This window comes from Cinclus cinclus, chromosome 8 (genome assembly GCF_963662255.1).
Source record: "Cinclus cinclus chromosome 8, bCinCin1.1, whole genome shotgun sequence".
In the NCBI taxonomy this organism is placed as follows: Eukaryota; Metazoa; Chordata; class Aves; order Passeriformes; family Cinclidae; genus Cinclus; species Cinclus cinclus.
Genome location: NC_085053.1, coordinates 16,243,771 through 16,300,598, shown reverse-complemented (window position 1 = coordinate 16,300,598; position 56,828 = coordinate 16,243,771). Strand labels below are relative to the sequence as shown.

Below are 56,828 nucleotides of genomic sequence, written 5' to 3'. Positions count from 1 at the left end.
GCTATTTCCACTTTGTTTGGTTTTCTCTGGTTTCCAAGCCTTCCAGCCCTGAAAGTCTATTTGAAATTGTGAGGATGGCAAAGAAGTTTTTCAGATTCAAGCAAAATGTGCTTCCTTGAGAAAAACTTCCCAACCACCTCTGATGAAGCAAGGATGGAATATCCTGCGCCAAGGAAGAGCAAAGGGCTGCTCAAATGCTTCAAATTTTTGGTGGTTTTTTTTTTTGTTTGTTTTTGTTGTTTTTTTTTGTTTTGTTTTGTTTTGTTTTCTTTTTGATCCTCAAGGCAGGAAGAAAGGCTTGGGTTTTTTGCTTACCATGGCTGGCTGTGCCTGGGGCACAGAACATGTCTTTGGGTCAGGACAGTTTCTCAAGGGTGAAACAGTTCATCAGGGAAATGAGTGTTCACATCTCTCCAGCACTTTTCCTAGACACAATTTTCTGGTCTTTTTACAACACTATCATCCCTTTTATTCAGTTTGTTGCCCTGGTAGGACAGACACAGGAGATGGATCTATTTGAGCTGCTAATACTGAAAGCTGCAATTTTGTTAAAATTAGGATCTGTTTAATGAAAGTACAGCCTTGCAAGGGTTCTTTGTTTGATGCATGAAACATAGATAGTCTCAAAACAAATAGAGCCAAATGAGCTAAGTCTGATGTACGGTGAGTATTTAAGAACAATAAAATAAAATAACAAGGAAATAATTTTTTCCAGGGTAATGGCTATGAGTCTGGGATTTTCTGTGTGCCTTATATAAAGTTTTACATGGAACACAAGCAAAATTTTTGTCTACTTTTACCAGCTCAAATCATTACCTCCACTCAGTACGAAGGGTTTCAGCTAATGAGTTCAATATAATTGAAAGTCTATTCAGTATCCTTTTTCTTGAGCACATACTCCAATGAGTCAACCCCAATCCATCATTTGGTTTCACAGAGTTTAAGATGATGTTAAGTACTACAACCCCCCTGATTATTTGTTTAAAGGAATCCAAATATAGCCTCTTCTAATGTTTTAGTTCCTAGAGAATAAAACAGCTGTCAGCAATATGTTCTTCTGAGTGGCTTTCATATGAGCACACAGTCTGGATGCAATTTTAAAAATACAGCCACAGCCAATTATCACCCACAGACAGGTGTGCAGTCCAAATATAAATTTCATATTTGCCAGTACATATGCAAATTAAATATGAAGACAGTAATAGTAAATTTTACACAGTGGAACAGTCAGAGCTCTAAAATAAATATCAAATGCCTTGACAATGTCAGATGGTTACCAGGTGCCTTACCCTATGAATTTCTCATTATTAAGGACATATTTAAGAAACACGATTTGTGGTGCAATATGTCACTGAAATTGCCGAATTCAGACAATGAATTATGCAGGATAAAATTTCTCATGCTGGACAGATTTAAGTGGCTTAATGCATGGATATTTTTTGTCCCATGGGCTCTATGAGCACTTAACACAGACATTTTGAAGTGGGCAAGCTGAGGATCCCTGAACAGGGTCACTGAGTAAAAAGATGTGACATCCCTGTATATGTTTGGGTTGAATAGATTCACAGTTGTCTACAGTTCTGAGCAAAATGGAGTCTCAGCTTCAGAAAACAGTTTTTTATTTTGCATACAGAGAGTAGAAAAGTATCTGGTAAAGTCCTGGCCATGTTGATGTCACTGGGAAAACCCCCACAGAGTTTTAATAAACCCCTGTCCACTGACTCTAAAAGTAACAATTATAATATCAAAAAATGTTTTAGTCAGAGACTGAGTAGGAGTAGGAGTTGCCTCATTTAATATAACACATTTTATGAATTAAAACTTACTTTTGTCTTTGTTTCTGCTTAACTAACAATAATGTCTGAGGATATGTGGAAGAAATTGCGTAGAACTTCCAAGTAAATATACTGAAGTACCCACTGAGTTTCTTTTCTCAAGAAATGGTGCCAAAACATTGTTTTTTAAAGAAGGGTGGGAGGGTAGGTTGAGGAATGAAAGTAAACATTCTAAGATACTTGTGTATGAGAGTATGATTTCATTTAGCCAGGAATAGTGGGCATGCCAGACAAAAGGAGTGTATTTTGACATGAGGGCACAATAGCTGCCACCACAAACATGCAAACTCTCACTTTGCTCACAACCCCCTTTTTTTTAAGAGTTTCGGTCCATGCCTGGGATTCATTACATGTCTGCACATTTCTGATGCAGCACACTCCTTATACAAGTGTGGGGCTGGGAATCATCAGCATGTGTGCTTCCATCTCTAAGCACTGGAAACACTTTCCAGTCGCAGTGGCTGGGAGCACCTTCCATGAGCAACACCATCAAAAGCCATTGAAGAGACAGAATAAGCACAGCAGTTTACTGACAGCAGTTGATTGCTTTGAAGGAAATGCCTGGGACGGGTAGTGACCCAGAAACCGCTATTATTGGCCTATGATTTTTAATTTAATAAAAATTTGATAAGGCCAAGTTAATCTTGAATAATGTACTGGTATGGAAACAATCTAGTTCAAAGGATTATTAATCTGTTCCAGTGTGATAAATGTTAAGCAAGGATAATTAATTCCAGATTTTTAGATTCAAGAACTTAAGCTTCTGCATGGCTAATCAAATACATAAAGTGGTAAGATAATACAGGAAGTCTGATCACATCTCACATGCCCCACCAGAAGCCTCATCTATCACCAAGGAAATAATCTTACTCTTGAAGCAAATTGACAGCAGTCAGACATTGCACCTAAAAACTATCCACATCTAGCCATCCATTCAAAGCATACTGGTTGGACATTCACCTCAGAAGGACTTCTGTAATCCACATGTTCTTTCGCACAACTTTGCAAGTGTATGTGAGTCTTCATTTTGATCTCTGGTTGGAAGTACTCAATTTATATCATTCTAGATCAAAGTAGATATCAAATCATCAAAATCTGGACTCAAACCTGGCAACACTGGACATAACTCTAAATAATTAATCCATTTTTAGTGTACAGTTCTTACACCTCTTCATATTGTGGGTAAATGAAGTCTGACATGCAAAATGAAGTATGAGGCTCACTACTATAAATCAATATTTATCCCAGAGGTAATAGTTACACTAAAGTATACTTTTCCCGTATTTAAGTCAATGATACTATGAGACTAATAAGATTTTAAAATGTAAGGTTTTGGAAAAAAAAAAATAAAACTGAAAACCCCGAAAGTTTAGAATGATCCTGAATGAATAAGAAGATTGGTACAGAATACATCATGCAGGGACAGTTGCTGTTGTAGTCTACATGCAAGATTCGGGCTACTTGTGTTGAGGCAAAGAGAAAAGTTATCACCAAAGGATAATGATTGAGTTCATCCTGAGGAATTTTTGTCATGATTGCCTTGTTTCTGATACTTGATCTGCCAAATTACAGCTGTCACTGTCATGTGCCATTTTGGAGAAAAAATAAATGGTTGTTCAAAACAAAACTCTTCAGTGTAGAGTCATATAATGCCTGTGAAGTACATCATCCAGAGTTTCTGAAACTTCCAGAGTTGATGGAAATAGCGAGATATAAAGCAAAGACAAAATGGAATTGAGCAACAAGTCTTGGAGCTATGTTACATCTTCACTTGGAATAGAATATTGAGGTATTAGACTCTAACATGTGCAAAGGTGACTCTAATGTAACTCTGATCCGGTTTCCAAAACAGGTTTTAGAAAAAATATTTAAAACTGATTTTTCCAGCTGGAAAAATTTTAGGAGAAAGAAGCCACTTCAAGAGTATCCATATTGTTCAAAGAAAGCACAACTACATCACCAGTGTGTCCTTTAGCAACTATGGAGAATAATTAGACCAAGTAATGTGAGTTTGCCAAAAGGTTCCTATTTTAACACAAAATTGTAGTTCATTAAATACAGTGACAAGACAAAGAGAAATTAAAGATTTGATATTCACCATTTAAAGCCAGATATAATTCTAAGAACTGAGAAATTATTAGGTTGCTAGAGAGAAAGGAGGCTTGTTTTATAAAAATTTGCCATTTTCCCAGACATTTGGGTTAACTGAAGCCAGAAAAGCTAAAACCTAGCAAGCAGAATTTTATGAAAATTAGGAACTTCTGTTGGTGCCACTGTCCCCAGTATCTTCAGCAGATGGGAGTAGTGCTTAAACACACTAAGTTCATGAGTGGGACCATGCCAAGAATGTTATGAACAAACAGTAGCCAGGAGGACTCAAAGAATATCTTACACTACACAGTGGCATGAGTTTTTGTTTCTGTTGCCAGGATTTATTTCATTCTGTTGAGCTTCTATTTGGTTTAGATCTTGGGATGATGGGTCTATCAGGAACATGTCACTAGAAGACAAGATTTCCCCTCCATTTCTATATGTGTATGCTGAAAGAGAAATCTGCAGGGCTGCCACCTCTGAATGCTTCTGTCTGAGGAAATCTCCCATGAAATACAAGAAATGCAAAGAAATATATAAATGTCTAGTCCTGCATCACACATGCTTCATAATATATTGGTGCTTGACTGCAACTGCTTTGAGTTACTAAGGATTGGAACTGCAACAGTAAATGTCAGAACAATATTTGAACACTCAGAGAACTTGAACTCCATTCTTGTCTGTCCATAAATATCCATGTGAAATTTCTCCTGAACCACAACCTTAATAAAACAAAGACTTAATAAAGGCAGGAAATTTATTTGAAAAGGAAAGAAACTGGATTTTTTTCCATTCTCGCAAAGGATTTGCACAAATACTTGAAAGATCTTACATTTGGCTTTTTCTTTAGATTTTTACAGATTTTTTCCTCTAGGAAGAGAGTGAAATGTTGATACAGACCAGTTTGTGTTTTGCAGCATATTAATATACTGATTTTCTCAAGGAGACAGAAGAAGGGGAAACCTTACTGTGGAGGAGCAGCGAACATCCTGAGAACAACCTGAAATGCCAACTTAGCATTTTTGCACTTCAAAAACTTCTTTGACTTTTATAAGCAGGCCATGATGGTAAAATTGAGGCTGTTAAAAATACATGGTTTACTTCAGTAGTTTATAATTCACAGTGGCATTTAGTGGGTGGAGTTGTAAATTAGTAAGTGGACTGTTGCCACAGCAGAGTAGGCTGCTGCTCTGCAAAGGAGAAGCTTTGCTAAGAATAGGAATGTGGTCACAATGATAATGAACAAGGGCTCCACATGCCTGAAACCTTGATGGGAGATTGGGAGATGGTTGTTGGATGTTTAACAGCTGCTCTAGAAATTAGATGTTATCAAAGATCTGTTTGAAAGATTGAACTGGATGAAAAGCATGCAAACCTTAACCAGTAAGACCTGGTTTCAATTTTTAGTAGCACTACAAAAAGGCAGAATGGCACATGATATATTTATGTTGTCGATAAATTGGATGGTACAGTTTTACAGCCAACAAAATTCTATGTTTATTCTGCTGCAATAGGGAGGCAGGATTGCAGCGGTCTCTACACATAAAAGGATCTTTTCTTTATTGTTCTCAAATTAAGTAGATTAATATGCCAAGAAAGCAATGCAATATGTTAATCAGGTACTTGATCTGGTCTGTCAAACACTCAAAGAAAAAAGTCAGTTACTTCCTGGAAACTACAATAATGTTCCAAATAAACCCAGCTTTTAAAAGGCACTAGATTTGTCTGAGGGGGGATGATATCACTAGGATGATCTGCCTTTGGACTCTTAGTAGCTGTAACAGCCTTATTCAAAGGTGGAAAGCCAACAGCATTATAGCAGAAATCCTGAGTGAAGGGTGCAGATAGATATGGATGGCAACATAAAACATGCCACCTTCAACTTTTGGAAACTTTACTACTTAGTGACAGCTACTCTATGATTGCTGTTCAGTCAGAAAAAGACAGGAAGACATTCAGAACCCAAATGCATGACCTGTGTAACTGCAATTATTTCATGGTTTTGACTGCTTAAATTCCAAGCTGGTGGACATTAACACAATGCTGTCAATTTTTTCTGGCCATAAGATACATGTTTGAGCTATGTCAGCCTTAAAGTGATCCACAGGAATCTTTCACTGAAGAACAGGAAAAAAATCTGTATGAAATCATTCATTGTGTCTACTTCCCAGGCTGCACATCCTTTTGATATGGGGCTCTTCTTTGATCCCTGTTTGTGCTGGCCAGCTCCAGGCCTCCCAGAGCAGAAAGGGCTGCACCCAGATGTTACACTGCTGAACAGCTCATCACTTGAGGAAACCAGGTCAATCCTCCTGTAGGAAGATCACCAACATAGTGATTTTGTCACAAAAAGTCTAGTTTAGCTATTTTCTGAGTCAGAATGAAGGACCCATTTTTAGCAGAAGATATTTTGAGCTGCAGTCCCTCCCTAAACCTTCCCAGGTACCCAAATGTTGAATTCATTCACTATTATATAGACAAAATATTTTCTCAATGCTGGGCTGGTAACCTATCACATTCTGCTGAGGACTCACCCATTTGGAGCTCAGTGATCACTGTGTATTTTCTATAAAGATATCCCTTAGGGAAGGATGTGTCTGGTACAAAATAATTGAATATCTCTGCTCTTACTGGAAAGACTTCCTCTCACAGGAGAATTTAGAGCACCTTATGTGACATAGACAGGAAACAGAAAAATATCTTTTATCAACCTTAAGCCACTAATAAACTACTTGGCAGACAGGACTAAAGGACTAGGGTCCCAAGTAGCCCTAAGACTTATGCTCTTAGTTTTAAATTCTGTGTTCATACACATTAACAAATCTAAAGCATATAAGATTGCAGTAGGGAATAGGGAATCCAGGTCAGCTCTTAAAGATCTATCAGTTTCAGGACTCTACATACTTACAATTTAACCTAATTAAAACCATGAAATTATAATTGAATATGGAAGTGTACTGACTAGAAAGTGAATCTGTCACAACCTCAAATCACTTCATTTATTATAACTCTGAAATCCTGTCCCACTATGAAATGTGTGCAGCAGTGACACTGACAAAGGGGCATCCTATAGATTTGAATGTGGTGTCATCTTTTAAATGTGGTTTTGAAAGCTACTAGGGACAGTGGCATTTGTTTCCCGGAGCCCAACTCTTCCTGCCCAGCTGATGCCTGCCTGGCCAGCAGTAGCTCGTTGCTGATGAGGGGGTTTGGGCACCCTCATCCTCACCCTAACAGCTCTGTTAACTCCTGGCTACCTTCTGTGCATGCAGACCAGTCAAGAGCTGAAGTATCCTTTTAAATCGTGCATATCCTCCTGCAGAGTGTTTCTTCACCCAGCTATCAATGGCTGAACAAACTGGTTTAAAAGCAGATCCATAGCAATCGCACTTAAGTCATTCCTGAAAAACTCCACAGGAGAAAAAAAAAATAATTAACATGGGTAGCAAATAAAGCAATATACAGACACGAGGGTATATTGTAACACTGCAGGTGGCTTTGATTTGATTTACAAGAACACTTGGCATCAGTTCAGCCATGGGTTCTCTTACATAACTTGGATCATACTGAGCCAGTTTCTGTGAAAAATTATGACAAAATTCTTTCAAAATCAAAATATCCTACAACACACACAACGTACATTTGACTGTGTACTTCAGTAAGCCTACAGAAAAAAATAGCTTCTTACTAGGAAATCTAAATAAACTGGGATATAGAATATAGTATTTTAATCTTTCTTTTCTTTCTCTGCTCTGTTCTTAACCAGCAAAAATCTCTTTCTACTTGAAGAGCTTATCACTGAAATCATGGCCAAACTTTTATGCAGAATCTCTGGGTTTTACTGCTTTTCTGGCCAAGGACTTTCTGCACAAACAGAAGAGAAACATTCCTGCTAGCTAAGGGCCCTGTGAAAGAGAACTATCTGACTAAAAATATAATCAAAAAAGCAAGCACAGTATGGACCTGGACCAAGAACTTTGGGTTTCATACTTTATCTGTCCATACTCACAACAGTAAGATGTTTCATCTGACTGTACTTGAAAACTGCAACAGCATATTGAGCTCTTTTTGGGAATGACAAAATCACACTGGCAAAAAGGCTGAGAGGAGAGATGCTGGCAACACCATCCTTACCAAAGGCTTCTAAAATTGTCTAGAAATGACAATACCCCCCAAAGCCGGCATAATTAGTCTATTTCTCACTATAAAACTATGTCACTTTGCTATGCGATGCAGATGGTAAAAATAAACTGATTTAAAGAAAATGCAGTCAAATCAGTACAGCTGTATCCAAGAATTTTGTGGCACAGCACACAGATTTACATACTACAAAATGAACAAGGCAAGAACTAATTTAGCTATACATTACACAGTTACTAAAAATACAAGCAGTAATCTCAAGTAAATGCCAGATCCTTCAGTAGTTAGACTGTTTCATTACTTTTTAAAATTAGAAATAAATAATCCACAATAGTCTCAAATTAATTTTTAAAATTCAAAAGACATGATAAGTTAACACCAGATCAAAAGGAACTGAGTGAAAACAAATGATCCTTGTGACTATCAGCCCTATTTCTACCATGCAAACCCCCACACCTCCCAAACAAACAAATAGGTAATGAAGAACCTTAAAAAGAAACAAAACCAAACTAAAAATGGGGGAAACTCCAAAATCTAATTTCCTGGATAGTAAAAATAGGCTGGAATCAAGTTACTCTACATCTTTGTATCATGTCCCAATGAAAAGTGTAGCTTTTCAGTATAAGCTTTAGAAAACCACTCAGGTACCGGATTGAACATTCTATTTCTGAACTCTTCCCTTCATACATGATGACCTTCAAAAAGGTTTTGATATTTTACAAGTAGCACAATCAGAACAAAACTGAATCAGAACTAAATGATCAGAACTCTGTGTGTGTGTGTGTGTGTGTGCGTGCAATGCAGAGCCACCAAATTTAAAATAAATATTTGCTACTAACATACCATATAGAATAAATGACAATTTTATTTTTAAAAAGAGCACAGAAGCAGATCATTAGCACACAGCAGTGTTTGTTAAGATGGATAAGCATTTGCAAAAAAACCAAAAAGGACTGCATTCAACACATTACTAATAACCAACAATGAAATAGAATGGCTACTGTCTATGCATAAAAAAACTTATGTTTTTAGTCAAAAATATATATTATTTAAGTACACATTGTAAATCACTTATTTAAATTAATGTACTATTTTTAAAAAACATATCATAACATATATCTACAAAACTAGTTAGAATTTAGAACTGAAACTAAATCCAGAGTTGTTTCTTGTATTAGTCCTGTATCAGCTGAATATTTACATGTGTTTAACCTGAGGCACAACTCAATCTTACTGAACAGCAGCTCTTGAACTCAGACAAATTCTTAAATATCTCTCTGGAAAAGTGTCACCAGGGTATATTAGCACATTCAGAGCTTAAACTATATCTGTATCTAAAAAATGCTCCTACTCATATTTATAAAATATTACTATAGTATATTCCTGAGCATGAGATGTAGATTAAAATGGAGCCTTGTGGTGGCAACTCTCCCATATAGTGCAGCAGCGTGGGCTATATTGGTGCTAAACTTCAGGGGGAAAAAGGAAAAGAACCTAATGATCTCAATTTTTGCCTGTCTTAATAGGTTAGGTATCACTGAATTGAAAGATAGTCTGTGATCACCTGCATTTACCATGGGCTAAAAGGACTCAGGTAAGATTTTACAGCCCAGGACATTCAGAGACCAATTTTGTGTGTATAGCCCACACGTACACACCTGCTGCTGCTGTCATGCACTCGGCCTTTGCACTGCTGTGCCATGGATAACACAGTGGTTTATATCAGGAGTATCAGCTCCATTCCCCATGTGTGACCAGCCAGTAATGGCTGACCTGCTTCTCCTGCCCACAGCAGATGTTTTCCTAGGGAAGAATGAACATTAGAGAATTTCATCTGTCAAAATAGTGTAAGGCCTCAGTGGCTTTGCCTCCAACTAGACTGGGAGCCCAAACTTGACAAGTGTCTTCGCTATAAAATAGATTAAAGAATTCAGTCAAACATTGTTATATATGCATCTTTCAAAAACTGCACATAATTCTGGATGCTCTGGTTCTTGTTCTCCAACTTCTGCAGGCTGTTCTCCAGCTCTTTCAAATGTACTTCATGATGCTTTTCATTCTAATGAAAAAAGAGAAATGCATAGAAAATTAGAAACAAAATATAAATCAATCAAAGTAATAATCTAAGACACAAAGTACCTAATTTTTATAGCTTTATTTGCCTACAAAAGTTTTCAGAGGGTCCACAAAAGCAAAGGTGCTCAAAAAGGCCTCAAAAGATTAAAGCTTTAGTTATGTCCAGCAAGGACCAACCTGAACATGTTTGGATCGACTTAAAATCAAAACAAGGCCTACAATAATTTATTAAAATTGTAAATTCAGATTGCTGCCATTAACTCAGAAAAAAAAGAAGTTATCACTACATCATTATGGGATTATTACATATCTAATCACATGTAGATATGCTTCCTGAACACAATTGATCTGAGGGAAATTACAACTTCATATTTTTTTTTAGTTTTGTGTTGCTGGGAAAACTGTACTAAGTAAGAGTTCTAAACTCAGTATTATTCAGGTGATTTAGTTAGCCTGGACATCTGCTAGGTTGATGGGAAGGAAATGTCAGTGTACAAAGTATATTATCAAGCTGAATTAATTTACTGTTCTGAAGTTTGAATCAACTGTATTAGCAGCGTGTTTTCAGTAAAACACTTTCAGTCAGAGGAACTTGTTCTTGTAAATTGTGACATGGAAAGTGATTTCTTAAATCACTAACAGCATTATTTACTCACATGGTGAAATAAGCAGAGGAGTTGTTTTTTCTCTTCTTGCCTCTTTCTCACTTCAGCTTCAAGAAGGAGCAGTTTTGTCTGAAAGGCTTGTTCTTTGTATGACATTTTTTCCTGTTCTTCAGCTACCTATGAAAGTAATGAAAAAGGTGATATATGTTATATATATATATATATATATATATATATATATATATATATATATATATATATATATACACACATATATAACATATCTTTATAAATTATATATATAATACATATATATTTACTCCTAAAGCCCAAATCAATTTATTTTCTTCTCTCTTAACATTAATTGCTCCATTTCCTATTCTTTCATCTAACACTTAACTTGTTTCTCATGCCCAGGACTTAAAAGAACCTGTGAAAAACCCTGGCTAAATTTGAAAGCTGTTTCAGTTTCGGGAAAAATGTAATAAGTGAAACATTTTTTAGCTTATTTTCAAATTAAGTTAAAATTTTAGTTTTTTCAAAATCAAAGAAATATCCTCAGGCAGTATTGAGAAAAAATCATATGGTTATTTCTACATTATTAATCTGAAATAACAACTTCATACATTTTTTACTCAATTAAACTAATATAATTCACTACAATCTCAATTCCTACATTTCCTGTTGAATTTGATTTACTATTTGTATAATTTCTAAAAGTGGCAAAATTCAGCTTAATATAAAAAGAAAGCAAATTCTTCCTCTAAAAAGAGAAGGATTTCAACACCAACATTCTTGTGGGCTTTTATAACAAAGAAAATAAAAGGTAAGATTAAACTTTTGTACAGAAACTTTTTGCTGTATGTGTGGGATTTAATATAAGGCAGTTAAAGAATTTTGCTTTGTCAATTAAAAAAAAAAAAAGATAATAAAATGTTGGGCAATTGAAATTTGTTATTTATTTCCATAGGATTCAAACTTGACAAAGAAATGGAATTGTTCCGTCCATATTTAAAACATGCATAAATTCACAGTAATTTTTACATATTTCTCCCTACATGCAAAAAGTCTCATCCCATAATTTTTTATCAAGCTCATTTTAATGCTATTTTTAAATAGAAAGTAGCAAGCAAGATTGAGAGATGTATTAAATCACCAATACCATTTTTCTCCCTTCTGCCAAAACAGATTCAAGTTGTGTGGTTAATGCATTATATTCTGCCATTTTCTCTTCAAGCTGCAATTTACTGCTCTGAAGATTCTCATCTTCTTTTCTGAGCTGATAAGCAAGTTCTTCATTCTGATATTCCATTTCTCCTAATTGCCTTTATGGAAAAGAGAATAGTGCATTATAATTCACTATAGCAGGAAAATGTAAGACTTAATTTCAACCAGATTTCTAGTTACCTTTGGAGATCTTCATACTTCTTCTGAATGTTACAGATCTCTTCTTCTAAGCAAAGATTGCCCATAGAAGTTACACTATGGTTATTCTGTGAAAATGACAATTTGTCCTTCAGTTGAAGAGATTTTATAGAGGATCTTACTGGAGTAAAGTAGGCCTGTCTATTAAAATCCACCAAAATAATTAAACTGTAATTTCAGACAAATGCTATGCTCATTCAGACAAGTGCTATATTATAATCAAGTAAACATTCTCTTGTATTATTGTACCTTGTATAATTATCATAAATTAGTAAAATATAGCCAAAGTTGGTGACCAAAATTTTGTGTGAACACTTTAAGGCTGAAAACCTGCTACATAAAAAAGTAATAAAAAACTCCATGCACTGCTTAAGCAGCCTTATGTATTAGGAGTTGATCTACCTGACCAGCAAAAATGCTCACTCACACTACAGTCACAGGAAGCACAAAAATACCACTGCCTATACATACAGTTATCATAGGAGAACAGTGCAGCACTGGCAAAAAAATTCAGGAAGAAGAGATTATCAAAAAAGACAATCAATTTAATGAAAAGAGATACATCAGCAGCAGAAGATGAAGGAAGCAAGAAGTCTTCTCTCGCCCAGCATCCAGAGTGCTAAACTTTTACATGTTTTCCTCAAATCTCAGTAGCAGTAAGATTACTGCTCCTTCTACCACTCACTGACAGCACTAGCAATAATCAGACACATCAGCAGCCTGTGGGTGCCACCATTCTAAGGGGTGACCACCACCACTCATTGGACTAATTCAAGCAATTTGAGTTTATCTGCCTGACTGTGTTTAGCAGAGTTACAGGCTGCCCATGCAGCAGATTGGTAGTAGCAGAAATTAGTCCAGCTGAACCCAGGAGAGGTTTTCTGCAGAGGGACAAATTGCTCCAAAATGTATTTTCTTAAATTCTGGTCAGAGAATCAAGAGTAAAGGACATCTATCACCAAGACTTAATGCTGAAATTTAACTGCTGTTCCACCACACTAGTGATTATATTCCCAATTATTTTGCTATACTTAAGAGGGTCTTCTGCACTTTTTCAGGAAAACATGTAGTTAGATTAAAATTACATACATCATTTTATATGTATAAATTTTGCACCTCACAATTAATTATTGCTTAAGTACTTTAAGATTTAAAAGGTTATGAACATTCCTGGAAGAATCAGAAATCAAGAGCAATTTATATTAAGTTTTATATAAAGTCTACAGGACCACAGAGACTCACTGTGCTTCAGCTGTAGTTTTCCTACTGACACAGCAGGATGATTAAGCCCCTTTCCCACCCTACTAACTTAAAAACCTTTGATATTTGTGTTCTTCTAACTTTAAAGCACATTAAAAAAAAGACAAAAAACAATAACAAAAAATCCCAAACCTACCCTGCCATTAAAATTGACGTCAGAGAAAAAAAGAGTCGAGGAAAATCCATTTTCAGGCTTTAGAGGAAATACAAGCATTAGTGTTAAATACAGATAAAAATTGCAATTATCCTATTAAAGTATATTTTAAAAATACTTAATCGACTAAAAACATTGTAATAATTAAAATGTTATACATAATCAAGAATATAATTTATCTGATTAAATATTTTATGGTTTATAAATTAGCCATTAAAAGCAAAACTAATGTAGAATTAAATTATTCTACTAGATACAAACAATATCTGGACTTGAAGTTTTTTACAGTGAAGAATTCTGCAACATATCTCAGGACATAAATATTCAAAAATATCAAGAATATACTCACTCTAAAAGTTACAGGTCTTGCCACATAATGAATTCACATAAATACAGTTGGCAACAGTTTTATTTGCATTGCGTTATTTTCACAGAAGGCTTTGATTTATTAAGAAAATAATAAAGGAAACCTCACCACTGTCACACATGCTAATAGTAAAAATGTCCCAGAGACTTTTTTTCCACATAATTTTCTCATTTTTCTTTAGAAATCAGCAAGTTCTAACCACCTGAAGCTCCAGCTCCCGGAGGGTTTTGTATTTCTGTGCATGGATCCTTTCCCAGAACAGAAGCTTTAGCTGGTTTTCCTCAGCTGCTCTCAGCAAGTCACAAACATGTTCTAACTCCTTTAACTCAGCCTCCATTTTGTCCCTCACCTGCATAGTAGCATCACAGAAGCAAAAGGTAAGTGTAAAACCATAAATTAATTGTAGTAATACTTAATGGATTTTCATGTAGGTGATAAAGCTAAAATTCTATACAAGTTACATATCACTTATTTTATATATGCCAACAAAGATACAAGTTCTTTTCTGATGCTTAAGAATGTGCTGTGCTCCAGTATTCAGCTCCATCTGCTGAAAAATTTATAACTCTTCTCTGTATGGAGTCTCAATTTTAACTGTTAGTTTAAAAAAAGCACTTACAACAGTAAGTTTGCTTCCATACACAACTCTCACAATTGTTTGGACCAAAAGATAGTTTCAAATTCATCAACAATAAAATCACATTTTCAAAAGTGATAAAAGAATTCTGGAATTCTAAAATAGAAGCCAAACTACTTAGTCATTGCACTAGGAATCATTGCTCAGTTGTTTGCAATTGTGCAGTGCCAAAACAAAACAGCTTCAGATAGCAGTCAGTAAAACTCTCAGAAATTTAAAACCAAGAGACAGTACGTTCTGACTTCTAATAAGATTACAAAACTGTAGAAAAGATCTGTACCCTACAGAATTTTTTTGAAACATTCTTCATTACTGCAAACCTTACCTTATCTGCTTCTAAGCATTTGTTTTCTGTTATTTTTTCGTTTTCATTTAAGACTGTTTCATGTCTGGATTTCAATTCTTCTACTGCAATTTGTCTTTTTTGTACCTAGGACAACATACATTTTTCACATACATTTGCAAGGTCCTTCATTTAAATATAGAAAAGGTAGAATCATTAGTATGAAGCATAAAGGAAAACCTTTGATTTCTAAATAGTATCTCGAAGTCTGTCATTATTGAAGTTATTTATTTTCATTATCCTACTTGTCACAGCAAGTACAAAGGGTTACCAGGTAAAGAGCACTGTCATATCAGCAGTGTGGTATCAACAATGGAGAATGAGCTACAGTTGTTCTGTAGAAGCACAACTCCTCTCACACCTCTCTCCCCACATAACAACTATCACTGACACTTCCCATCTGGAGTCACTACAGCCCTGAGTTAGGGAATTTCACTCCACTCACTGCTTAAGGCTGGCTGTTACCTGGAGCTACATCTACCATCTTAAATCTGGCAGCAACTCTAGTTGTGATGATGCATTCCAAAGACAAGACTCTCTGGCTCTACTCTAGTGTTTGTATAATGTCTTTCTTTTCTCTTGTCAATGATTTAAAAAATAAGTAAGGGAAGGATATCAATGAAATTGTGTTTATACTATAGCAGAAATAGACACATACTTAAATCAATGTTCTAAAATTTCTGTGTGAATAAAGCCAAATACAAAAAAAAAAAATAATTTATAAAAAGCCCATTTTAAGTTTGGTTTATTTGCTTCACTGGTATTTCTATGTGGATTTACCTACTGAAATAAAAGAACTCATATAACCTATACTCATAACCCTAAACCTAACCCTAACTCTAATATATATTTCTTGAATGAACTTTAATTCCTTGAACTTACTTGAATACTGATATGCTCTTGGGAGCATGAAGACAAAATATGGCCAAGTAGAAGCAAAATATCATCAGTATAATCCACTGAAGACATCAGACTCAAACTTTTTAAAAATCTAGTTTAATGGGTCACTAACCCGCTTTTTAGGAAGCAAATCTTGTCAAAGCAAGCTTGCAGTTGTTGGCTTCAATGAACTTCAAGTGGGTTTCACACAACTGAGTACAGACAACATGTACTTGTAACTGTGGAGACTATTCTTTGATATGGTCTGTAACAGCACTTTCTTCTTTCATACTCAATATTATAAAAATATTACAATCCCCAAACAATAAAATGGGTTTATTACAAACAAAACCTTTATCATTTCCTCCAAATGGCTTACAAATTTAAAAAAACATATTAGAAGATTTCAAAGATGGTAAGTCACCTCATTTTTACACTGTTCTACAAGGTTTTCCTGCAGCTTTGCTTTTTCTTGCAGATGTAGCAGCTCATACTCAACAGATACTGTACTTCTCTCCAGTGTAGCAAGGGAAGCCTTGACCAAAAATAGAAAATATAAAAATTTTAAGAGTGTTACCAAAATAACACATTCTATAATATAATATTACCAGCAAGTTACTTGCTGGCACTAGGAAGACTGATGTAAGTATTTTTCCTGTCAAACAAAAATGACAGTCTATAGTTCATTTGTCATCTCATGAGAGCACTTGTATCAGACGAGAAATACAACACAAAACCTGTAGACTCTTTCAAAATTAAAATTAATAATTGAGGTAAGCTCATTTCTTTAACTTGAAAGAAAGTTTAACAAACATAAAAGAACAATTTCTACTTAAGCAATTGTGCAGTTATTGACAGTAAAATAAACAGCATCCTGATTAAGAAGATACATCATCAGACAACCCTGTTCCTAGCTTTACCATAAATTTCCACTGGAAAATTTTCAGTATCTCATTTGTTCTTACTACTATAAATGGATAGCAAACTTTATTGTTCAGGTCTGGGGTCTCTAGACAGAAGATCCAAAGAGAATTAATGTGGCTACTTCATTAATGTATAGGAAATGTAGAGCCATTCAGTAATGATTTATAATCTCACCTTTAATTTTTTGTTCTCAAGGTAAATAATTTCATTTTCAGAGTTAACAGAATTTAACTTTCCAAGAATTTTCTCTTGTGAATTTCTTCTCCATTCCTCCCTTTTTTCCATGTCTTCCATCAGGCCTTTGATCTGCCTTGTTAGACGGGCAAGAAGTTCTCTATAATACACAATGCTTCCAAAACTCTCACTATGAAAATTAAATTGAACCTTAACACATTCTCCTTCATTGTATGCATATATACACACACATGTATATGTAGGTATGTGTGTATATATATATATGTATATATATATATATATATATATATATATATATATATATGGGGGAATGCATTTACACATCCAAAGAAAATATTATCTACTTATATTCTGAGATAAACTCTCTGTAAGAGGAGAGTTGCTACTCCAAAGAAGGGGTCTTAGCTCAATTATAGAACACCAAATTATATACATATACACACTGTACAAAATGCAATTATATTGAATTTATAGGGTATATCACATAATGTCCTACTAAGAACACTCCTTAATTACTTTAGGAATGTTACTTTCCATTACTAAAAGCAGCAAATTATGCTATGCTGCAGTTTTTGCTCCTTTTTAGTTAATAAAATTCACAAAATTAGTTTTGGTGTTTAGTCAGCCACACACTGCTTAGTAGAACAAGTCTTGTTAGAATGGCACATTTCAAGCAAAGACTTGACTTTTCAGCTGAAATGAAAACAGCAAGACCCAGCTGGAAGCAGAATGATAATTTGCTCTTTCTTAGATGCTTTCTTGTATACACTGGATCAACAGTGGTCTAGACAGATTTCTGTCTAGATATTGTCTTTCTGATGTTGTCTACCTGCACTCTGGTTAAATCTTAAAATCTGCTGCAAGCATTTTCAGAAATGACAGATTTTCTGGGAAAAAACCAAAATATTCAAGCCAGTTTAATGCGAGCTGTTAAATACTTGAGCACGAATGAAGTTCTTTGTGAAATAAATGTTGTCTCAGAGCTAGAATAAAGGCATCTAATGGTTTCTTTTCCTGGTTTAAATTATAGTCCATATTTCTACCAGCAGAAAAGGTAAAAGGATACATGTCATTGTCTGCCTCAAAAATAGTATATGCTTCATATACATTAAGATTTGACTTTGTAGTTTGAACAAGGTTGGATGATTTTGTTTTGCCTTTCCTTAAAAGTATGAACTGTTAAAAAGCCATCTGAGAGGAACCCTTCTCTGTCCTCTACTGAGGTGAGACATTAGTGGAATTGAAATAATTTGGCCATCACTAGTCTGAGGTAGAACCTAGAAGACAAAGAACCTTTTTCTATTCTGTAAACACAAGGGTTAACACTCTGTCAAAACAGTTATTAAATAAGTGCTTATGTGGATGCAGCATAGGAGCTGCCAGCAAGTTCAGGCTGATCAGAAGTATGCAGGAAAAAGAATGTTTCTAAATGACAAAGGGGAATAAAGCTTAAAAAGAAGTGAAATGCAACAGAGAGGAGGTTAAAAAATCTTAAATTTGTTCTTATTTCCAACTTTCAAATTCTTTTCAGAATTTTAAAATATTAATAAACTCATTTGCATTGTCAACACTGAGTATTGCACTACCAAATGTCAACACTCTATGACTACAGAAATAAACAAAAAAGACCAACAGTCTAACTTACTTCTCAAGATCTTCTACTTGAACTTCTAACATTGTCTTTTCTTCAACTATTCTATCATGCTGTTTTTTCCAGACTTCAGAAGCTGACAGTATTGCACACAATTTGAGTTCCTAAAGATTGCAGAAATTATAAATTATGTAACAAAAGAATGCCATTGAAGAATGTCATTTAATTCTACAAATTTTTCTAAACACAAGAGCTATTAAATATAAGATGATTTTATTGGATCTCCCTTGTACAAATCAATATAAATTTTCTCTCATCTCAAAATAAAATCAACAAAATTAGCCACATTTTTAAAAGATTAAAGTCTAAGTCCTGACTTACTTTCAAGGCAGAGACACAGTTAAACACTGGTACCGTATATCAACTGTAGAATACAATATTTCAAAATTTAAGATCTTTTCTTACCAAAAAAATTGTTTTCAATACATCTCAACTACATAAAAATTACATCAATTACTAAACAAATAAAACAGTGCCAAAATATTTTAAGAATGAAGAACACTAGCTAGGTAAGATACGAAACGTTAGATACAATCCCTTAAGTGAATAGAGATAATTAACCAATGCATGCTATCTTGAAAGTACAGCAGGTTTTCAATGAGGAAGAAAACAAACATGGCTACAAAACATCAGAAGTTCAGGAGGTAGTTGCTGTTCCTCTGTGCTGCTAATTTTAGTTAAAGATCCATGCCTGTCTTCTCACAAAGACCCAAGAATACAAAAACCATTATTAATCATCTCTCCTGGTACACTAAATGGAAAAGTGTATCTTTAATACTGGCATATCCAAAACGATTACAACACATCTAAGAGCATGAAAACGTATTCTTACTAGGAAATCCAAATAGGGCAATAAGCACAGTTCTGATGCACCTAGCCTTTTTGATAGGCAGAGCAAGATTCCAAGGAACAACTAGAATTAAGGAAGAAGTTTTATGCTTGGAATTTGAAAAAGTTCAAAGCAAGCAGCTTAAAAACAGAAAGCTAAGTAACCACATGAGACATCACATATTAATAAAGAAAGAAAACTAACACTTCAAACCCAGTCATGGATTCTCACTTAGTACACTGTATTTCTGAGTTACTCAGTGCTTCTCCATAGAGAACTAACAGGAAGAACAGGAGAGGTTTAACCAAAAGCTGATGGCACTCCTCTTATTTCCTACAGCTTAAAATGTACAACCTCATGACTTGCCAATCACTAAATTTAAACAAAACAAAGGCAGTTGATAGTAACAGCTTTCATGACACCTACAGCAACCTTTTCCTTAACAAATGAGCAACAAAACAAAAGACATACAAACACAGCATAGTCAAACAATTTTTCTATTTTCCACAGGTGAAAGTCTTTCAGTTGCTCAGTTTCAAACAATACAACACAACGTTGCTCACAGCATAGTCACTCACACTTTCTCTTATTTTAGAGGTTACGTCCTTCACAGCTTCTTCTAAGTGTCGAGCTCTTTGCTTCTGGGACCTTAATGCTTTTTCCAGGGCAATCTTCTTTTGCTCCCTTGCTTCCTTTAAGGCTAACTTCTGGCACTTGTATTCACCAATTTGATGTTTCCACTCTGCTATTTTATTTTCTAGAATCTGCAGCATAATTAAAATTAAGTCTTCAAATTCTAGACCTTACAGATAATTTTGAGCTATAAAATAATCAGGAAGAGATGTTACACTTATAATCTGTTTCCATGTAATCTTAGTATCTCAAATCTTGTGGTTGATATAAGGAGCTAGCTAAGTACAACAGTAGACAAGAAAAATGCAGAGAAAAAGTAATTACAAAGATGTAAAGAAGAGGTTGAGAAGGTGCAGGAGCAGGTAGGAGTAGGGAAAAGGACAGCAATCTAACCATGTCTGTGTGCTCTTGCAAATGAATGAAGAATTTCCATAAAGAAAGCATGGTATGGGTGTTAAACCCATTTATGAGGAGGAAAATAAAATGGTTTCATCAGACTACATCTGTAAAGAATATCACCTTAATGATGCTACCAGTGATGTGCACTGATGTATTAGAGTATAATCTATGCTCTGAATCTAGTGACACACACACTACTAGGTCTGGATATAGGCTGTATGACTGTATATCAAATTTTATTATGAAAGTTAATATCTTGGATTTGTGTTTTTTAAAGTCAGGAATCTGGGAAAGCCTGAGGTCTCTTCTTTAGAATATATTATTATATGGTCTGTGATTAGATGACTACATACTATTTTCTTGCAAGATCTCTAAATTTTTTCTATGCATAAAATTGCCCCACTTTATTAATGGCACAGATTTGTTTAGTGAAGAAAGTATTTTTTATAAAAAATGAAGCAGAAATGCATTTTAATGCATTTAATAATACTAAGAGACGTGTACAAAGCAGCCAAGATGGGAACTGGGCTCTACAACTGCCATTATATTATCTTTTCCACTGCTGTTATTATTTCTGACAAACTAGATGTTTACATCACTCTGATGAACTGATCCTATTCCATGCAGGAAGCTCACTTCGTGACTCGTATTTTTCATCTATATACCACATAAATATGAAAGGAAAACAACAGCAGACATTAAAACACTACATGATGATATTCATTAAGAACAATACCAGACTTTGATTCAAGGAGAATCTTAGCTCCACTTATCAAAAATTACCAACCTACCAATAGACAATTAGTTTCATGAAGACAAGTGTAAATGCTGTTCATATCACTTACTATTCTTCCACCAAACTCCAGCAATGTAGATAAGCCAGCAGGGTCAGCTTTAATAGTACAGTGATAAATATTCTATTTGTAAGAATGATTAATGCATTTGCTTCCTTCCTTTTAGCCTAGGTCTGACACTACATTATATACTACTAGTTACCTACTGAATGTGTGAGTGTGCCAGACTTACTCAAGATACTCATTGCCAGTTGATGTAAAGTAAGCATGTTATGCATGAGGGGATATCTCTCAGTACAGGTCCTGCTAATGGCCCCAAAACTTTTACCCAATCAAAGCAAAATGTAGGTGGTTTTTCAAGTGAAATATGGTCTCAATTACTGGGATTCACCAAAAAGCAGAAGTACTACTTCAAAAAAAGGAAATTACAAAAAAATCCCAAATATGTAAAAAGCGGTTTTCCTATATAAATGCTTACCTAATAAACAAAGATGTGACTTGAGGTGGTGGATAAACACCTTCAATAAACACAGAAAATCTCAGTCTGTGTATGGATTTCTTTAACAAATTAAACAGCTGCTATCCCTGATTATAACCACAGGAGGTCAGATTCACACTAAGAATAAGTGCTTTGGGCATTAGTCAGTGGCTGAGGTAAATTCAAATTGAGAACTAATTTCATAGGGGTAATGCTAAGCTTTTTCAAGCTTTTGTTTAATTATTAACAAAATCATCTCCAGGATTTAAGCTAGCAAATTACTTCAGCAATTTCTGAAAGTGAACAAAGCTTTTAAATAGAGGTTAAATGACAATACAGCTGTATATCGAGTTATTTTATCTAATGAAAATGTTGGAATTCTGTAACTGTACTAGGAAGAACAAGAAAGCAATTTTTATTTAGAAGAAAACTTTACATATTTACACAGACATAGATGTGATTTGAAATTGCCTTGATATAGGTTGGGTAACAATCAAATTATTCTATAATTATAGAATTCTATAAGTAGCAGGGAACATATGCTATTAAAAAGTTTGGAAATTAGAAATGCATTTGCAGCCAACATTTTCTCATTCACGCCTTTGTTCTTGACATGTTTCATATACTGTATTCTGAGGCCACATACAGCTCCAGCCTTTCACACATGACCTCCTCCTTGCCTTTTCAAAGCCAGTAACTGACTCAAATGCCCAAATTTAACTTGTGCTTTTTAGAACAGAAAATGGAAATAATTGATCCTACCTTAAACAAAGTGAGATTAGGCATTAGTCTTAAGTGTTTCATTTTCAGTCAGTATTAAGAGACTTACAGATTCTTCATAGACAATAAGAAGAAACAGGGTGCGGCTGTCACTGTTCTCTTAGAACAGAAAGTCACCATAGACACTTGCCTATCTCTTGACCATATGGAGACTTCTTCTAGGCAGTACAGTTAAGTGAGTGCAAACACTTCTATGCATGTTTCACTTTGCTTCACCAGAATTTTGAAGTTCTACTATGCTACACCACAAGTGTGCGTAAGGTGAGAAAAGAAGAATAAAACGCCAAACAAAAAACCTTGCAATTAAAATAGTGCAGTCAGACATATCTTGCAAAACATAAAAAATTACGATTTCAACTGGTCATGATTTTTCTTTTTACCAAAAATTTGATTTCAAAATGCCACAGCAAGGTTTTGCTTTTTTTTCCCCAATAAACTGAAACAGAAGTAAAATATTTTGACCTGTATTTTCACTTTTAATTCGTCATTTTCTGCTTCTTTTCTTTCAATCTGACACTGCAGGTGAGCTTGTACTTCCTGTACTGAGCTTGACAGGTGGTCTCCTTTCTGTACATTGATCTAAGAAAGATAAACAAACACAGATTTGTTGGATTATGCTGTACTATGCTCTCTGTATTTTCTCTAGTATGCCGTAGTTTCTAACTGACATTTGAATGTCCTCAAAACTTGGAAAAGATAAAACATGCTCTACAAGTATATTCACAAGCAGCAACTTTCTACTAACTGTCTTCATGTTAAACAGAAATCATGAATTTGAAACAATTTCTGTGTAATTATTGCATCATATTTAATCTGAGTTTAAGTAGCAGGAATGAGGCCTGGAAGCATGAACTCAGACATCCAGGTTAAGCAAAGGCATCCAGCTAGTAGGATGACTTACACTAAGCCACACTGATGAGCTGTGCTCTGACTAATTAGACCTGAACTGATCTTCATTAAATTTCAAAGACCACCATCTCCTTTTAGAACTATTGATGCATTTAATTCAAACTGTAATTTCAGGGGTTACATAAATCATAAAGGAATAGGAAGCTTGTGTCACCAGAACTCAGGTCAGATGATTCTATGAAATTTCTTTCAGCTTGATTCCTTTCCTCATTCTGAATAAGAAATAATAAGGTAGAAAAGAATCATATTATCAGTATAGACTGAAAGAGACTAAAAGAATGTACCAGTGGAAATATTCATTATAGATACCAGTAAAAAAGGTAGATTCAGTCAAGTATTGATGAAAATGCCATTTACTGAAATTAATGTAAAAAGGAACAAGGGGATAGCATAGAAAAATATTTATACTTTCAGACACCATGCACCCTAAATTGCTCAACTTTAGGTAGTCTCTAATCAGAGCATGGTATGCCACATAGATCCCATCAACATTGAGGTCTGCTGGCATTGGGGTCTTCAGAATTTTTATAGGCCTTTCTGTTCAGCACTTCTATTCTCAAGCAAAAAGATGTTTCCATGAAAATGTACTCCTTCAAGATAAAGGCAAGGGCCGTAACAAGCCCTCACAGGCTCCTCTATTATGACCAGCAGATCAAAAACCCTCTTAAAGAAGAACCATGGCTCTTAAAAACCCGCACGGGGTACAAACATCAAAGTACGCTGCTGTGCCCTTAAAGGTTTAACTGAGCCTACACGGTCCCTCACTAACGCTGAACCACGCTGCATCACACACACTCAGTGCACTGGAGGTACTCAGTCTGCAACACAGATTGCCAAAGTGCCAGTAAAATAACTTTCAAACTTTTACAGTGCCCTCTTATACAGGACAACTCTTCCAGTGCTGGTTTTTGCACCGAGCCCCTTCTTTTGCTGCAAAGAATGAATCAGCTTGTGCCAGACTTGTCAGCCTTTGACGATACTAGCTCTGCTGTCTGTACTACCTTTCCTAAAAGAGCCATGGAAACCAGCTGTGAACATTATCTCTTTAGCTTACTCCATATTATTCCTCCTGTAAGTACTTTTTCCCTGGAATATTGGAAATCAGTAAAAGTTAAAAGCCACCTTAGGATATTAGTGTTAAGGATAACTGTACCTTTAGTTGGTTTGATTACAGTTTTGATAGTTTTAAGATAATTTTGTAGGAAACATCTTTCAGGATTTAACTTTTTTTCATAGGTCTTTCAAATAATTGTTTTACTCAAAATTTCTATTTTTTAATTAGGAATATAGTATGTTGGAAGAAAATACTCATTCTAATGGAACTGGTCACTCACTTTTTCACACTGAAGCATGGATGCAAGTTCTTTAATCTGTTTCTCCTTTTCAAGTATTTTTTTCCTGAGATTCTTCATGAAAAAAAAACAAATTCTTTTACTGTCTGTATACAACAAAGCATCAGTAATGCACAGTGATGAACATTTCAGATGTAAAGCTAAGCTTCCATTTTGTGAGGGTAAATCACAAATACTCCCACTTTTGCCACTTACTGGAAACTGTATGACCCTATAAGGTAGCCAATTTCAGATATTTATCATAGAACAAAGATAATAAAATTTTAATTTACTTACAGTATTCTGAATTTCAGTTTCATTTAGCTCCTGCATCCAAGTATCAATGTTTTTACTGCTTAACTGCAACACAGGAAACATTAAACATTACTTCTAATTATAACTGATTCTGTATTTTTCAGTGGTTTTAAATTGGCTACATATAGTTTGCTACATTTTCAAACCTGGTATATATGACTAGAAAAGCCCACATACTCACAAGCTACTTAGCTGGCGGTTAAAACCCTGAAGATTCAATTTAGGATAAAAGCCTGTGATACCACAGGATGTACCCTCAAACAGTTTGCTCACAGAACACACCAAATTCCCCAAGGGAAAGGCAGACTACCTCCAGCGAAGGTGAAGGCCAAGACCTGCCCAGAAGCTAATCTTGCTTTTTTATACAGCAGACTTCTTCCAGTTTGGAGGTAGCAATGGCTTTCCTCTTTTACCAGTTTGGCAAAGATTCTCACCCAGCTGCTCGAGGAAATGATGCTGCCCATGCCATGGCAAGTCCAGAACCATATCACACCTACTACCTAAATGCATCACATTCCTGCCACTTCCTTATCAGGCACCAGCAACCGGTCATCACTCTCACCCCTTCTCCAAACACCTCTCTGCTGCCTCTACCCTGGCACTCCAGCATGATTGATGCCTCCATCAAACACAAAGTTACCTGCTTGCTCCAATCAAAGCTCCGCTGACTACTCTCTGTTTTGTCAGAAGTGGATTTTGTTGCCTTCTCCACCCACCAGGACCCATTTCCCCTCTGCTCAGTCTGTGCCAGGGGCATCTCCATCAAAAGGATTTGTCAGACTAAGAGTTTAAGTTCTTATATCCATATTACCCTTCATAGAATTGAGAAAAGAAGTAACAAATTTGGGAAGTACCCATCTTAAATAATCACTTACTCACAGAATCAGAATGCAAACTACTCTGCTTATAATTGTTATATTAAGCTGGAGTATTTAATGCTAACTGGAGCCCTTAACACTATCTGGAGCCCTAAAGACAAGCTGGGGACCTTAACCCTAACTAGAGCACTTAAGCCGAGCTGGAGGCCATAACCTTGATTAAACCTAGCCGAAGGCCTTAACCCAAGCTGGAGACCTTATGACTAGCTGGAGACCTTAACCATAGCAGGATCACTTAAGCCAAGCTGGAGCATTAAAGCTAGCTGCAGCACTTAACCCTAGCAGGACGACTTCAGCCTAGCTGGAGCCATTAATGATAGCTGCAGCACTTAACCCTAGCTGGAGCCCTTAACCCAAGCTGGAGGCCTTAACCCTAGCTGGAGCCCTTAACCCTAGGTGGAACTCATAAAACTAGCAGTATCACTTAACCCTAGCTGCAGCCTTTAATGCTAGCTGGAGGCCTTAACCCTAGCTGGAGCCCTTAACCCTACTGGAAGCACTTAACCCTAGCTGGAGCTCTTAATGCTAGTTGGAGCCCTTAGCCCTAGCTTGAGCACTTAACCTTAGCTGGAGCCCTTAACCCTTGCTGGAGCCCTTAACCCTAGCAAAGACAAGGATGACTGTGATGATGATAACATTTTGATTTAATGCTGTGTAACAAGATATTATATGTTAACATATATTGGTGTTCCATGAATGAGTAACTGAAACATTACTGGCATGCCAGGTTGTTCTCACTACAGTAGAACTAGTGGACTTGCCCAAATAAACCCCAGTCACAGCAGAGATGCAACACAGCTAATATACCTGAAATCTTCCACAAGAATTCATGACTTGCAATTGCTTAGCACATGCTGCACAGAATGCAAAGCCTTCCAGAGCAGAAAACCGAATACTCTAGAAGGACAAGGACAAAGTAAAGCTTGTAACTGCTATTTCCCAATTCCATGCTCCCCAGCACAGAGAGGGAGGCTCAGTGGCACAGGTCACTCAACGCCAGCCCTCACCCCGGGCCCACATTCGGGCTCTCACCTCACCAAAGTCCCCTGCGCCTGCTGCCGGCGGCTCCAGCCCCTGGGAAGGGCTCTGGCCCGCAGCATCGCTCCAGTGGGACATTGTCCCCTCTGCACCGCTCCAGTTCGGCACTGTCCCCTCAGCACCACTCCAGTTCGGCACTGTCCCCTCAGCACCGCTCCAGTGAGTCACTGTCCCCTCAGCACCACTCCAGTTCGGCACTGTCCCCTCAGCACCGCTCCAGTGAGTCACTGTCCCCTCAGCACCACTCCAGTTCGGCACTGTCCCCTCAGCACCGCTCCAGTGAGTCACTGTCCCCTCAGCACCGCTCCAGTGAGTCACTGCCCCCTCAGCACCGCTCCAGTGAGTCACTGTCCCCTCAGCACCACTCCAGTTCGGCACTGTCCCCTCAGCACCGCTCCAGTGAGTCACTGTCCCCTCAGCACCACTCCAGTTCGGCACTGTCCCCTCAGCACCGCTCCAGTGAGTCACTGTCCCCTCAGCACCGCTCCAGTGAGTCACTGTCCCCTCAGCACTCCTCCCGCCGCTCCCCACCTGCGCCCGCCGCTTCTCGCCTCCGGGAGCCGTTGCTGGAGCGACGCGCTGTTGTCGGTGCCGCAGCCGTTGTCACTGCCTCTGTCACTGCCTCTGTCACTGCCGTTGTCGCCGCCACTGCCGCTGCCGTGCCGTCCCCCCTCGCGGCCGGGGAGGCCGTGGTGCCCTCCTCGGGCCGGCCTTGCCCGACGCTCCCCGCGAGCACCCACTGCTCCGGTGTGAGGCTGGAGAGTCCCCGGAAGAGGCATCCCGCCTTCCCCGAGAGACGAGGGCCGTGTGCTTGGGATACAAAGGCGCCTCGAGAAGCGGCCGTGCCCCCCGCTCGCCCGTGGCACGCCCGTGCGTACCCAGGAGGTTACTGCCAGACCCAGATGGACAAGAAACCTGGAGACCTCTGGGGAGCTCTAGATCCTCTAGATGATTTCTTTCTGGGTGGTTCCATTAATTTATTTTTTTTTTTCCTGAGGTTAAACATTAAGTATTCATGTAACCTGACCGTATGTGAGGCTGCTTTGGCAATACATCATCAAACACTGCAGAAAAGCCACATATTTTTAAATAACCTCATTCAGATGAGGTGGCAATTCACAAAATATCTGAGACACTGAAACAGATTTATGGAAAGATCACTTTCAGATCATAAATTGTGCAGAACCAAGTGACCATGTGATGCAAACAATCTCATTTGTACAGGTGAGTATATAGATATCTATATAGACACATATACGCAAACATAATTATAAATTGCACATTTTGTTTAAAAAATCATACTGATAGAAATGTTACTTTTTAATATTCTGAGTAATAGCAGTGTCAGCAACTTGCATTAAAAAAAAGCTTGACAGAAATAATCAAAATAAAAATCAAACATATCCTTTGGCATCCTTTGTAAATATGCCAGTGTGTATTTTCTTCTGTTGTTGGCAATGGAATTTCAGAGAGCAGTTACTCACTTTATAAACTCTGGAGAATATTATCTAGCCATGTGTGCCTGGTAATAAAAATGAAATGCTAAATTTCAACCTATTAAATTCAAGTAGTAATGAAATCACTTCATTATCCATTCTGGATTGAGTGCCCGATTGTACCTGAATTCCAAAAGAGATTTTGTCTTTGCATGTACAAAAGGCCTAAGGCTTTGTTCTCTATGGGACCCATAGCCTCAAACTGAAAATTCAGCATCTTTGTCAGACCTTTGCTTCAGCACCTCAGTTATGAAATGTGGCTTTGGTACCCCATAGCTACCTCAGACAAAACTCCTAATTTTAGCTGCTCAGAACTTGTTATAAGATTGGCTTATTTTAAAAAGAAAGCAATACATTTTTGCAATTTAAAAAAAACCCTGGTCATAGTTTATAAAATAACGCAAGCACTATCCAAAAATGAGAGTTCATTAGCATGATAATTAGCATTGCACTCTGTACCTCCTAAACAAAGAATGGATTACAAGTTTCAGTCCACAAAACCACATTTTAATGGCAGTGGCACAATCCACAGAGTGAAAAATAATTAAAGGCAATAGAACACACAATTCTGCAACGACATAATTACAGGCCTTACTAAGAGATGTGCTTGAGAGAAGCTGCTTTAGATACCACAGGAGCACTGCTGAGTGCTTGTCACAGTTCCTTACTTCATCTGCTCTAAAGGTATAATTGAGCCTTTCACCTCCACGTCAGAAATTCATGACTCTAGTGTATTTATTTGTTCATTGGTTGATTTTGGAAATAGCCTGCTATTGCAAAAGCTGCAGATTTGCTGCAACCCTGTTAATACACTGTTCCTTCCCCATCTTTGTATGAACTGCTTGGTGCAGTACCGACCAGATTTCATTTCTCCAGTGATCCTTAGAGGCTTGCCACCTTACAGAGAAATGGACATCTGGCAGAGACAGAGTAATGTGTTTTCATATCTAAAATTTCATTTTTGCAAGCAATAATCAATATTATAATTTCAATTCATATCAAAGCCAGAATAGCTGACACATTTCAGAGAAGAAAACCTCCTTTGGAGAAAAGAGTCAGAGATGAAGCATTATTTGCTAGTACCAGTTCCCTCTAATTGCTTTTAGGTCAGTGAATGACCTTTCAATAACAAATATTTCCTTTTGTTTGCTCCTTATAAGTCTTCTTATACCGTAAAGGAGTTCTGCTGAATGCAAATTCTTTGATAGGAACTACATCACACAATCAGAATAAATAGTTTGCAGCATTGTTCCTGTAATTATTTCCCAAAGTTCTGTAAAAATATGACATAACATCCCTATGATCCTGTACAACTCACCAATTACTCTGGGACGTCCAGTCCTACCTGCCTAGCAAGCAGAGCTGCAGCAGTCTCTTGTGTGGAGGCACTGACATCTAGTGGGCTCCAAGTATATTTCCAGTTTTTCCAAATGTTTCAAAAATCTGTCACAGCATCTCTTTTTGAGATGCTATGACCTTGATACAAATGCATATTTAAAAGCACAATAAAATATTAATAGCTGGAGGTTGAATTTTTAAGTTAGGGTTGACTCTTATTATAGCAGCACGAGGAAGATTTGTTTTAATTAGGAGCTTACGTTCACTGAGCTCTGTCCATAGCAAAAGCTCTGAAGAAGTCAGTTCAAGTAACACAGGATTGAACACTTCCCCAAACACCTCTGCAAAAGATAGACAAAATTTTCTCTGTCATGCTTTCTGACAAGCAGGTGTAAAACTACAGGGCAAGGCTTTTTATTTCCACTATTATGTTTACATGCGTACATATGTATGTATGTTCAAAAGGTACGTGGGCTGCAGTCCCAGTTGCCAGCACAACTGCCACGTGCCAGCTCAAGCTAGCAAGAAAAGATATGATAGTTTATGTCAAAACCATAAAAGCTGTGTTCTCAATATGGTCTTCCCAATGGTCTTAAAATATTTTCAGCTTCCAGCTTCCTACATAGACTTTATGATGTTCCATGAAGAAGGTACGTTTAATTATTCCTATGCCTTATGTGAAGAAACTGTGGAGTACCATGTGATGAAACTACCTTCTCACAGTCACTATTAGGGAAGTGGTAAAGCTGCAAATATACCTCCAGTTATTAAACTATCATTGCACAGTAAAAGGAAGAAATCCAAAAAGTGTATTTTTATTTCCACAGGGGTCACTTCCTCTAAGTATAAGGTAGCCAACTTCTTCTAAGATAGACAGCTGGGATGTGGGACTAAATTATTATCCTTCCTACTCCAGGAAAGGACAAAGATCATGAAAACAACATATGATATACCTAGTCCAGTTCCCTGAAATATCCAGACTTTTGCCTACTGAATGTTTGGCAGTTGCTGCATGCAGTCCTAGTACAACTCCAGTTCAAGTGTCATGGGGAAGCACAGCAACAGCTGCCACAGGGACCACTGAAAGGGTGCACTAATGTGATAAGGAGCATTAATCCTCCCTCAGGTCACTGTAGTTTCTGAGAGGAAGCGTGCTGTTGAGAACAGCTGCTTTCTAGTTCTGTCAAATCCAGTCCCCACATTTTTCATGAAAGCCTGATTGTACACAGGCCAGGCAGCTGGCACTACTGTTTTTATAATCTTTGCCTGGTTATTATCAAGCTAAGCTTACAGTTGTTAATGTTGGCAAAGAATCTATGACTCACACACAAACAAATGCCCTTACCTATTTTAGTAAAACAAGTTTCAATTACTAAACAGAGATTCTGTTCCTTTTATCTTTATGTCTTTTCAATACATCAATAAATGGTAAATCAAATTTACACATGTTTATCTGGAAAATCTGGTTCCAGGATGGCTACTCTTCTTTAAAGTATTAGCTGAAGTTCTGCAGGGTTGTGACTGGTGCCGGTTGTGACTTGGCCAGAACTCTTAATTTCCCACTGTTAAACTGCATTAAATGATTACATAAATATGTTAAGTATTAACAAAAAATATATTGTGGAAATATATGCTTCAGTTACATAATCATGAGTGGGAAAAGAAGTGGTGCATATGCACAAAGTGACACAAAGATGTGACCCTCGGTGTATTACAGAATTAAATAGGCATGAATTCCAACATGGCACTACATTATTTGGATTAGATGTGCTACCAGAGTGTGTTTGTTTCAGTGTTTTCACAGGATATAAACTGGCATATGAAGGCATTTCTGGGATTGTATTTTTCAAATCTTTGGCTCCAAAGCCCATGGTGTAAACACTACCTTCCCATACTGTCAGAAAGCAGTACTAGGAGTCAACTGAGAATCATTTTAGTTATAAGCTATTACTCTTTACATCAAAATATTTTATTGTAATTGTACTATAAACCTTTATATTAATATAATTTTGGTTGGTTGGTTGGTTTGGGTTCTCCATATGAATTCTATTTCTACTCATAGGAAGGATGTTTCAGGATCCATTTATATGCAGCAGTAGAATGCTATGAAAGGTTATTTCTTCTTTTGGTTATTTTCTTCTTTTATTATGTAATAAGAAAACTTGATGATCAGACATTAGGCAGTTATGTTGTTCACCACAGTTTCTGGTACAGTGGTCACTCACCTCTTCTAAATTTTCAGAGACTGGGCACATAGCAGGCTTTAATTTCTTTTTCAGCCTGAGACAACTCCTCAGTCTGACAATCTTATGGCTCCAGCACTTTTACAAGTCACCCTCCCGGCTGTCTACCCCACACTTCAGAGCTACTGTTTGATATTTTTCCTCCAGCACAGCTCCTCAGCCCTTGCAACTGATTCTCTCAGAATGCATTGGTGTATATCTCTACACACTGTGCATGCTTTGAATTCATCTTCAGCACTCCCTATGTCAGAATCTGGCTTGTAGCTAAGCCTGTGTGTTAAGGTATGGCTTCCCTTACCTCAGCCAGATATATCAGTTTATCCCAAATCCAAATGCTTTTGGCTCTGAAGGGTAGTTGTAGAAAGAGACCTGACTTCCTACTAGAATCAGGCAGTAAAGCTTCCAATAAGGACAGGGGAGACAGCCTGCATGTGGTAAATTTAAAAGTTTTGATGTTGATGTCTTTTCACATATGCTAAATTGATATCACAGTTAATTGTAATCAGCACTTATGTGACTGTAGTCAGCTTTCACAAGGCCATATAGTACTGGGCCTTGAGACTTGTGGGGCTTCTATATACCAGCAACACTAGTTTTAGGAAATGCAAACAAACTTGCCGCATACCTTTTACATGCACTTACACCCATGTATAAGCAAGACAATACAAGCTGGAGAAGGTGAATTGATTCAACAAAAGGAAACACATACACACAAAAGCTTCCAGGCCCTATTCTTATAAGAGGTACAATAGGAACTTTACACAGCCTGGATTTGTTTTGGTTTTGATTCCTGGAATCTGACTAGCATGTAAGCAAGATTGCTTTGTTAGTTATTTCCCTTCTCTGGAATTCACTTCTTGTCATAATGCCATAGGATTTCCTCTGACTTTATCAAATTCAGCCACACATTATTTACTATTTGAGTTATTAAAAAAATTACTTAACCGAACAACCAGGATAATTTGCAAGCTGGGTGTGTTAAATTGTAGCCAATGATGCCACAATGTAAATATTACTAATTCCTGGACATGTCAAAGGCCCTTTCTTCTTCAACATTCAAAAATCAGATGTTAAAATAAGGAAAATTACTAAAAGTAGAGAATATTTTCTCCTAAATTGCTTGATTACTGCTCTTGAGTTTTGCTACTGTATTCAAGGTTTTCAAAAACTCTCTTGGGATGTTTTGGTGCTAATGCCAAGCTGCATCTCAGTACATGTTTATCCAAACATCTTTTAATAAAACCGTTTTTTTCTGAATGATTTCTCAAAAATTCACACCCAGTTTACATTTTGATGGTTTATCCAAAAACTATTTTTCGTGAAGACAAGGTTTTGCTTACAAAACTCAGGACACAAGAAAAGGGAGCGGGGGCGAGACTTGTCCTCCCAGCGCTGGGTCGGAGGGGGACAGGCCGGTCCGCGGTCCCTGGGAGCCGCGGGATTTCCACCCTTGGGGCGCGGACAGACGTGCCCCGGCGGTCACCTCCGCCCGCCCGAGGGGACTCTGCCTGCCTGTGCCGCCCACCCTGCCAGTGAATTTTTACGGCAAAGGCCGGCTCCCAGAGTCTCCTTCGCCCGGGGCGGGCTGGCGGGCGGACTGACCAGGCCCCCGAAGCAAGCGCTGCCTCAGCCTTGGGGCCTCCGATAACACTCGTAGCTACCCGGGACGAAAAGTCGGCCCGGACACCGCAGTCAACCTCGCCACCCCACCCCACCCCGCCCCGCCCTCCGTCCGGTCACGCCAGCGCGGGGCGCGCCAGGGCAGGAGCGGGGCGGAGCGGGCTCGCCCGGCCGATCCGGGCCCTGGGCTGACGCCGCGGCCCCGCCAATCCACTGCGGCCGGGCCGGGCCCGGCACCGCCCCCGGCGGCTCCCACAGGGACGGGCCGGAGCGGCCGCCGCCGCCGCCGCGGGTGCCCGGGCTGAGTCAGCGCCCCCGCCCAAGATGAACATCATGGATTTCAATGTGAAGAAGCTGGCGGCTGACGCGGGCACCTTCCTGAGCCGCGCCGTGCAGGTACAGACCGCCCGGTCCTGCCGGGGCCTCGCCGGGACGGGGTTCCGCCGGGGCGGAGGCCGCCGGTGGCTCCGCTGGGCCGCCGCCGCTGGGCCCGGCGCAGGGCGCTGTCCGGGGCGCTCGTCTCCGCCCCGGGGGCCGGGAGGGGCCGGGCTCCGCCGCGGGCTCCCAGCTCGGGGGAGCGCCGGGCCCGGCCGTGCCGGCGGGGGCGAGGCCGGAGCATTGGCAGGGCCGGGCGGCGATGGGCTGCTGCGAGAAATCTCCTCCAGCCGGGCCGGACAGGCCGGGGGACTCGCCAGGCAGGCTGCACAACAGCAGCCTCGGGGGGCTGGCGGGGGTGAGACAGCCCAAGGTCGGATGGGCAAAGAGGGGAGAAGGCGCCGGCACCGGGGACGCGAGGTGCGCAGGTATCAGCTGCCGGGGGACACGGCCGGACTTTGTGCATGCCAAGGACAAAGGTGTGTCTCGCCTGAAATAAGCATCTGAGTTTTACTGGCTGATAGAAACGTATTCGTATCGCTGCTTGATCGGTAAAAGTCGAGCTCTGATGTGACACGTGAAAGTCTGGTATGTGTGTGCTTAGGCTGTTTGGTTTGTTTTACCTTTAGTATTTAATACCTTAGTATTTTTAAGCTTGTTTGGTAGCCCATTGTTTCCTATTCGGTTTTCTCCTTTCTTCGCAGTAAGGGTACTATAGCTGTCTTTTGTTCCTTAGCGCTTGTTTCCTTTTCTTATATACTCAAACTTGAACAGATTTCCTGTATGGAGATGGACATCCAAGCGGTATATAGTAATCCATTTTGGTTTCTTACGAGTTCTCACTGGGTCACAGGTTTGGAATGTGGTAAGTGTTGTTACCTGGTCTGATCCAGTCTGCTGTATTGCCTTAAATCTCAATATTTAAGCAGAACCAATGATTAGCAGCACAGCAGAGCTCTGAAAATGCAAACTCGTCAAAAAATACTGTTCAAATTTAAATGAACTTAAAGCAGTCATTGTGGCTTCTCTTTGTGATGGAAGTACTTCTATGCTTCCCCCACTATTCCTAGCTTCTTCCATGTTTGCTTCCCAGACTGACTCTTCCTTTCCAGTCTCCACTTTTTTTTTTTTTTTTTTTGGTTGTTGGACAAAGGAAGAAAAAAAGAGATGCAGTTTCACCCTTCATTGTAAAATCTTGTGATAGGACCTTGTCATTTCATTTAAGTGTATATGTGAAATCTAACATCATTGTCTTCACTAACCGCTCATCACACTGCTGAGAAGATTTATGGAAATATTAATCATTTTATGTACAAATATTCTTGTCTGTCATTAGTAAAAAAAAGTTCCAAACCTATTTTTACTCTATTATAAAGAATCTGTGCAATTTTTGAGAACACCGAGCATAGTTTTAAAAGCCTTTTAAACAGCAGTAGTAGTACATCCATGAATAAATTGTCTTCTTCCCTATATGGCAGCTGAACTTTCTCATGACTGCAGTTTGCTTTTATGTAGAACTGCAAATGTCAGAAGCATTTATCAAGATCTGCACGCTATCAAAGTTGGTTAATCTACATGTGGCGGAAATTAAAACAAACTTGGACAATGCAATTTACTTCTATTGTATTTTGTTTCTTACTGGCCACCAAAGAACTTGTAAAGAATTAAATTGGACGGTCAGAATGCTGCCAGTGCCATTAAGTTCCTAACTGGTGAATTTGTTAGCGCCTCAGTCGGAAGGCGGATTCTCCTGAGCATGCCTGACTTGGAACAGCGGGCTGTCAAGGGGTGAGATCATCACTGCTGGGAGGAACTGCTGCTCTGAGGAGAGGAGCAGAGCCCTGGCTTCCGGCTTTGCTGGGTTCCCTCATGTGAAATGTGTAGCTTCTCCCTGTCTGGGATTGAAAAACAAACTGTTCGTGGATTAGTAAAACTTGGCATGAATTTTGTATCAAGTGAATTGAAGTGTCTGTGGGGTTTATTTAGCTAAATGAAGTTATATTGTAACTCGTGGTCACTGAAATCAGAGCTTGGATGAGAACAGCAGAGGTCATCTTACTGTTTCTGTAAGGCGTAGCAGGATATCTAAAGAGTTTATTGAACACTGGTTTGTCCTATTCTAAAAAGCAGAACATTCCCCACCCCCAAAGATATATATTTTACAACTTCCCAAGAAAGTTTGTTTTAGCTTTTAATCCTTGTCTTTAAAGCTTTAATGTCTAATTATAATTTAAATCTTCTTACTGAAGTTTAAACTCCCTATTTTTGTCCTGTTTCCTCTGGACAGGACTTTTTTTTTTTTCAATATATTCAAGGTAGCTGCAGCGGCAGTCTGTTTTGTCTTCAGTTTTTACAGGAGGGTAATTGTCAAACAATTACAAAATATAAAAGATTGAAGTAATCTTTTTATTTTCTTTGTTACCTCTGGGCTTTCATTTTGGTTAATGTTTTAAAGCACACTGTGCAAAATTGGACAAATGCTTCATGTGAGAGTTCTCAGTACCAAGTTTAGCAGAGGATTTCTTCATAATGTTACAAATTATCTTTTGTATCTTTGTCTGATTAACATCCTCCTGCCCCTTTTCTTACCTGATAGTATGGATATGTTGGTGAACTTAGTAGCTTTCAAATTTGTCCTTAGATTTTTCCTGATGACTGGGGAATGGTTATATCTTTTCAAACATCATCTTCAAACTAATATAAGTGTCTGTTTTAAATTTGTCCTCGAAAATTATATCTATGAACTGAATATTTTTAACCTGACTAACTTGCAGTTTACAGAAGAAAAGCTTGGTCAGGCAGAGAAGACTGAACTGGATGCTCATCTGGAGAACCTTCTCAGCAAAGCAGAGTGCACTAAATTGTGGACAGAAAAAATAATGAAGCAAACAGAAGTATTATTGCAACCAAATCCAAGTAAGGAGCTCTTCAGGTTTTTGTTTTCAACTTTTGAATTAATACATATCCCAATGTAAATATTAATGCAATAGCTATTGCATAAGTAATTACTAAGTACAACAGTTTTAAAATTTGAAGGCAGCAGTTATGGAAAGCACATTTTGAAGAGCTGGTAAGAACTGGAGATACTGCCAATTGCTGGTGCTTCCTGAACCTTTCAAATGGGGAAAACTTTATACAGAGCTTTTTAAATTGTCATATTGGTTCCATACTCTGCTCAGTCTCAGATTGATTGTTTTTTTTAATTTTTTACTGTTTAATTGAATTTCCCATTCTAATTCCAGATATCTTGGATAGCTGTAAGTACTTTGAAATTCTTCATGTGGTAGATAGAGTGGCTCAAGAAACTTCATTACTATTTCATTATTTAAACTCTCTGTACAATACAAATGAGCTTGAAGCTGACAAGATGAACTAAAATACCTGTCTTTAACAATTACATTACTAAAGAATTAGTACCCTACTTAAGCAATAAAAAAAAGTGTCAAATATGATTTCATCACTGTTGAGTCTCTTACTGTTACAGTAACAGAAAAAAACATGGGCAGAAGAAATGAAGTTTTATGGTGTGTTAATTTTATTCCTGAAATTGTTGCTATGAGTAGTCATGTTGAGAAGATCAGTTTCAGACTCATCCTACAGTTGTACTAGAGTCTGGAGCTGTAAGAATTTGCTTAGTCTGTAGATGTAGATTTTAAGTCAAGACCTGGTGTCTGGTCAGTGGGTGAACTACTTCACTGAAAAAATCTAAACCTCCTTTAGGTTTGCTCAAATGGTAATCCTATAAAACTGCTACTACCTCTGCACTGAGAACATAAATGTTCTCCTTATAGTGACACACTGAGCTAGGATTAATTGGTAAAGGTAAATCATACACTGCTAACACTTCTCTGATGCCAAGTAGATAAATTCTTTATTACAGAGATGTTTGAAATATTACTTTGAAAGTGTATTTCATCTTTTAGTTCCATAAAAACAGTATTTTAAAAATTACCAACTAATCATGTGGGAAGGATGCAGTACAACTTGCAGAATATTCTGTCTCAAATTTCTACTCTTGTCAAGGCCAGAGGAAATAGTTGTCTTTTTCATTCCATTCAGTATTTGTAATATCTCTTGGACTTTTTCAGAAATGTGTAAGCTTCAAATATTGAAGCACTGACTGGAGGCTAGTGGAAGTGTATAAAGAAGTTTCAGTACAAGGATGATATATGGTCGTGTCTCAGTTTTACTCACCAGTCCATTTTCTGATGGCTAAAAATACTCAGCATTGAGCAGTGATCTTTGTGAATGTAATTTCAGCTGTTAGCTGGCTGACTTGGGAAAGAGATCACATGCTGCAGAGAGCTGCTTTTGGTGGTTGTTAATGGAGTGACCCTGGCTGGGGGAGGAAAAATCACTTTCAATCCCATTTATAATTGTACCTACAGATCCCACCCGTGTAATAGTCCAATAATTTTAGATTACTTTCCAGTTGTTTTGTGGTTTAGTAAAAAAAAGAAATATTACAGCTTGATTAAAGAAAACTAATCACTTTTGATTTTTTTTGGTTCAGTCTTGTTGCCGGGGAATGCACTAGTACCCATCATTGTCTGTCTTAGATTAATTTTTGTGATCTTCATGAGAGAGTGGTTGTTTAATCCAATCCTGTTGAAAGTTGTCTGATTAACAGGAAGAATTAAAGTGGCAGGTTTGTTCACTGGAAAGCTTTTTTTGTAGTTGTCTGTACTATTGTAGGCTGAAATTAGTTCATATAAATAAAGCCAGCTAGGTGGGAAGTGAAAGCAGCTGGTCAGAGAAATTGGGTATTGTATCTGAGGAGTTTGCTTTTTCAATTACAGAGTCCCTGTTTAGGTGTGTGGGGCCTTTCCACCTAAAAGCTCCCTGTGGCTTAGTATTATGATGGATGGCTAGTAATACTCACATAGTCTCAACAGATTTTTCTGTCAGTTTTACGCTCAGACTAAGAAAATAGGGAAACATGAAATGAAACATTTTCTAATTACTTTTAATGGTTTCTTTCAGAGTGTTTCAAGGGAGCATGGGGCATGGGAAAGAAGATATAATTTCTGGAGATATCGAACTTTCAGACTATCTTAACAGGGAACTTAGAGTAGTTGTCAAACTTGTTTACTACAATAAGAAGTAGGAATTAATTTTCATCTTTTTTTCTGGACGGAGAACAAATTACTATTTGGTTTTTAAGGAGAAGTGTTCTGTTATTGCTCTTACTGTGAAGACTTTGGATCAAAATTCTGAAAAGCTGTATAACTATGCTAATGGAGAAGAAAAGTATAAATTTTCACTTTCCCAGATGGCTCTAGGAAACTCTTGAACATGAAACATGGTCAGTTTTCAAGAACAGGATCTCCAGTGTAACATTGTTCACTTAATGTTGAATTTAATGGCTGGATTTTGAAATTATTTTTTTGTGTTCCTTTTTCTTCTTTGTTTGTTTCTCTTTCTAACTTGTGCTTTGAATGACAATATTATTTCAAATAAACCTTTTTAGATGCTAGAATAGAAGAATTTGTCTATGAGAAGCTGGACCGCAAAGCACCAAGTCGCATGAATAATCCAGAGTTACTAGGCCAGTACATGATTGATGCTGGGAATGAATTTGGCCCAGGAACAGCCTATGGTAAGACGTAAAAAGAAACCATAGATATAGGCTTTTTTAACAATATAAAATTATATTTCTTGTCTTCCTCTAGTAAAACAGTTTAATGACATTTGTATCAGTTTGAGTTGACTTGCTGTATAACTGAGCGTTAGAAGATCAATGATGAGGTTTCTATCCAAATTTAGAAATGAACTTGTGGTTGGAATGGTATCCATCTTCATGGATGGATAATTATCTTACCAGAGCAACTACTTTTGGAGTTTAGCTTTCCTGTTAAAGGAACACATCTTCACATTTGATAGTATTTATTGATTTTATTAGTTGTTTGGAGTGAAAATGTTACCTGAAATTGACTTCTGTAGTAAGAAACTTCTTTAACTGTACAGTATTCCTGCTTGTCTTAATATATAATATTTTGATACAAATAGTAATGTGGAACACAGTCTAAATTTCATTCCTTCTCTAGTAAATTTATATACCTATTAAAATGATGGTTGGGGGTATTGCCTCTAGTTTTTTTACACTGCTTTTAATTTAGAAGTCTACTTCTAGTGTTCTCTACAACTCTTAAAGTTGCTGATACTAATTCAGCTGTTAGTTTAATTTAAACAACTGAAAAATGCAGGTGTGTATATATATATATATCTGTGTATATAGTATGCAAAGTCTGACAGTTCACTCTCTTCAAGTCTTTCTTCAAAATTACTGTGGGATGGAAAACTTGTTCTGTGAAGAATGTGTTCCTTATATCTGTAAATAACGATGTTACTTTTCAAAAAAGGAAAGTCCAATTAAATGGAAGTAAATGTTTCATAAAATTCTTATGTCACAATCAATAATGGCAAGCTTTGTTCTTCTTACTTCTGTGATTTTATGTATCTGTGGCCTTCCTTCTGATCATCAGCCTCAAGTCTTGCTTTTTAACATCCAACAGAGTTGTACTTACAGACACACTGTCCCTTGAGTTGCAGAATTTTTTGAATTCAGGCAAATAAGATAAAATGTTTGCATATAGATGCACAATTAGGATTTCATGTGGTGTCATATAGTCTTAGTTCTGTGAACACTTAGTGTCCTTTCTAACTAAGCAGTGTCAGGCTGTCCTTTTGATATACGAACATCAATTTCAATACTTGCAACTGAATTTCAAAGTATTGCTCTGTTAATGTGCAAATGCATATTTACAAGTTTGAGTAGATGGGGGCAAGGAAAAGCTCATTCTTTTCCAATATCTTAATAAGCTTTTTCCTTGCCCCCATCTACTCTTGTCTTAAGAATGTTGTATAGGAGAGGAAGTTGCTGGATTAAAATAAATAGGTATGGTATCCAGTTCTGAAATAGCTGTTCACTAGGGAGTTGCCATAATTAGGGCCATTTCTACAATGTGGTCTCATTGAAATCGTGCCTTGGCCTGTGATTTTTCATAATAAAAATGGTTTGGCTTTATTATTTTCATAATAAAAATGTTGTTTGTGGTTGTTTATTTTGGTGTGGGGTTTTAATTTATTTTTATGTTGGGGTTTTTTGGTGGTTTTGGGTTTGGAGTGGGTTTTTTTGGGGGGGTTGAGTTTCTTGCACACACTTTTTCTTTCTTTTGAAGGCTCTTTTCATGGCATTGGATTATTTTTCATACTGTTGGCCTAAACATTCCTGACTGTAGCAACCTGTTTTGCTAACCTCCTGCCTGAAAAATATGATTAACATATTTTTCCTCTGCAGGAAATGCACTCCTTAAATGTGGAGAAACACAAAAGCGAATTGGGGCAGCAGACAGAGAACTAATTCAAACTTCTGCTATAAACTTTCTCACTCCCCTAAGAAACTTTATTGAAGGAGACTACAAAACTATTACTGTAAGTTGAATTGTACATTTTTCAGAATTTCACACCAATTGTAACTGTCAGTCTTCGAAATTTGGTATTTTTTTTACAAAGGCAAAAACAAAATAATGATGAAAACACTTGTTTGGTAACTGTTATTCTATGAGAAGTATGCATATTGAGTATAAACTGTGTGAGGAATAATTAGGATCTAATTCTGCCTCTCTCTTCAACTGAATAACTTTTTTTTACATGGTACTTCTTTAAAAGCATTTTCAAATAGAGAGTCTTTTGCTTGTGAGTGTGTGTACCCATTCTCACAAACTAACCTAACTCACTTTCAGAAAGAGCGTAAACTGTTACAAAATAAAAGACTGGATTTGGATGCTGCAAAAACCAGACTGAAGAAGGCAAAAGTTGCAGAAGCTCGAGCTGCAGTAAGTAGAGGAGATTTTTTTAGTTGGTCCATAACTTTCAGACTTATTGATACATATTTATCAACTTGACTGCTTGTTTGTGTTTCCAGTCCTAGCTTCTTACCCTGGTTGTTTTTCTAGGTACTTTTGTAAGAAATGCCTTAGTGGGACACAAGGAAACAGAAGTGAGTTACTGATCAAGGTGTTAGTCTTCTACTTTTAAATATTCCATCAAGTTGGACTTACTTATTCTCTTCTTGTTTTATAGTAGATAAGCCTATACTATCAAAAATTAATTGATACAACCTGCCAGTATGGGTGTAAATACAAATACTTGAATCTCTGCAAATGTTGAAGTGTGCGTATAATTGCTTTCAACTGATGAACCTATCTGTACTTAACTTCTCCATGTCAAAAATATTTGTGGTTTCTCTTTTTGTATTGCTTACTATTTTACACCATCAAACAGAGGTGAGACTCTTCAACTGACATGACTTAACCATTCTGATTCCCTCAAAAATGCTTATTCAAGGAGATTAAATTGATAAAAAAGTTACTGCTTTTTAAATTCTTAAAATGCTCTAAGTGAAAGAATGGACTGTTTTGACTGTGTGTAGTTTCATCAGGGTATATTTACAGTGTTTTCATAGCTATCTTTTGACTGCATTCCTAAATGCTCAGCAGTTAATGATGGACAGTGAAGTGATTTCTCCTGTAAGGGTTAATGTAGTAAGGGTTATGCAAATTAAGAAATCCAGGCAATTTAAATGCACAGGAACAGTGCACATGATGGAGAGGCAGAAGGACAGTCAGATTTTGCTGGCTTTTCCAAATGGGTGTTTTTCCTGAAAGATCTGAGAGACATCATCTTGAGCTTTGAAGTGTGTTGTATCTTTGGGATCGCGATCCATCTAAAAACCAACATAATCTCTGCCTGACAGATCTGCTCTTGTGTGTCAGTCCATGTCAGGCACACTGTCCCTCTGCATTTAAACCACCTGTATTTTTAAGTCTATGCGTGCATTTCTTGTATGTAAATTCTGTGCAAAAAGAGTCACTTCTCTATTTGTCAAGCTTTCTTAATTTGTAAGACTAACAATGGAGAACAGAGAAGGGTTTTGATCAGCAAGTAGTGCAGTTTAGAAGCAACTGATAGAGGAGCATTGAATAGTAAACTATTCCTTTGGTTGACCTTCTTCAGAGTTAAAATAAAAGTGTTTTTATTATTAGCTTCATTTGTGGTGTGGTAACGGGTATGTACCTTGCTTTCTAGAGTGATGAAAAGACCATAAGGAATTGTTCCCCTTGAGCCTAGTATTAAAATTATATATGTATATATATTACACTGAAGTTTTAATTCCATCACCAGTGCAATTATTCAGAGCTTGGTGCCAATTGCTGCTGCTACTACTTGATCCTAAGTATTCATACAGAAAATATGCAGTTTTATGCTCATAATTAATGCTGGAAGAGCATGAAACTCTAAACCTCTTTACTATTTTGCTAATGCTTTAATTTTAATTACATTTTGACAGCAGTGTGCATGTTTAAGAAATATCAGATTGTAGAATGCCAGCAGAAATAACAAAATTGCAGCTCTTCTTTATCCTCTGCAATATAGAAGTGAAAACTAACCTGGATGTAGGTGTGATGCTAATGGATCACATTCTGCTGGCTCCCTTATTTATAAAGGAAGAAGGGCTGGACTGATAGGTTAGTGAAGTGTATTGAGCTATGATGCAAATTTTTATGCTTTACTATTTTCTATGACAAGTTAAAGTACTAAATTTATCTACATGTGATTGCATATTATTATAACTGGGAAAATAATTTGAAAGTTACTTGTCCTGTGCTTACTGTGCAACTGAAACAGCTTAGTTCAGTGTTTAAAATCAAAATCGAAACTGGTTTGTTATCTATACTCACTTCACAGTCTTACTGAGTTTAAACTTGCAGTGCTTTGTGCTGATAATTTATTTATCTGCTATATTCACAGTGTTGTAACTTGCTTTTGTTTTTTATCTATACACTTAAGCAACTAAACACCTCTCAGCCTGAAGAGAATAACATTATGGTAAATGTCTCTTACATGCTCAACTTGCTGCATGTAAAATGGCTAAAGGTTTGTTGGCCTCCTGTGTTCATTCATTTTCTTGTCAAATGTTTCCTCTTGCTATCCAGCTCATTTTGGTCTTGTTTCAGATGTTTTCCATTCTAAAATGGATTGGTGTAATGCACTAAATACACTTATGTCAGTACAGCATTGAATGTTATTTTTATCAGATTATTTCTGATAATTTGAAATATACAGTATTATAGTCTAATTTCTGTGATTCTATGAATGTAAACTTAGGATACAGAGGAATTGATGTTTCACTTCTGAAATTATTTTCAGGTATTGGAGGAAAGGAATTATTAACTTTTCCTATCTTTTTAATATGAATGCAAGTGAATTATATGAAGTATCCAGGATATGTAAAAATTATTCCCTTCAGGCAATGTATTCCAAAGAACTGAAACTGAAAAATGTAACAGAAGTGAATGGCTTAACTTAGAATGTATCTTAAACTTGTTGTAAGGACTCCCTAGTGTCATAGTTGTCAAAGTGGAAGAGAAAGGGATTAATTTGTGATGTACAGCATAGACTGTTCTGTCCAGCCAGGTCTGGTTGGGGTTTGGACCTGGACAGCATATTGGGTCTCATCTCAATTTAGTGTTCCAGATTTCTTGGCTCTTATCAGATGAAAAAAGGAGCAAATAAACTTGCTTGTTATAGTTTGCTCCTGCAACCTTTATACACATTTCTTCCTACTCCTGATTGTGTCATCATGTTAAAGTGGCAGGAGATGAAGGTTAAAGAAGAACCACATTGCAAGAGGGTATTGAAAGAGCAAACTGAAGTAATTAACTTTTAGACTAAATCCCTTGCAGTTCTATAATTTTGCTGTGCTGCTTGCTACTACTCTAATACTCAATTTGAGATACCTCTGTAGCATTTTAAATTAAATTTAGGTTTCAGTCAAAGTGCTTGTGAAATAGAAAACTGGTAATGAAATTAGCAAGAGAAAGCATTCATCTGTTTCAGTGTAAAAATGAGAATAGCTTTCCATTGTTTTCCATTATTATAACACCTTAAGGTAACTTAAGTTCCTCCTAAGGTAATTGAGTTTGTCTGATTCACGTCATTTTTTAAAGTATTTATGTCTTGTGTCGTAATAGCTTTTTTAAGTAGATTCTTTTAATATATGAGTTCTACAAGTCACACTCTCTTCAGTATCTAACTTGTTTCATAGATGTAATGCTATCCATATTCATTGTAGATTCATTGTATATGAAAGGCTCTGGGCAACTGACTTGTAGCACTCCTCCAATCCCTGTGAAGTTCTGAGGACAGGAGAGTACTTAAAAGCCAAAGTGTGATTACATACTGCAGTAGAGTACCTCTAGTGTCTAAGTTTGTATGTTTTTATTTTTCCTCCCCAACTCTTAATGCTGACTAGATATGGGCTGAGGAAGTGACAAAAGTAAGTAAACAATTTTAAAATTGCAGGATTCATAACTTGTGCTGATCTGCTGTAATAAAGGATATTACATGTTGCTGGTGTCAGTTGATGCTGGTAGCCTGATGAATTACATCAGAATACACTGGGCCCCTCCAGGGCCCTTCAGGTTTCAGTGGCAGAACAATGCCCGGGGCTTGTTTTATAGCAAGTTGTTTCTGGCTGTCACTTAGTACCACTACCATATGATTCTCATGGGACAAGATACAACAGACAACTGCAGGACTTCTCTCAAAATTTACTGGTATGTTATCCTGTTAAGGACAAGCTTATTTGAAAATTACCAGAAATACTTGGGTCTAGTAATCTCCTGAAACTAACTCTAGTAAACTCTCCTGAAAACACTGACCTTCAAGTTTTACCTAGAACATGGAATACCTCACCTTTCTGCCCAGTGTCACTAGATCTTCAGCAGCTTAAGTTAGGGGGTAGGCACATCTGAAAACTGCACCTGCCCTGGAAGCTAGTTTGTAAGCCTAGCATTAGCCTTGGGATGGGTGTTGCAGTCTTGTCTGTCATGCCATCCCTTGCCCAGGGACGAACTCAGAGGAGCTAATGGAATGCTATGCAGTGGCTGCTGTTGTGCCTTGAGAAGGGCTGTTCTTAGGCTCTCTTGCTCTGAGGAGGTGTGCTAACGTGGAAGGAGGGATTTCTTAGTGGATTTCTGTGGAGGAGGGTGATTAAAATTATGTCAATAGAAGAAGAGCAGGGGCTTTGGACTATGATTTTTAATGGGAATTGGCTGGGCAGCTGTGGGCGGTGTAAGGAGAAGCTGGGATATGCAGCTTCAAATGAAATCTGGGGAGCTGTGTGAGTTGCTCTTCCAACTTTCTTTGAATTGTAATGCACACAGGTGTGGATGAGTGTGAGTTCAGAGGGAAGGAGGCATTTAAAGTAAAAGGAAGGGTAACTGTAAAAGGAGGGTGAGGTCAACTTTAACCCCAAAGTGTGAGATATGTTTAATTAATTAAATAAAATTACATTTGGAAGCAGGAAACCTGGTCCTATATTGGGGAAAAAAATGTCAGGGAAAGAATACTGCTATAATGAAAACTAATCTTGAAGCTATTTATTTTTCAGAGACAAGGACAGGCAATGTTAAGGACAGTGAAATTTAACAGATTGTCTTGGAAAGAAGAAATACTACAAAGTGCTTAACTATAGCGTAAAGAAGATAGAAAAATTTAGCTCTTGTAATACATTATGTAATTCAACATCCCCTTTTTTATTTAGTATATGAATAGCAGAGACTATTGATGTACAGCCCATGGAGTAGTAATCTGTCCACATTTCTAAAGGCAATCTGTCCTTCTGTGTTTGAGAGTTGGAGGAGGAAATTCATAAATGTCTTCAATTTAAATATAAGCTTCTAATAAGGTAATTTTATTTCATATGCTTTTATGGGTGTTTTCCCTGTGCTGCAGGATTGCACAGTACTTATAAGAGGTCCTGTTACTCCTGTGTGGAATCTGGGGAGATTATTTACATATGAATACTCAGATTCAGAACCTGGGGTCATACTCAGTAGTTGCAGAGCAAGTGCCATTTTGAGGGATCTTCATGAGACATACCTAGTGAGGTCTTTTAATGGTCCTTAAAACACAATACGACTGCAGCTGGAAAGTTTAGTCTTGTATTTTTGAGCTCTTTACTCTGTCCAGAAACAAAGATGATCAGGCCATAAACTTCCCAGATTAAAAATCACCTGTTTTTCACCTTTACCCCAAGGTGTAGAATAGATACACTGTCCTGCTACTGTTCACCTAGCAGTACTGAAAACAGGGATGGGCTAAACCAATTAAAGACATCATCGCATAATTCAGTTCATGTGAATCTCTATAAAACCAGTACATTGGGCTTTTGTAAATATATTTTAAGTCACTCTGTACTGGCTAAGTTAATACATGTTACCATATTACCTACTCTTCTTACAGAAAGTAGTTGATTTGCTACAATGTTGTTGAAACAAATATAATTATTCTGATGGATATGTCCTCTTCTTGTAAGTTCATATTCTCATGTATTTACTTACCGGACAGGGAGGCAGAAACCCATTAGCAACTGCTGACTTCAGAGAAGCAAGAGGCAAAAGTATTTCTCTCCAGATAAATGATTTACTTGTTTCTTTGATGGGTTTTTAAAGGAAAATTAAGATGTTGCTTTTCTTCCCCTCTTGGCTACCAGATTAGCTTTCTTCATGGGTTTGTTCTTTCATGTCTCTCAAAGATTGACAGATGGATTTCACCGATACTAAGTCAAATTTAATCAGAAAATTCCAAGCAAAGATTCTTTCCTCAACAAATTTTGAAGACCTAATTAGTTTGAAACTTGATACAAACACTGCTATCTCAGTTTTGAGTAAGAAGCACAGTTCTCTCTAGGTACTTCTTCACTGTTTAATTACTGTGTAAGCCCTTGCAGCTGCGGTGACTTCAGATGGAGAAATATTTCTTAGAAAATCATTCTTCTGTGCTCTTTTCAGAGGTTCCATGTCACTTTTCATACTAATTAACATTAGCTGAATGCAAGAACAGAATGTTTGCAAACACATAAAATGCTTTTGGAAGCAGTGCTTTACTGGTACCACCTCATTAATTTTCCTGAAAATATATTTCCTTCTTTGTTGAGAATAGTAATTGCTGCATCTTGGACTTAATGTAGATTTTTGTCCTTGGGTTTGTTTTTAGAAACAAGGCACTAAATGAATATAAGCACTGAGGTGAGGTAATGCAGATTCCAGGCCAAGGACATTAGGTCTTGGAACAATGAATCTCAGAGCACATATTCTGTATATGTGTGTTTAGTGTCCTTTCTAATTCCCCCCCAAAAAAGTAGTCTAAAGAAATTTGGGCAGTGCTAGATTGAAGTAATTTAAAACTAGTGTGACACTGATAACTTACTTAAAAATTTTTGAGAACTATATGTAACAGGGAATAAATTTGAATTATTGAAATATGAAACTTGTATTACATAATTTTAATAGAACTTTTACTCTAACTGTAACATCAAGTGTTAGAACATTTTGTATAGTTCAGACTTACCTATTTTCAAAGACTCTTTGATTACAAGCTCCAGAAATAGTTATAGTAGTTTGGTGGCCAGTATAAGACATTAAATTATAAGACATTCTGGTAAAACTTCACATCAAAGATTTATGTGCAGCTGATTGCTGAGCAGTTACCTGGCAAAAATAACATGAAATTTACTTTGAAATATTTAAACAAAGACCTCTTAAGTTGATGTATAGAAAAAAAATTACCTTATTCTTGGCTGCTACCGGTATGCTGACCAAACCGCTGGTGCAGATGTGGTTGTGCCAGTGAACACTTGGTCTGTTACTGGGAGAGGTGGGGTAATACTGCTGGCAAAGAAATGCCTTTCTTTTGCATATGTAGTAGGTATCTGATGATAAAGCTGCTTGCTGTGTACAGAGGGCCTCAGCATTTCTGAACCCAGAATGCAATTACTGTTTTTGCCTAGTAAAGATCTGCAAAGAAAAAAAAGTCCATTTCAAACACCTAGCTTGTGATTCATACATTTGTGTGAGCAGTTCTGCATCAGGTGGGACTGCTGCAGTGGGCAGGTGTAGCACAGAGCACTGTAGCAGTACCTGATGTGTATTCTTACTTTTAGTCTGAGCAGGAAGTGCGAATTACTCAGAGTGAATTTGACCGTCAAGCAGAGATTACCAGACTGCTCCTGGAAGGAATCAGCAGCACACATGTGAGTACCCAAAAGGTGTTGAGGGGGAAAGTCAGTATCCAGGCACCTTCTAAAAGTAGCTGCAGTAAGCTACTTGGGAACCCTGGTCTATGAGGTTTCACTTTCCGTGCATTAAAGCATCAAATGACAAGGGTTGTTTTTTTAAAAAAATTATCATTTAATATCCACTGAATTTAACTTTACTTTCCCATTAACCTCCAGAATGCAAGAGCTTTCATTTTCATTCTTTATACCCAGCTTGCCATTAGTCAGATCAATTGAATGTTGAAACCACAGAAGTGTTTACTCAAGTATGTTAATTTTTGTGACATTTTATCATGTTTACCTGGTAGATCCAGGCACTATGCCAATCTGGTGTTTATCCCTAAATACCAGTATTAGCATTAGCATCTGACCTAGGTGCCTACTCTTTCTGATGCAGCATGGTGCCCTTTAGACTAAACACTGGAATTCTTTGCTGTGTTACAGGCACATCATCTCCGCTGTCTGAATGACTTTGTTGAAGCTCAGATGACCTATTATGCACAATGTTACCAATATATGTTAGATCTCCAGAAACAACTTGGAAGGTAATAATACTGTATAAACTTCAGGAAAAAAAGCTCAGTTTTTAATAAATGCTTATGAATAGTAGGAAAACTTACACAGATCTAACAATGGTGAACACACTGGCATGTTGGACTGAGAGGAAATGTGTATATTCTCAGGTAATTAATATATGATTACCCAGTGCAACTACTTCACTAAGCCTACACACAGCACTAATGCTTTTTGAGAGTTGATCTACTGAGATTTTATATATTGTGTAATTGAGGAAGGTGAGCTCTTGGTAACCTCATCTAATATGACAGAAAGGAATTTCTAGAGATTTATTTGTATCGTTCACTTGTCTCATATTCATGCTGCTAGACCACTGTGCAATGTGGGAAAAGTTGTTACACTTCCTATAAATTCCTGTTGCCTCTTAATTTGCTACAGGTCCTTATGTGATTTTCTGATGAAACCTATTCTCCACTCTTAACTGAGTTGCCAGCATAGATACTGTATGGGGAGAAATCTACTTCATCCTATCTATTATCCAGAGCACACGCAGTAGAATGAACAAGTTTGTCTTGTTTTACTGTTTCATGGGTTTAGCATTTTTAAAGCAAGAGAAGAAAATGATTTTAGTTTATGCTCTTAATTCTTTTTGAGTGACTGGTGGGAATGTAGAGGGATCTACATTCTTACACTCCATAAAGTTTCTCTATTCTAATTCTTCACAAATCACCCTTCCTTAGAGTTACACAGATCATGTTATTTACATGAGTGTATGCACTGAAGAATTGTCTGTACTTGGAAGTTTACTGTAATGTCTGTTCTAGGTAACTGTCTCTGAGGTATCTCTGTTTATGTTTTCTCTGACAAGGAAGTAAAAACAAAAGTGTTCTTGAGTCTTATCCTTTTCCTGACATGCTGTGGTCAGCAAGTCAACTTCCTTTGGCATTTGATTTCCTCAGTTTGTTTAAATGTGTAAAGACTTTATTTTAATCTTGAAAAAGACTTCAAACTAATAAACAGTAGTTTAAAGTATTTAAAACTTCAGTCTAAAGAAAAAAAAGCTGCATCTTAAAAGTAACAGCCCAGTCTAATACATTACAGATATTCAACTATAAAATGTGGTAGCACATAAATACAAGTTGTGGAATTGAAAGCTTGAAAACAAATATTTATGGTATTAAGGAAAAGCAACTTTTAAATTAGCAATTAACTGAAATATATTTTCACAACTCTTTCGAGAGGGTATTTTTAAAATGTGTACTCTCATTCTAGCACATTTATCAAACAGAAAGCCTTAAACATAATATCCTTATTCTAGGGAAGAATATGTTCCTCTTTAAATTCTGTTTTAGGATGTATAGCTTGTCCAAGAACTGCTGATTTTGGTATTATAAGGTGTATTTGAAGAAAATAGTGCCTTTAGGAAAACAGAAGGATGTATCTTTATGTGGCTGTGATCTGGTTAGTATTTTTAATAAAATTACTATGACTGGTAGAAAAATAGAACGCTGGAAGCTTTGCAAAATTCTAAATGCCTCTAAAAGTGAAATGAAGTTTCTCTGGCTATGTGGATTAAAATAGTTATGGTTTTAAATCTTGGGTGTGTCTTTCCATCCCTGTGCAAGGAAATCCCACTGCAGTCTAACAGAGAGCACTGGGACGGGGTCTCAGGTTGTGCTCCTTGCTTTGGAAGTGTCTCCATTTATAGGGATGTGGTGTGTAGCACTTGCATTAAATAAGCAGGTGAGTAGGGTTTGTGTTCTGTGCTCCCGAGGCATGAGCAGACCAAATAAACAACTTGGGCAGCTCAGCTAGGTTTTGGCTGTGTCTGCCAGTGATGTGTTGGTTAGCACATGGTGCTGGGTTACACGGCTTTTCACACATCTAAGAATGGTATTGTGCAGTATTCTCATATAAAAGCCAAAAACTGTGAAGGACTGAATTTCATTGTGAGGTTGTTGATGGACCAGAGGCATTTAGCCTCCAACTGAGATCAGTTTGTTACTTGAAAAGGAAACCTGGTTCTCAGAGGAGATGCATATTATGTTTTACCTTGGTCAGAATCTAGGGTATAAACCCCATCCTGGTTCCAAAGCTGAGCACTGATCTTCCTGATGTACACTCCAGAGGCAGCTGTAAGGAAGGTGGGGGGAAAATTGTACTCAATTCTCCTTATATAAATAGACATGTTTTTATGGATGTTTCTCTTCAAGGCAGCACCAGCTGCTTATCTCTGTACTGCCTTCCCCTCCTGTGAGGCTGGATTGATTCTTTAAATCAAATCTCCCTTTTTTCTTATTTTCAGTTCTTCAGAATTAATCTAACAAATCTATTTCAAATATTCTGGTGCTCTGGCTGCTTTTTTTTCTTCCTGATAACTGCTTTTGCTCTGAAGTTTCTCAGCTTCCCTGACAGACAAATGTAAGCTGTGGCGTAATTTGTTTTTCAGGTTATCTGTTACTAGTATCTTATTCTACAAGCTGTGAAATTCCTGTTACTCAAGCATTCAAAATAAAAAACCCTGAACCAGACAACCTCTATATAGCTGAAGCCTTCCAGTAAAATGCCTTACATATGGCTTTGCAAAAGGAGTGAGACTTAATGCCTCACTGATTGACAGAGTGGTTATAAAGTTTTGGCTTTCTGTTCCACTGACTATACAAACCAGTGACCCTTTGAACTGAGCAGAATGACTTGCAAGTAATTACTGTGTTAACTGAGAACAGGTTTAGCAGTATATTAAACAGTCATTTAGCAATATTGAGAAACAGCTGATTGTCATTTAAAATTAAATCACTCTAGTTGAATGCCAGCTAATCAAGTAATAAATACATCATAAGGCACAGCTGAATTATACCTCCAGGAATGTGGGGTCTGGTTTTGGCACCCTTTGTCCTGCTTGTTTGATTTGTTCAGAGAACATGATAAACTAGTTTGAACAACTAATCTAGCAAATGGGAAAAAAAAATTGGTGGAGTTGCAGTCTCTTCTTGGTGATTTGAACCAGCTCTTTATGATCAAGTGAGGTCAAGGTAAACAAGAGGGGGAAGTGGGACTTCCTCCTTTGCACAGTAGTAGTAAGCTGCTACCTAAATTCAGAACAGTTTCCTGAAAGTCTTCCCAATTTTTCCATGCAATTTGGTCTGGCTATCAAGGGGCTAGTGGTGTCCTTCCTATTATACTGCTGCTCTTTCCTTTCAGTCAGATACAATTGTGACTGCAAGGTGAACATGTTTAAAAAGCTATTCTCATGGAAAGTTAGTAATCTTCCTGATTTTTGGTTAGTTCAGATGGTTGAATCAAAAGCAGCAGATTGCTGGATCTGACTCAAATTATAGAGAATGAACATTTGTGCAAAAGAGGGGTACAGGAATGGGTCAACCCTGCTAGGTGGCACTGTGCATTTACCACGCTAATTATAGTGTGAACCTGGAACCTTGTGTGCAGGACTGCTACAGCTATTACAGATATGAGCTGCATTAGTTCCATTATTGTCACATGAACCAAAAATTACTTGCTGCATTGATGGGTTTAGTTTTTACTTGCATCAGCTCCCTAAAACAGGCCTTCTTACGATCACATGAGCACCAATAATGCTGCAGATAAGGTCATGGGAATATGCTGATCTGGATTTACTTGGGTAGAGTTGCCCACTGAACTGGACCTTCAGAAAGAATCTGACTGGGGAGCAGAGGTGGGAAGGGATGAGATGAGGCTATTTTCTGGTGGGTTCATATGTGTGGTATGGATAGATCTTCCGTGTGTCAAAAGAGCTGGCAAAAAGGAGGGGGGATGTAATGCACCCATATCCCAGATATTAATGAAAAAGCATCTATGTAGAAGGGCTGATGAAGGAAGTTCATGTAGGAATTCACTGGTCAAAAGAATGGAAGGAAATGCAACTACAGTTCCAGATCATCATGACTCAGTCTTACTCCTGGTTGCTGGCCCTTTTTTACTGCTCAGCTCTGCCACTTTTTAAAACCTCTATTGACCTACTGTTAAGGTAGAATCGAGATGGGTGCTAGAACCAAGTAGGGCAGCAAAGGGATAAGAAATTGTTACATCAGCTGCTAAATGAATGAGTTTAGCCTGGCATGGAACTGCATCCCAGAATGTAGGGCAGAGTGACATGAGGCATTCTCAGAGCTCATCATTGCTGGTACATTCTTCCTACTCCACTGCCCCAAAATCTCTTGCTGCTTTGCTCTCCTTTTTGCCCCTTCCATTTTTCAGTCATGTTATTCTGTGCTTTCCCTTGTATCTGCTCTGTCACTCATAACAGTTTTTTGTGACTGAGATCATTAACTAAGTAGGAGATTATATACTTCTCCCCCCCCCCCTCTTTTTCAGTCAGGTTAATGAGTTTAATTGACTTCATGGGAGGGTCTGGCAAGCACTGCAGCTGGCACTAAACAAGTAGCAGCCTGACCTAGAAATGAGGAGCTTAAGTTGATATAAGTTCATTTTTAGAGCAAAAAATATTTTCTGCTTTGCAGCATGAAGTTAGCTGAATCAATGAACTGATTTAGATTACAAAAATAGTTGTGTGGTTTTTCTTAGGCTGTGGTTTTAAATTGTATTATATTTCCCCAATCTGGTTCGTCAGCACAGTCTTTTGTGTAACCACATAATTGAGGAATGAGCAGGAGGAGGTAGAGGCTACTTTTCCTGGCAGAGCTGTCAAAAGAAATGTTTATCAAAGTACAGTCTGAATTAAGTTTGACCAACAGTGTTTTCTTCATTTTGCCTTTAAGAGACAAATACCTAGGGTTTTTTAAGGTGGCAGTATTTCTTTTAAATTATATTGATTTGATTTATGCTGCTTATCAGGAACAAGTATACTTATTTATGCTATACAACTCTCAATGCTGTTCTCATACTGCTATCTACTGGTGTTTATTGCTGATAACAATAAGAATGCTAATTTAGGCATGGGAGCATGTATAATGCCCTGTGTAAAATAGATTCACTCAGAAATCTTTTTTTTTTTCTTTTTCTCTCACAGCTTTCCATCTACTTTCCTCTCTAACAACAATCAGTCTTCCACAACTCCTATGCAGAGTGTTTCTTCTCCCTCAGTCTTGGCCTCAGCCTCTGCTTCATTGCCTTCAGTAAGCAATTCAATGGTTACTTCAGGCCTCAGTGAACTGAAGTCATCAAGTGGCAGCAGAAAAGCAAGAGTTCTCTATGATTATGATGCTGCAAACAGCAGTGAATTATCTCTACTTGCAGATGAGGTAAGAGTTTTCTACGTACCTTAATCACTCGAAAGTAAAATGGGAATGCTTGGGAGTAGTCAGTTCAAATGTGCTACCTCAAAAAAGTCTGTGTAGTTGATTATTTAAAATTAAATTTCAATAATACCCTTGGAGCATTGTCCTGTACCTATATATACTTGTTTTCTGTAGTGAGAGTCAACATCTGTGACACCATCTCAGCTTGCAAGAACATTTGCTAGACAGTCAGGATGCAGTTCTGCTGTCTACTTTTCACCCCACCTTTAGAACTATTATCAATATGATTAGTCTTTCAAAACGTTGAATATTGCAATTTGGGAAGAATATGAAAATACAACTACTTCTTGCTTTGATGGTGAAGGTTGTGCTGTGTTTATTCCTGTTCCAGTTCAGATGCAGTCATAAGTCAGAGAGTCTATACAAAGCAGATGGAGATAGATGATGAAGCACAGTGCTGGAACAGAGTTCCACCTGGTAAAGTGAATGTGGCTGAATACCGAAGAAGAAATTAAAAAAAAAAAACCAGGATTTTTTGGGTTTTAAAATGTTCATTACTTCAATATTTTTGACTTTTTTTCTTATCTAGAGTTACTTAAAAGCTGTGGGCTCATATTTTCTGTGAAGATGTAGGACAACACCATCTGTCTTGCTATCATGCACTCCACAGAAGTTTCTTTTAGGTTGCCTGTTAAGGCTGAGGCTGGATACACAAGATTTAAAGATAAAGCATAATAGAAAGTAAACAGCAATGAATAGAATTTCAACAGGAAAAAAAAAGTACTTTAAAATATGGCACTGTGTCTATTCTTTTCCATGGACCAGTGAAATAATTTTTATGAGCATTAGACTATGTTCCATGGATGCTCATATTAAATGCTCTGTTTAACCTGGTTAATCTTAATTCCAAGACATTGGAAATCACATGAAGATAGATATGAATTCTCTTCCCTGCAAACAAACTTTATAATAATGTGTTTCTCTTTTTGTAGGTGATAACAGTGTACAGTATCCCTGGCATGGATTCAGACTGGCTGATGGGTGAAAGGGGAAATCAGAAAGGCAAAGTGCCTATTACTTATTTAGAACTGCTAAACTAAATGGCTGGCCTGAATAGAGACTGTCAATTATGGCAACAACATATTTATATACAATTAGTGTAATGTAAGCAGGTTTATGTGTCTTCCTTGTTATTGTCTTGAGGGACAAATACCAGCCATTAAAAACTGGCTTTTCTGCCAGCATGGTTGCACCGTCAATACTCTATTCAAACTTAATGTGTTTAAAGCTTTTGCTTCATGTGCCAAGAACGTTTCCTACAGATTTATTTCTACTGAAGTTTTCACTAATACAAGCTTCTACTTTTGAGTAATCTAGATTGAAAGCAGGAGGTACTGTTTTCTACTGAAATTTTTCATTAATGGCAAAGCTTTTCTTCACATAAAATAAACTTATCGTGAACTGATGCAGGTCTAATGCATTTTATTTGAATAACCAAAACCAAATGTGAAACACAAACCTTGTGGTTCTGTTGCCAACACCAGTGGAGCTCAAATGTGCTGAGGCATGCATGGCTTCTGCTGAGTGTCTTGTGCATGTAGTCAGCTCTGAGACCTTCAGGCAAGCTCCCAGTATGCTGAGATTTTAAGCTGCACCTAGGTGGGTTGACACAAAGTAGGGACATACATTCTGACTTGTTTTTAACCTTGCCTTGTATTTTTTCCTTTAATTGCTTTCCAGAAAAAGAGTCTAATTCAGTTTGATTAGTCATTATAAAAATTCTTTCAACTGCAAGTCAGCCTTTATGTTAAATTAAGCACTGCATTTTGCTAACCAAATATGCACTGTCTCCCTACATTTAAGTAGTTGTAAAGATGAACGTACAGTTGTTCAGATTATAGGTTGTAATGAAA

The 56,828-nt window shown here is 37.4% G+C and overlaps 2 protein-coding genes across 7 annotated transcripts; one reads left to right on the top strand and one right to left on the bottom strand.

Moving 5' to 3' along the window:
* Positions 1-9,996: 9,996 nt before the first annotated feature.
* Positions 9,997-25,807, bottom strand: ODF2L (outer dense fiber of sperm tails 2 like). Its single transcript, XM_062497930.1, has 15 exons — positions 25,691-25,807; positions 25,033-25,095; positions 24,739-24,810; positions 22,958-23,074; positions 19,990-20,175; positions 18,577-18,686; positions 16,911-17,046; positions 16,237-16,347; positions 14,916-15,020; positions 14,156-14,302; positions 13,569-13,625; positions 12,155-12,240; positions 11,910-12,072; positions 10,799-10,924; positions 9,997-10,125 (listed from the first exon to the last, which is right to left on the bottom strand). Exons 1-15 carry the CDS (start codon positions 25,805-25,807, stop codon positions 9,997-9,999), a joined length of 1,725 nt encoding a protein of 574 aa, XP_062353914.1.
* Positions 25,808-33,928: 8,121 nt separating this feature from the next.
* SH3GLB1 (SH3 domain containing GRB2 like, endophilin B1) lies at positions 33,929-56,374 on the top strand. 6 transcript variants are annotated; one of them, XM_062497159.1, is made up of 11 exons: positions 33,929-34,059; positions 36,813-36,954; positions 39,509-39,637; positions 41,339-41,472; positions 41,784-41,876; positions 43,891-43,929; positions 45,356-45,379; positions 49,049-49,138; positions 49,607-49,707; positions 54,687-54,918; positions 55,908-56,374. In XM_062497159.1, the coding sequence occupies exons 1-11, from the start codon at positions 33,988-33,990 to the stop codon at positions 56,013-56,015; spliced, it is 1,164 nt and encodes a 387-aa protein (XP_062353143.1). In that variant the 5' UTR covers positions 33,929-33,987; the 3' UTR covers positions 56,016-56,374. The 6 variants fall into 6 exon arrangements, with proteins under 6 accessions (XP_062353143.1, XP_062353141.1, XP_062353147.1 ...); XM_062497157.1 differs by having other exon boundaries at positions 43,891-43,977; XM_062497163.1 differs by lacking the exon at positions 43,891-43,929.
* Positions 56,375-56,828: the final 454 nt, after the last annotated feature.

Coding starts and splice junctions, on each gene's coding strand:
- ODF2L (XM_062497930.1), bottom strand. CDS start 25,807: ATGCCCCTGGCACAGACTGAGCAGAGGGGAAATGGGTCCTGGTGGGTG. Junction 25,096..25,690: donor GCTTTGATTGGAGCAAGCAG/GTAACTTTGTGT, acceptor CCTGTGTTGCAG/TTAAGCAGTAAAAACATTGA. Junction 12,073..12,154: donor AAGTATGAAGATCTCCAAAG/GTAACTAGAAAT, acceptor TTTTCCATAAAG/GCAATTAGGAGAAATGGAAT.
- SH3GLB1 (XM_062497157.1), top strand. CDS start 33,988: ATGAACATCATGGATTTCAATGTGAAGAAGCTGGCGGCTGACGCGGGC. Junction 39,638..41,338: donor TGGCCCAGGAACAGCCTATG/GTAAGACGTAAA, acceptor TTTCCTCTGCAG/GAAATGCACTCCTTAAATGT. Junction 43,978..45,355: donor TGCATGTAAAATGGCTAAAG/GTTTGTTGGCCT, acceptor AATGCTGACTAG/ATATGGGCTGAGGAAGTGAC.